This window comes from Leucopleurus acutus (assembly GCF_964270905.1).
Source record: "Leucopleurus acutus genome assembly, chromosome: 1".
Classification (NCBI taxonomy): domain Eukaryota; kingdom Metazoa; phylum Chordata; class Mammalia; order Artiodactyla; family Delphinidae; genus Leucopleurus; species Leucopleurus acutus.
Window position 1 is genome coordinate 31068087 of NC_139142.1, and position 72089 is coordinate 31140175.

Genomic DNA, 72089 nt, shown 5'->3' on the forward strand with positions numbered 1-72089 from the left:
CCACTGAGGCATCACCCCCCAATCCTCCCACCACCACGTCCAAACCTCCAGCTCTGGGCAGCCACTAATCTCCTCTCTGCCTCTAGTATTTGCCTATTCTGGAAATTTCATAAAAATTGAATCGTACGTATGTGGTATTTAGTGACTAGCTGCTTTCACTTAATGTTTTCAAGGTTCACCCATGTTGTACAATGTATCACTACTTAATTTCATTCCATTGTACAGATATGTCACATATTATTTATCCATTCATCAGTTGATGAACATCCGGATTTTCCCCACTTTTTAGCTTTTATGAATAATACTGCTACGAAGATTAGTGTGTAAGTTTTTGTGTGGACATATGTATTCAGTTCTCTTAGGTATATACCTAGGAGCGGAACTGCTGGGTTATACAGTAACTTTATGTTTAACCATTTGAGGAACTGCCAAAATGTTTTCCACGGCAGCTGTACCACATTATATTACTACAAGCAGTGTATAAGGATTCCAATTCCCTGCATCGGGACACTTGTTATCTGTCTTTTGATGATAGTCATCCTAGTGGGTATGAAGGGGTGTCCCACTGTACTTTTGATTTGCATTTCTCTAGTAGCTAATGATGTGTTGAGCATTTGTTAATGTGTTTAGTGGCCATTTGTATACCTTCTTTGGAGAAATGTCTATTCAGATGCTTTTGCCCATTGTCTTTTTATTATAGGGTTTAATAGTTCTTTATATATTCTAGATACAATTATCTTATCAGATAGATGATTGCAAAAATTTCTCCCATTCTAGGGATTGTCATTTTGCTTTCCTGATGGTGTCCTCTGAAGCACAGAAGTTTTTAATTTTAATAGATAAAAAGTCCTGTTCATCTATTTTTACTTTTGTTGCTGGTGCTTTTGGTGTCATACCCAGGAAATCATCACCTAATCCAAGATCATAAAGATTTACGCCAAAGTTCTTTTCTTAAGAGTTCTATAGTTTTAGCTCTTAGATTTAGATTTTCAATCCATTTTGAGGAAATATTTTGTATATGATGTGAAGTAGCAGTCCAACTTCATTCTTTGGCATATGGTTATCCAGGTGTCCCAGCACTGTTTGTTGAAAAGACTCTTCTTCCCCCATTGAATTGTCTTAGCACCCTTGTCGAACATGAATTTACCACAAGTGAGAGGGTTTATTTCTGGACTATTATTTCTATTCCATTGATCTATATGCCAGTATCACACTGTCTTAATTACTGTAGCTTTGTAGTCAATTTTGAAATCAAGAAGTGTGGGTCATCCAACTTTGCTCTTCCTTTTAAAGATTATTTTGGATATCCTGGGTCTCTTGAATTTCCATATGAAGTCTAGGATCAGTTTGTCAATTTCTGCAAAGAAATCAGTTGGGATATTAATAGAGTTTGTGTTGAATCCATAGATCAACTTGGAAAGTATTACTATCTTTCTGTTTTTTTTTTTTTTGGCCACGCCACGAGGCATGCATCATCTTCCCCAACCAGTGTTCGAACCCCTGCCCCCTGCAGTAGAAGGGTGGAGTCTTAACCACTGGACCATCAGGTAAGTCCCAGAAAATATTACTGTCTTAACAATCTTAAGACTTTCAATTCATGAATATGGAAAGTCTTTCCATTTATTCAGGTCTTCTTTAATTTTATTCCACGATGTTTTGTAGTCTTCAGAGTATAAGTTTTGCGCTTTTGCTACATTTATTCCTGATGATTTAATTTTTTGATTGTTTTCTTAATTTTATTTTTGTTTAGAAAATATTACTAAAAGTAATTTTCTCTGTTTATTTTTACTTTTTTAAGATTGGCTACTAGAAAATTTAAAATTATACAGGTGGCTCACATTATATTTCTTAGGGACAGTGCTGTTCTAGAATGAAGAGGCTGAGATTAGAGGAAAAAAGGAACATAAAACAATGGAATATATCAAAAGTATGCATGCCGTGATGGCTCTGGAGCTACATTTGTGAAACCTAGTGTAGAATTTTCACCTATTATGGAAATCACAAGTGTTGAAGAGCTTCTGATTGCACTCAGAGATAACAGGTGTAATTGTCCCTACTCTGCACAGAGGGGATTTAATCAGATAGAGTCTGCAGAGTTTTCTGTGACTTCTCAGCCCTTGGGCCTATAAGGGTAGTAAAGTGACATTGCCATTGCCTGAGCCCAGGCATGAGGAAACAGGGAAAGGGTAAGAAAAGAGAGCTCATGCTGACGGCCTCAAATCCTTTCAAATGGTATCCAGGAAAGGGAGTAACAGAGCTTTGCCCGTTGACCCTGGTCTGAAGCTGACCCCTCTCTCACCACTTCTGCTCCTCTCATTGGCACTCCCTCGGGAAAATCTTCCTTGATCCTTCAGGATTGCTATAGATGCCCCTCCTTGCTGTGCCCTTGGTGTTTTCTGTAACATTTATTACACAGATTTGAAGTTGCCTGTTTACTTTTCCTTCTTCCCTATAGACTGTGAGTTTCTCAAGCAGAGACAATACCTTGTTAACCACCTACAGTGAAGTGATGGGAGTGATAAATATTGAGTGAGGGAATGATTGCTTGAGTATTATGTTCCTTCTTTCTTTAGAAGAGAGTAATGTCACAGCATTACATTAAAAAAAGAAAGATGCTTTGTAAGTGTATTTTGGTTCACTGGGTAGAATTTAATTTTGTTGTTAGAAAACTGATGTGAAAACTAATGTGAGTTCTAGTTCTGGCTTTGTTACTTACTAGCTGTGTGACCTTGAAGAAGTCACTTATCTTCTCTGGACTTGATCCCTCATCTGTAAGTTGAGAGGTTGAACTATTGAGTTTTAAGATCCTTTCCAGCCCTAATATTCTGTGAGATGCTGAAGACAGGGCAAATCTGGCTTTCAATTGTTGGCTTCCTTCCAGACAAGCAATTCAACAGAACAGCTGAGATTCCCAACATTTTGCAGGGGCCTCTGCCTTCTCCCCCTTCTCCATGTCTTAGCAAATATGAATAGCCAAGGGCCTCACTGAGGGTGGTGTTTTTACAGAATCCAATTTCAGTCCATTTAGAGGGGGACTTTTCATGCTGACTTGGTAATTTGAACTCTGTCATGCCTGATGGACTGAATGCATTTTCCCTGCCTGTGTTACCCGCTCTGGGCTGGTGGGAAGAGAAAGTGCAGGCATTGGGAGTGGGAAGCAGGGGCACTTTAATCTAAGCAGCTGCAGATCAGCTGTTTTGGCCTTGCAGCCAGTTTTGTCTTTCCTGCTCTGAGGCACAGGATGTGGATACCATGGCATTGGAAGGAGAGTGGGCGATGGCTGTCCTCTTCCCTGACAATTGCCTTCTCCTTGCACCGCAGAAGCCGCTAGCCTGTGGGAGCAACTGCAGCAAGAAAACTGTGTTGATCTTTGGGTGTGACTAGGAAACACCTGGTTCTGCAAACCATCAGAATTATTCCAACCGATTGCTGTGGAGTCTGATATCTGCTTGCAGAAGGCATGCGATGGAGTATGGGGCTTCCTCTGCTCCCCTAACCCCCAAGTATCTATACTTGTTCTATTTGATCAGAAAGTAACCCAGGGGCCTGCTGGAAGTTCACTTTCTTCTAGAGTACAGTGTAGGGAAATACAGAAGATAAACATACAGGTATTAGCAGCCACACTATAAATGAGGAAACTGAGGCTGAGCATGGTGGGAGGAAGAAATGAATGTTTATTCCATGCTTACTCTGTGCCAAGTACTGAGCTAGGAGACAGGTACTTCTTAATCCTCCCAACAGCCTTTTAAGAAATATGACATTATGCCATGTATAGGTGAGGAAAATGAGGATCAGAAAAGTCAAGCAACTGCCCCAAGGTCACACAGCTAGTAGACATCAAAGCTGGTATTCAAACAAAGCTCCATCTGTCCACGCCGAAAGATCCCAGGATTTAAAATAGTGGAGCTGGGTGTTCCGATTGTCTGTTGGTCTACCTCAGCAGTGGCTCCTTAACCTGGCTGGTCAGCGGAAACTTTTCAGGATGTTAAAAAACTATAGTAGCTTGAGCATCATCCCCATGATTCAATGGATCTAAGGCACAGCCTGAGATTATGTATTTTTAAAAAGCTGCTTCAAGCGATTCTGATGTTTTGGAAAAAGCACAGCACTGGAGCACATAGCTTCTCTTCTTTTTTTTTTTTTTTTAGGTGGTTTTTTTTTTTAGAACGTGGTCACTGATTCTTTGACACACCTCTAACTGAGAGATGGGGTCTATATCCCCTCTCTTTGAATCTGGTTGGGCTTGTGACTATATGACAGAAGTGATTTTTTTTTTTTTTTTTTTTTTTTTTAGATGTTGGGGGTAGGAGTTTAGTAATTTATTTATTTATTTTTGCTGTGTTGTGTCTTCGTTTCTGTGCGAGGGCTTTCTCTAGTTGCGGCAAGCGGGGGCCACTCTTCATCGCGGTGCGCGGGCCTCTCACTATCGCGGCCTCTCTTGTTGCGGAGCACAGGCTCCAGACGCGCAGTCTCAGTAGTTGAGGCTCACGGGCCCAGTTGCTCCGCGGCATGTGGGATCCTCCCAGACCAGGGCTCGAACCCGCGTCCCCTGCATTAGCAGGCAGATTCAACCGCTGCGCCACCAGGGAAGCCCCATAGCTTCTCTTCTAACCCAAGTCTCCTAGGATTTCTTCAGTCCTCAGAAGCCAAGATCCAGTGAGCCCTGCACTTACTTCAAATAACATTTGCCACCGGATCCATCATTCATTCCAAGTTCAATGCTCAACGTTTATTGGCCACTTAGTATGTGCCAGGCATTGTACTAGGCATTCTAGCTGCAAAGATGAATAAACCACAGTGTCTGCCCTGAGGAACATCCGGATAGTGGACCAGACGAATAGGAATAGGAAGTTCTGATTCCTATTTGTAGCAGATGCCAGGCAGAGGTAGACTCATGTTGTTTGGAATGCAGACTAAGGAATCAAGGAAGGCTTTCAAGCAGTGATGACTTGAACAAGTCCTATAGGAGTTAGCATGGCAAAGAGTGGACTGGAGGGGTGAGGCATAGCCAACTGGGCAGAGGGAACAGCATGGAAAGGCCCAGAGACCCCAGAACAATGGGTTCGGGGAATCACAAGAAGCTAGGCAGCAGTAGAATGTAGGGAACCTTGGGAAGAGGACCAGGAGGTGTCAGTGGGAGAAATCACATGAAAGACCTTGTGTGTTATGCTGAGTCTGGCCTTTATTCTAAAAGTGATGAGCAGCCACTAAAGATTTCTAAGCTGTGGCGTGACATAATCAGATGGTGTTTTAGAAGGGCCACTCTGCTAGAAATGAAAAGGTGAACCATAGGCAGAAGAAGCTGGCAACAGAGGAACAAATGAATTGCAGAATTAAGAATTTATGTATGTCAAAAAGCACCATAAACAAAATTTGAAAACAAAGCACTTGGAAAGCATACTTGGCAGTGTTTCTTGCCCAAAATAATACTCTTAATAAAATTACATATTGATAATCAACATACCAATATCAAATAAATAGAAAAATCACAAAGAAGGAGGTACAAATGGTCAATAAGCATATGAAGATGCTCTTCACTAATAAAGAATTGTGAGTTCATATAACATTGATATACTATTATTTTCCTCTCAAATTGGTAAAGATTTGGTAAGTGATAATACCCACCTGTAGTGAGGGTGCAGGGAACAGGGCACTCTCAAGCCTGCAAGTAGAAGAGTGCTTTGGTACAAACTCTCTGGAGGGCAGTTGGTAAAATATATCAAAATTCTTAAAGATAGCCAAACGACATCCTTCTCAGATTTTATCCTCAGGAAATAGTCCTAGATATGTGCAAAATTTAGCTACAAGAATGTCTGTTGCAATATTATTTACAATAAAGATTGGGAACGCATGAGATAATCACTATTGGAAGATTGGTTACCAAATGAGGGTCCACCCACATAATGAGGACGCTGTTGAAACAGTTTGCAAGACCAGCAAAAAATGGTACGTTCGTGTTATAGTGGGTGAAGTAGCACAAGGTGCAGAAAGTGTGTCCCATGTGCTACCATTTGTGACAAAATAGATACATACATTTGAAAATGCGTAACTGTCTCTGAAAGGATATACAAGTAGCTGGAGAGAAACTAGACGCTGGCAGACAGGGCAGGAAAGAGAGTTACTTCTGACTCCAGATCTTTTTGTAATTCTTGAATTTTGTACCTGTGTATGCATTACATATTCTACAATATAAATACACATTTTGAAAAGTGCGTTATTAAAGAGTATGTACAGTATGATCCAATCTTTGTTTAAAAAAATGCATGTGCATGTGTACATTTATACCAAAAACAACCAAAAGATACATCCATAAGGATAACAATATCTGTCTCCGGTAGTAGGATTATGGGGCGGAATTTATCTTTTTTTTCCCCTAATATTTCTACAATACACATGTGAGGCTTTCATAATAATTACAATAAAAGTATAATATTTTTCCCCCAAAGAGTCTATCACAAAAGTCCAAGCGGGAGATGGCAAAGCAGGTCAGATCCAGGATGAGCGCTCCAAGTATAGCTCAGCAGTGATATCTGCAAACAAAACGTATAATTAAATACCAGTCCCTGTTTGGGGGAGGGACGAGGAGAAGGAAGCTGATGGTTTGTTAAGGGGAACAGAGCTGATGTTGCCTACCGGCTCTCTGAAGTCTCTGGACAAACGCACAGGAAGTTCAGTCCCACCATCTCAAACAAGTCCCAGGCAGCTTTTTTCTTTGGGATCATTTAACTTTGGGTCACAGTGAATGGAGTTCCCAGCACGCGTACCTACTTTACCAGACAAGCAGAAGACCTGGTCGCTTGTTCTATGAGGTCCCATGAGGTTGTCCTCACCTAGTTCTGGCTTTCAACCGTTTTCTTTGGAAGGATGGCAGCAATCTTATCATCCCCATCTGTCCAGCTCTGCCCCAACTCACTCGGTGAGGCAAGACCCCTCTCCTGTTCCACGCTGCGAATAGTTACTCTGAGTCCTTCTTCATGGCACGAAGACCAAAGGAAGACCCTGCCCGTTTGAGCTGGTTCTGCACACCACCTCTGACCTCATCTTCATCCTTCAGATCCTAACAAGCAGTCTGCCAGCTCGCAAACTCTCTGGGCTGGAGCCTCAGGAAGAGGGGAGTTCTGCACGTTTGCCTGTACTATGAGTGCTGCGGGGTGGATTTGAGTTGGGGTCATGTGAAATCATTTTGGGGGAAGAGGGCAGAGAGGAGGACATGGTAGGGGTGGGGGAGGATGTGGCAGCAGTATTAGCGTTTTTCCCTTTTTCCCTTCTCCAAAGGGTGAGCTATAGGCAACCAACTGGGGGCCCCTGGATATTTCTAGCACCTTCTTGCAGCCCCCGTTGGAAGCCTTTGAGGAGCTATGTGAATATAAACTGTGCTGCCGGCTTCTGGGCCCCTCAGAAGTGATTGGATCCTGCAGTGTTGGAGCCTCTGATTAAACAAATAAGCCAGAATTAACTTTGTGTTTCCTTTCAATCTCTACCTGTAACTGTGACTCTTCCCCAAAGCTGGGGATGGGGTGAGGAATGCTAGGTGGATTGTTTGGATATGTGCTGGCCCGTCAGCAAGGAGAATAAACAATACACAGAAATAACTGCTGGGTCTCAGCTGCCTTTTCCGCCGCTAGGGAGTCACGTGTTAGGGACAATTTTTCACCCTGGACTAAATATGAAAGGCAGCCCACGTACCATCATTGACGTAGTCAAGGTTTGTCACACATACTGTCCTGCTTTTGAATGGTTGTAACTACCCAATATTATACTTTTTAGGGCAGCAACTAACTACAGAGTAGTTAACAGCTGAAGCTCTGGAGTCAGACAGACTCGGTTCAAATCCTAGCTATGCCACTTAAGGCCATGCAACATTGGGCTAGTTTTCTCTTTTTCAGTTTTCTTATCCATCAGATGGGAATAGTAGGGTAATTGCACAAAAGAAATGAGATTATACATGTAAAGATCTGAGGACAGTGCATTTAATAAATGCTCACTATTAATATTATTGCATCTGTATATATTTTAATTTGTACAATATTATCTCACGGATCACACAAAAAATACATGAAAGTGCTTTGAAAATTTTAAAGCATCATATAAATTAAAGGTATCATTGGTAATAATCTCCTATGACTATTTCTCAACTCTTCCAACTCCTTGAAGACTGGGACTACATCCTACGTCCCAGGGCAAACTGCACAATGACAGGCAAACAAGAAGCCCTCAGTAAGCGTCTCTGATTTGACTGAAGCAACATGGCATCGCAAAAAGGGCATCGGTATCGGGAGACTAGGCTGGGATAAAATTAGTTTAAGGCAGGAGAGCCAGTCTGCAGTCATCATTTAGTCATTCAACAAATATTTGTTGAACACATTCTATGTGCTAGATATCGAGTCCAGGTAATTTCATCAAAAGAGAGGCTACAGGTTCCCGCACAGCCAAATCCCTGGGCAGTCTCCACAATGCCAGCCTACTCTAAAAGCGCAAAGGCGCAGCCAGCATCGTACACCCCTGCGCAAATGGCCCATTGTTTTGGGGGAAGCCCCATCCTATCTGGCTGCAAGCAGCTCTGATCGAGGGTTGCGGGAGGGAGTAAAAGTGAGGGAGTGGGCCGCTTTCAACAGAAATGACAGGAACTGCTGCCTGTTAATTTATTTTTATTTACACTTAATTCGTCCGCAGTTCAGTCTCCCAGTCTATACAATGCTCTTTCCCCTAGATATCATCTCTCCCTCTCCCCGTCCCTATGTGGTCAGCCCCTGGCCCACTCTACCCTGCCCTTCTGCTGTCACAGCTGCCTGCTGGCTGGGAGTCTGGGAGAATGGCATGTGTGGTCACCAGAGGGCACTGAGAGTGGGCTTCGATGGCATGTGAATCCTGGCAGAGTCTCAGATCCCCAAGTGGGAGAGGAGAAAGCACACACCAAGACAACGAGTGAGGGAGGGAGGCAGGGCCTGAGGTTTTGGGGGTGGGGAGCGGGTCTGTGTGCAGGAATCCAGTGCACAGACTCTCAGGCTCTGTTGGCTTAACCAACGCTTCTGGTGTCTGTCTCATCCCTGGATTTGTCACAGTTGCCTTGAGATGCTGCAGTCTGTCAGGCAGCTGTGGAGGGGTCCAGCCCGTGGGCTCCGTGCCTGACGCCTTTGGGATGGTGCACCTGCCAGGCTCTGCCTCTGCCGGAAGCACTGGCCCAAGTCAAAGCTGCAATGGCATTCCCAACCTGTGACAGTCCTCTCCGGCTGTTCCCGCTGAAGTTAGGTCCCTCTCAGCGGCTGCCCTACTGGAAAGAGGATGTCCCTTGTCAGGGCAACCCACCAGATTCCAAATCTGCACGTCTCCTTCTTTTCACACTGGGAGTAGACAAAGAGTTGAGGGGCAATAGGAGGAGGAAGTGGGGAGAAAGGAACAGAACCCTGGGAAGGGCTCTCCACCAGCGGGTGCCTGGATGTCCCGGGTTAGGCTCAGCTCTAGAAAGGTGCTCTAGTTACATGGCTTCCTTCTCTCTCTGGGAGCATCTGCTGAGCTTCATCTCCGTCAGCTGGATATATCGAATCACGTTGGTGTCTGTGAGGAGAGAAACACACCTTAGGGAACAGCTGGTGAGGGGAACTCTTGGGTCTGTGGAGAATCAGACCAAAGCTGTATCTGCAGACCATGGACAAGCCAGACGCACCCAGCCAAGGTCCAGTGTGGCTGAAGGGCAACCAGGATGTGGTTCCTCTCTCTGACTGCTCCGCGTCTCCACGTGGACAGGTCCCTGTGACCCAGAGGACAGATGGCAAGGAGAGGAGAGACAGGGGAATTTCTCCCCTTATGTCTATGGAGCAGCAAACCCCAGTGGTCCTGAGTCAGCACAGTTAGTTGGAGTTTAACCTCAGGCAACTTAGAAGTTTCTCTGAGCCTCCTGTCTCGTCTGCAAGAAACAACCTCCGTTTTTGAGTGCCTACTTTATGCCATGTTTTTAACCTTCATCGTCTCACTGAACCCTCATTATAATCCTGTAAGGTATGTTTCATCATCCTCACTGTGACCAAAGTTAAAACTGGGCCCCGGAGAGATTAAGTCAGATGCCCAAGGAGACACACATAGTTGCTGCATCTGAATCCAAAGGCTGCCTCTCCCAGGGATCATAATATCTTCCTCATAAAATTGCTATGAGGACCAAAGTAGATATGTCTAAAAGGGCTTAATCCAAATGATCAATAAATATTAGTTGATTGTAATTTTTTTTAAAAAAAATAATTTTATTTATTTTTGGCTGTGTTGGGTCTTCGTTGCTGCACGCAGGCTTTCTGTAGCTGTGGCGAGCGGGGGCTACTCTTCGTTGCGGTGCGCGGGCTTCTCATTGCGGTGGCTTCTCTTGTTGGGAGCATGGGCTGTAGGCGTGCGGGCTTCAGTAGTTGTGGCACGTGGGCTCAGTAGTTGTGGCTCGCGGGCTCTAGAGCGCAGGGTCAGTAGTTGTGGCTCACGGGCTTAGTTGCTCCACGGCATGTGGGATCTTCCTGGACCAGGGCTCGAACCCGTGTCCCCTGCATTGGCAGGCGGATTCTTAACCACTGCGCCACCAGGGAAGCCCCTGTAATGTTTTTCAGTTGGAGAGTTTAGAAGAAATTTGCTTCATTGTCTTATCTCGTTCTTACTAGTAAGGTTAGGCAACCACCTCACCACAAACTGGGGAATTTCCCCCCAGTTCCAGCCCTTAAATTAGTGAGTGTTCTAAACATAGAACAACTATTTAGCCCTGCACACACCAAAATATGAATTAGGCTGCCTGAGATGTTTACTTCCACAAGTACAAGTGAATACTGTATAATATTCCAGAATGCCTGGCAGGGCACCCAGAACAGTACTGGCAGATAGCAGGTGCTCAAGAAAACTCTGTTGAATGAGTCCCATTCTTGGTCCTCAAGTGGCTTATAGTAGAGCTGGGGGAACACGATTTATATACAGAAAACAAATCAACAACACATAAAAATAAAGATATTAGTGTTCTTTAAAAAAATAAAGAAAAAAGCATATTGGGTATTTGCAAATTCATCCTAGCAAGACTCCTTGGAAGGAGAATTGCATTAAAAAAAAAATCATCCATATGAACAACCACGGCAACAACAAGTCAAAGTCATGGTTTAAATGATACCTTCTCAAGTGTTCCCTGGTGACGCAGTGGTTGAGAATCCGCCTGCCGGTGCAGGGGACACGGGTTTGATCTCTGGTCCGGGAAGATCCCACACGCCGCGGAGCAACTAAGCCCGTGCGCCACAACTACGGAGCCTGCGCTCCAGAGCCCGCGAGCCACAACTACGGAGCCTGTGAGCAGCAACTACTGAAGCCTGTGCGCCTAGAGCCCGTGCTCCACAACAAGAGAAGCCACTGCAACGAGAAGCCCACGCACCGCAACGAAGAGTAGCCCCCGCTCACCACAACTAGAGAAAGCCCCTGGGCAGCAACAAAGACCCAACTCAGCCAAAAATAAATAAATAAATTTATTAAAAAATAAATAAATAAATGATACCTCCTCAGAGAGGGTGTTCCTGACCACCTGGTCTGAAATAGCACCCCCTTTAATCTTGATCCTCTGACTCTGCTTTACTTCCTTCATAGCACTTACTACTACTAAATATTACGTTATCCATTTGTCTGTTTACTGTCCATCTCCTTCCATTATAACATAAAGTCCTTGAAGGTAGCAACTTTTTTTTGTTCCCTGCTATTTACCCAGCACCTAGAAGAGTTCCTGGCCCATTGTACCTGCTCAATATATATCTGTGGCATGAATGAATGGCGAGGCTAGTGGATGTGATTTAAGCGAATGGTACAGATGACACCTGCTCTAAGGGCTGGGATCTGACTGAAGGAGCTGGAGCATGCTTCCTGAAGGATGCTGGGCTTAGCCCCCAGATTATCCATTTGTATTCTGTCTCATCAACCAGAATGTGAGCTCCTCACAAGTGGGGACCGCGTCTTCTCATCTCCATCCTTGGCACCCAGCACAAATCTTGGCACATAGTAAGAATACAATATGTACCCGTTGAATAAGTAAAGAGGGCTGGATTCTCGGTTGGAGAAATGAAGAATTCCATATTCTATTTGAAAAGAAGAGATGCCCAAGCTCCCTGGAACCCACACCCCAGGCAAAGGCATGGACTATGTGTTCTCCTTGTTCCAGGACCTAGCACACACCTGACCCTTCATTTGCCATTTCCCTCCCTGCCTGGCCCTGCCAGCCAGGAACTCTGACCACGGCAATGAGACGGCCTGGGAGCTGCCCCAGGGGGCTGGTGGTAAGGAAAGAGCAGTTGCTGCCTTACCTGTTGGCTGTCGGGTCCTTGCTTCTTTCAGGTAGTAGAGTGCTTTGTCGTAGTCTCCAAGGTGGTAGAAGGCCACGCCGGACCGGTAAAGGGCCTTGAAATTCTCCCCTTCTTTCTTCAGGACTTTGAGGCAGTACTCTTTGACTCGTTCATAGTTCACCAGCTCAGCCTGGAGCAGGCAGGCTACAGAGGAAGGGAGAAAGAAGGGATAGTGTCATCACCACAACAGCAGCAGGCTCTGAATGTCTCCCTTTGGTTTTTCCTCTCTGGCCGGAGAGGGTTTGCGAGTGCTGGGGCCTTACGGTGGGGTTTATGCCGTGGAGTTTGTCATCAAATAATCCAGGGTTCTAGGATCCAGTTTCATCTTCAACAAGCTGTGTGACCTTGAGCAAGTTACCTGACCTTGTAATATGGATTGAATTGTGCCCCCCGCCCCCCTCGCTGAGTCCTAACCCCCAGTGCTTTAGAATGTGACCTTCTTTGGAAATAGGGTCTTTACAAAGGTAATCAAGTTAAAAAGAGGTCATTAGAGTGGGTTCTAATCCAATCTTACCAGTGTCCTTATAAAAAGGGTACAATAGACTGAATGTTTGTGTCCCCCCGAACATTCACATGTTGAAAACTAATTCCCAGAGTGACGGTATTTGGAGGTGAGGTCTTTGGGAGGTGACTAGGTATTGAGGGTGGGGCCCTTATGACTGGGATTTGTGCTCTTATGAAAGAGACCCCAGAGAGCTCCCTCACCCCTTCTGCTATGTAAGGACACAGTGAGACAACAGCCATCTGTGAACCAGGAAGTGGGCCCTCACCAGACACTGAATCTGCGGTGTCTTGATCTTGGACTTCCCAGCTCCTAGAACTATGAGAAATAAGTGGTTGTTGTTTGAGCCACCCACTGTGCAATACTTTTGTTACAGCAGCCCAAAGAGACTAAGACAAATGAGAAGTTTGGACACCAAGACAGACACACAGGAAAGACGATGTGAAGAGACACAGGGAAAAGATGGCCAAGGAATGCCTGGGGCTACCTGAAGCTAGGAGAGAGGCACAGCTCTCGGAAGGAATCAACCCTGCCAACACCTTGATCTTGGACTCCTAGCCTCCAGAACCATGAGACAGAACGTATCTATTGTATAAGCCATCAGTCTGTGACACTTTTGTTGTGGCTACGGTAGGGACAAGCCACAAGAGGCAATGACAATACTAACCTTGGCCAATATTTGTCAAACGCTTCCCTTGTGCCGGATGCTTGCTTCGTTGCTTTACTTGTCTTACCTGATAGAATCTATAACGAAGGTCCAAGTATTATTCCCATTTTACAGATGAGGAAGCTGAGGCCCAGAGAGGTTGAAGTAACTTCCCAAGGACACACAACATGAAAGAGGCAAGGCTGAGATTTAAATCAAAACTGTCCAGCTCCGGAGCCCAGGTTCCTCACTGAGCTGTTGAAGGGATTGTATAAAATGGTGGCACAGTGTTTGACACAGGGCCTGGCACACAGTAAACACCCACACTGTTACTTCATGTAATTATAATTCTTTGCAGCCCCTGCAATCCTGTGGTGACAGCTGCCTCTACTTTCCTCAAGTTCTCTTCCACACGTTTGTCTCTGCAGTCCCTGGGAGCAGGGGCCTCTGACGGGCTAGTGACCAGCCTTATACAGAGCACACCTCTGGGCGTGAGAGACCTGGGGGTCCCAGGCAAGAGGAAGCTGAGGCTGGCAGCTGCCTATGTGGGGCTCCTTCCTATTCCAGAGTCGGTTATCTCTGAGTAAACCGTCTCCCCCTTGAAGCTTTCTCTCACCAGCAATCAGTCACAGGGCCAGGGCTAGGGCGAGGGTGAGGAAGCTTGTACCCTCGAGTGAGCACCTCCTTACATACTGTGCCCTAGGGGCCTCACTTGCCTCACCCTAATCCCAGCCCTGCTGAGCTACCTCGGCCTCCATTCCATCCCTCAAACATTCAGGAGGCGTTGACTAAAGGCAAAGAGGGGTGTCAAACACACTGGAGGAATTTTTTTAAAGGGGGTGGGGTGGGGTGGCGGAAGGGCACCTGTCTGCTTCTTCAAAGTGAATGAAAACAGACTTAGCAGGTCAAACTGCTGCTTCCTGCCAAGACGTGGCTGGTGGGACGTGGGACGTGGGAGGATGCTGATGCGCTGCTCCTTTGCACTCAGGTTTCTCCCACGTTGGAAGAATCATCCTCGGGATAGAGTCAAGTCACTGATTTTAATCTTCAGGGGTCTAACTTCTGCTGCTTTGATTCCTTAAATAACTTCCCAGGGATGTGAACTGCTGATTAAGAGACCAGATCTTTCATTGGGCATTTTAGACCAAAAAAAACCAAAAAAACCCCAAACAAAAAACATCCTTTTGCAGGCTGAGTTGGCGCTATGACAACCAGGAAGTGGCAGAGAATCAGCCCAGATCTGGAAATTGACCCATCACATTCCACTCGCTACAGGGCAGGAAGCCAAACAAGTCGGCAGAAGCAGCAGGTTGCTAACCCCGTGGGCATGGGCGCGGGTGGCTGTGGTCTCAGAGACACGCAGACCTGCTGGCACACTAGGGGTCCACCCTGCCGAGCTGATGCCACCAGCTCCCTGCCCTCTCTTCCCTCAGCTGTGGAGTGGAGGCCCCCCTGCCCCCCTGCCCTACCCCATTGCTGCTGGAGTTTGCCTTGGTGCTTTCACAGCTCTGCGGACAGGGAGGGCTTCTGTCATGAGGTTCCCGCCTGGGAACCTCACTGGCTGCTACCTGTGTGGGACTTGGCTACAACAGCTGCCCCCAGAACTGAAGGGTTTCCTGTCCAAGCTTCCACAGGCCATCTCGTGCCCTCCGTTCTCAGCTGAGAGCCCTCTTCCTGTCCAGCCCTCCATCCTCAGACACTTCTGTTTGCTGACCTGAGCAGTCTAGGAAATGGATCTCTGTTTGTTTTAAAAAACAGTGTTTGAATGTCTAAAACTGGGGTGGGGGGGAAGCAAAAAGGCCTGGAAACGGGAAAGTCCTCCCGCTACCACACCGTCCCCCCACCTTGGGCAAAAGAAGGATAGCAGTCGATTTCCAGGACTCATTCAGTGAAAATGTCTGGAATTCCCCTGCAGATCTGGTGTGAACTGTGAGACCTGGTTGTGGACCTGGGTTCAGACCGCAGGGGAGGTGGGGCCCGGCAGGTTACAGGGTGTGGAGGCCCTATTGGCACCAGAGGCAGAGCCCAGGGAGATGGAGAAATCTGGAGTTAGCTCGGGTCCAGATGGGCTGCCTTCCCAAAAGTCTGCACCGAGAGGGGGAATCCAGATAAGAAACAAGGGGTGGCTGGCCAGAGCTCTTAAGATGGCCCAGGGTGGAGGAGGCAAGAGACAGTCTGGGCTGCACTCAGCCCTACCTGCGGGTGATGTTTAGGTACCTCTCTTGTTTGGGTGGGGAGTTATCTGGGGTACATATAACAAGTCCATGGGATAAGTAAAATGGGATGTTTGTAGGCACATTTTAGAGTTGAAGAAGTTAAGAAGGAGAGGTTGACCAGCAGTCTCTTGATGTTTCTTCCACGTTTCTCTGCCTGCTACCCAGGGCCTGGGGGCTGCAGGAAACCCTGAGACTAGGTCATTTTGTCCCATTGCCCTTTCTTCCTCTCTGTCGTTAATCCCTTACCTTGTGTCAGAGGATACCTTACCTTACCTCAGTACCTTACATATACTATGTCTTTTCATCTTCACAGCAAATCTATGAAACAGGTTCTCCGTTATGCTTCTTTTACTGATGATGAAACCCAGTTCCAGAGAAAGTAGGTAACCTGCTGGAGGTCACTCAGCTAGGAGGTGGCAGAATTACGATATCCTCCCACTTCTGCCTGGCTCCCAAGACTGTGCTCTTGCCCGTGGGTACCTGTGGGTCTACGTGTGAAGCCTTTAGAAACCACATCACCCCTCGTAAAAGACAGGGCACCTGTGTAAACAGCCTTCCTTTGGGTCCCAGGGTCAACAAAACAAAAACTAACTGCACAGAGCACTGTACAGGGCACTGGGATGAGGTGGTGAACCAAACGCCCTGCCCCGTCCTGGAGCTGATGGACTGCTGGGGAGGGCAGATGGTGCGTTATCTCAAATACCCCCGTGTGCCAAGAGCTGTGAAGGAGAAGTGATGAGTGGGAGCCTCCTGAGGGGGGAGGGCCCTAAACCTAGATCAAGTTTCATGGGAGGCTTCTTGGAAGAAGCGGTGTTTAAGCTGGGTTCCAAAGGTTGTGTGTTTCTCAACCTCAGCACCATAAATATTTTAAGCTGGGTAATTGTTTGTTAGTGGGGGGATGTCCTGTGCATTGTAGGATGTCTAGCAACATCCTTGTGTTCTACACATTAGATGCCAATTGTGACAAGCAAAACAATGTCTCCAGATATCGCCAGATGTCCCCTGGTGGGGGCGGGGGGAATCACGCTTGTGTGAGAACAGTTGATGTAGGTGGAAAGGAGAAAAAGCTTTCTATGTGGGGGGGGGAGGGAAGGATGGAGGAAGGAAGGAAGAAGGAAAGAAAGAAAAAGGAGGAAGGAAGGAAAGAAAGAAAGAGAGAAAAGAAAGAAAGAAAGAAAGGAAGGAAGGAAGGAAGGAAGGAAGATAGAAAGAAAGAGAGATTATGGCTTATTTGAGGAGGTTTGAGTAGCCAAGCCCAGCTGGAGCAGAGAGACTGAAGGGAAGGGTAAAAGGGGATAAAGCTAGAGAAGCAAGATGAAACCAGGACACACAGACCCTCCTGGTTCATGTTGAGGATCTGGGACTTTATTCTTAGGGCAAGAGTGGATTTGGATGATAAAATAATGGTGACTCGGTTGACTCAAGCTGAGGCAGAAAGGCAGGAGAAAGGGCTTCATTCAAGCGGCACCCAGGAGTCAGAACTGACTAGCATTAGGGAACCCCTGAAGTACGTTCCCTCTGCTGTTACACTCACATGCTTAGATCCCGTCATCCCGGGAGATCCTAGCTTGCCATTTTGGATCCACGAGTTTTCTTCCACATTGTAGCAACCTGGTCTCCGTTTGAAATAAGGTTTAAAATACGAGTCTCTGTGCTCTACTGTACGGCACAGATCACTATCCTAAAGAGTACTGGGCTGGGAATCAGAAGAGCTGGATCCTCGTCCCACCTTTGCCACTAGCCAACATCAGGAAAATCACTTTCCCTTTCGGGGCCTCAGTAAAAACGAGGGGCCCACACTTCATTGAGTCATCTCTACCATACCTAACAGCCTGTGAATATAAATGTTTGCCACTTAATAGAAGGATGAAATTGTTTCACTGGTTCCTCTTCAAAAGGACTTCTGTTCTATTACTTTTGGTAAAAGGCATCTTCTGCTGCAGATGACAATCAGAAATGGGATGGGGGCAGCGATTGAAGGGCTCGTCTAAGACAGTCCTGCCACGTGGAGATTTGTTCTGGCACAGAGACTGGATTATGTTCGGATGTGGTCTTCCCAAGCCAAGGCTCTGGGGCAGGATCTTCCCTGCAGGGCGTAAGCACCGCCGCTGTTGGCCAGTCCCAGCTTGGGAGACAGTGGACTTGGGAAGGCAGGCCTCAGGCTAGATGGAAAGGGAGCTTGTTCTTGTCCGTGGCCTTGGCTCTGAGTATATATTTGGCTTCCAAGATGCAGTTATTAAGCAGCAGATGCCCGGTGGGGAGACATGTCCAAAGTAGACATGTGGAGATGGGCCCGGGCTCCCAGACCACCATATCTAGAAGCTCTTTTCAGAGAAATATTATGAACTTTCTGGTCTCTGGGTCTTCTGACAAGTTTGAATAAATGCTGCATCCTGGAATCAACAAAGCTGTGGATAATTAGGACAAGCTTCCATTCATACTTGGAAAGGAGTGCTAGAAGGGAAACTGCCTTGCCTGAGCCTACCATGGGGGCAGCAGTAGTGGCCAGTGCAACTTACAAGAGAAAGGTAAATTTGGAGGACAAAATTGGGGCGGTAAGTCCTCAGTCGCTCCTCCCATGTGGAGATTCCTCTTCCATTGCCAACCTTGGGTGGTTACGGTATGATTTTATGGAAAGAGCTTGGCAGGCTTTCTTAATTCCGCAGAGGACTCTTCAGTAGGAGAAAGAGAATCAGAAACTTAAACAGCCCCAAGCACTCACACACAGAGACAGAGGAAATCATAAGTTTGATGTTCCCCAAGGCAACCACACTGAGACCTCAGGCTAAAACACGTCAGGCTCTCCTGGCTCTGCCACCTGTTTTGTTTCTGTTTTTCCTGGTGCATGCAGGGCATGGTGACAGCCCGGGCAAAACGCCACTTGTTGGCATGAGATGAAAGGAAACTGGATGGGAGGAGGAAGGCCAAGTTCATGTAGCCATTGGTTTTCTTCTGACAGCCGATTCACTACCATTTGCCCTTACCTGCTGGACGGGAGGGAAGCATGGGCTGGATGGGAGGGAAGGAGAGACCCATCTGGGGCTAGGAGTGAGGAGGGGGAACCTGCTTCATGAGGCTGCTCCCTGTTCGGAGGTGAATCATGTCCTCCCAAAAAGGTATATTGGAGTCCTAATCTTCAACACCTCCGAATGTGACCCCATATGGAGAGAGGGTCTTCATAGGGGTGATCAAGTCAAAATGAGGTCAGTAGGGTGGACCCTAATTCCATACGACTGGTGTCCGTATAAAAAGGAGAAATTTGGACACAGAGTCAGAGACACACAGAAAAGACGATGTGAAGAGACACAGAGAGAAGGTGGCCCCTACAAGCCAAGGAATGCCAGAGGCCACCAGAAGCTAGGAGAGAGGCCTGGAACAGATTCTCCCTCACAGCTCTCGGAAGGAACCAACCCTACCAACACCTTCATCTTGGGCTCCTAACCTCCAGAACTGTGAGACAGTGTTTCTCTGTTATTTTAAGCCATGCCGTTTGTGGTGCTTTATGATGGTGGCCTTAGGAAACGAATACACCTTGCTGGTCATTTCTTTGGGAAGTGGGCCCAGGAATTGGCTATGACGTTCCTGGGGGAGATTTTCCCAAACCAAATTATTTGACCCATTTTCAAATTGATTTCAAGGGGCGTTGGCATAGGAGTCAAGTGGAAAGAGCTTGGATCAGGATAGAGGTGACATTCAGGATATTTAATGACGGGTATAGGTCCTGACCACACGGAATAGGCACGTGGGATTGTGCTGGTTCTGGGGTGTTCTGGCTGCGTCAGTGCTGGATCTGGAGATACGGTCCCAGGCTGGAATCCAAGCTCTGCCACGCACTAGCCCTGGCCCTTGGGCAGGTTACTTCATCTCCCTCGGTCTCCTTCTTCTCATGTGTTAAATGAAGATAATAATACCTATGTTGTAGAGACTCTTGTGATGATAAAATGAAGTAATTAATGTATGTTATATGCCCCACACAGCGCTGGGCACAAAAACTGATTCTCATAAATGCTAGTTCTTTAGGAAATCACTGGTCGAATGTGGTTTCCCCAGCAACGTGTTATGTTAACCAGAGGAAATTTCCATTTTGAATCCTACACACAGTGCAGGAAACTACAGCTTAATTTAAAGCCAATTTTCAAGAATAGGTCAGATATATTTTGGAGGGTAATTTAGAGGTTCTTTCTTTTTTTAGCCTCTTGATTCTTTTTTTAAAAATTGAGGTAGGGACTTCCCTAGCGGTCCAGTGGTTAAGAATCTGCACTTCCACTGCAGGGGGTGCAGGTTCAATCCCTGGTCGGGGAACTAAGATCCTGCATGCTATGCGGTGTGGCCAAAGAAAATAAAAAAAAGAAAAAAAAATTGAAAAAAGGTTGAGGTAAAGTTGACATAACACGATGTTCGTTTCGGGTGTACAACATGGTGATTTGATGTTTGTATATATTGCAAAATGACAGAGGGTCTTTCTGTGGCAGAGCAATGGGAATGTAGTGTGTGCAGCGAAATGATGGGTATTTTTACTTATTAGGCTTCATATCCAGGACTGCTATGACCCACCCAATTTTACCTTTCCATAAAAGTACTGATTTTCCTCTCTTTGTACACGAATGCTTACACTCAGAGTTCTGAAAACAACTTTCTTTTCTTGATTTCTCTCTTTTTTTTTCTTTCTGGACATTTACGTTGCCTCTACATTTTAGATACTGAAGTAACTTTATGATAAATATACTCATGGAGGTTTTGTTTATGTTAAATATAACCAATAATCCCAGGGTTACAATTACTAGGTCAGGGTGTGTGACTGTCCGCGTGGCCTTTGCCACGTAACACACAGATCTTTCCCCTTGACAGTGGCTGTTTACTTAGAGCCTTGGGCCCTCCCAAACGCCTAGGAATCTTCATTTCAGAAATAATCTATGTTTGGCTTGCTTTTATTTCACTGGGTTGTGGGGAGGGCAAAGAAGACAGCTGGAAGGAGATGGTCAAACCCCAGTTCGCACAAAGAGATGTCTACTTTCTAAGGGAGATGAAGAATTTAGGGGTAAGGCAGACCTGGGTTCTAATCCTGACTGCCCCTGGCCAGTTATGCGGCCTTAGAAAGTGACTGGCCCTCTCTAAGACTCGTTTCCTCGTCTCTGAAATAAGGACAGCAACTCTATCGGACTCACCGGTCTGTTCTGAGGATGAAGTAAGAAAGTGCACCACAATGCTGGATGCAGTGCTGGGCCCACAGCAAATGCTCCGTGGACATGAGCCGATTCAGAGATCAGCAAAAATGCTCCGCCCCCAAACCTGTGCGGCGAGGGCAGAGCCCATCCCCGATTTCTCATTTTTCCTTTCATGGTCTTGGATGTACATAAACTCACACTTGCCACAAATGTTTCCCACACCTAGGTTTGATGCTTGGTTTTACTTACCAGTTTTCCTTTCAAAAGTGTGCTCAAAGGTGTGTTTTCCTATCGGGGGTGGGTGGGTATATGCAGAGAACATGATAAAAGCAGCTTTGCAGCCAGAAAAGGGGGCTTAGGGAAAGAATGGGGTAGGGTTCTGCGACTATTTTCTTTTCACTTATAGATTAGACGGCCTCTGAGTCAACAGTTGGTTGTACCCTCCTCCCACCCATCTCAATCCCTAAACTGCAGACGTGATGCTGCCTCCTGCCTGCTCTCAGCCCTTCTCTCATCACGAGTGGATGACTGGGTACCACCGCCGATATTTCACTGACAGCTTTTTGGATGGGGTGGCAGACAGACCCAAAGTTGCTGGGCTCCTCTGGAGTCCTAATAATTTGGGAAATCTAGGAGCTCTAAAAGCCAGCTGTGGCAGGAAAATGAATAGGCCTTGTTCCCGACTCTATAGGGCATGAAAGAGCCTTCGAGAGAAGACGGAAATATTTTTATGGAGAAGTCGCTGGCCAGTTTCAGTGCCTCTGAGTTGGTGGATACAAGACAAGGTCCCCAGCACTAGCATTCACCTGGCATCCTTGGGTTCAGACAGCTCGCCTCTCAGAGTTTCAGTTTTGAAGTGGGTAAAAATGAAGGTAATTATGGCTGCTCCCCACCTTGAAGGCTTGTGAGCGGGCTGAGAAAAGTCAGGGTTTCCCTGACATCTGATGAGAACCCCACAGTGTTTCTCATTAAATCATCCATGCTAACTGATCATAATTAGTTAACATGGAGATTCTGGAACTCTGTGATCCACATTGCTTTCTTAAGTCTGTTTTTTTCGGCTGAGCTGCACGGCATGTGGGATCTCAGTTCCCCGACCAGGGATCGAACCTGCGCTCCCTGCACTGGAAGCGTGGCGTCTCATCCACTGGACCGCCAGGGAAGTCCCCGTAATCCACATTTTTAAAAAGTTCCCAGTGAGCACCTGCAGGTGGGCCGCCTCACCTGAGCTAGTACTTTACATTCTACCATTTTCGATGTATGTTTCTTCAGGATCATCTATTGGTTAAACCACGAGAGCCCAGGATAACCATGGGAGGCCCCAGGATTACCCACAAGGGCAAACAGGTCCCAGAAAGCCATGCCCTAGAGCCAGGAAATCTGCACATGTAGGCAAACAGCTGTTCTCCGACAGTCAGCATGTGACATTTTGGGTTCTTTCCTTCTTAGTGATTAGAGACTTCTGACTGGTGAATAGGAGCCCAGGCCAAGGAAATGAAGAAACAGGGTAGAACGCTGAGATGCTTCCTGATGAGCTCAGGAGAATCTAGCCTTGCACCATAGGCAGTATTCATCTATCCTCCCAGAAGAGTAGTAAGAGTAAGAGCAGGTAACCTTGATCAAGCATGAATTGGCCAGGGAGTGTTCTAAGCATTAACCCATTTAATCTGGACAACAGCCTATGAGGTAGGTTCTAGTATTTTGCCCATTTTCTAGATGGGGAAACTAAGGCCCAAGGAAGTTCAGTCACTTGCCAAAGGTCACAAAGCTAATATGCATCAGGGCCGGGATTTGATTCTAAGCCATCTGTCACCTGAGACCGTGATCTTAAGCATTACCCACAGTGCTGTCTTAGAATGTTCAACTGCCTATAATGAATTTTAATTCAGCTCCTTCATTAGACAGCTTTGAGGCTTGAGTTCTGCTTCTTGCCAGGTGCAACTGTGGGACTCTGTTGGTACCAAACTGTGCTCATTTTATTTGTATACTTTATCTGTATACATCTCATTTGGAAGCTTCCTATATAACTCTCCGGGACCCTCTACCCCTCTTATGTCTCTGCATTCAAAGACAAAAACAAACAAACAAAACCAAGTGCAAAGTTTCCACCAAGGCTTCTCTTTTTTAAGTCCTAAAACCACCTGCATCTCCAATTCCATTGAGAGTCGGCTGTGATCCTAATAGGGCTGACATGACACATCTCTGGTTTCTTCCTGAAACAACATCCATCTTAGCTGCTGCTGGCCAGACTAACACCAACAGTATTATTTTTTAATTGAAATTTTTATTGAGATAATATTAGATTCACATACAGTTGTAAGAAATAATACAGAGATCCCTTGCACCCTTTATCCAGTGTCCCCAATGATAACATCTTATAAAACTATAGTATAATATATTGACTACCATATTGACACTGATACAATCTGCAGATCTTATTCAGATTTTCCAGCTTCACTTGTACTCATTTGTGTGTGTGTGTGTGTGTGTGTGTGAATTCTATACCATTTATCACATACGTGGTTTCCTGTGTCTACCCCCAAAGTTAAGTTACAGAACAGTTCCATCACAGGAGGGATCCCGTTGCCCTTTTTTAACTACATCCATGTCTCTCCCCACCTCCTTTTTCACCCCTGACAACCACTAATCTGTTCTCCATGACTAAAATTTTGTCATTTCAAAGTGTTACATAAATGGAAGCATATAGTATGAAGTTGTTGAGAATTAGCTTTTTTTTCACTTAGCATAATCTTGAGATAATTCCCTTGAGATGCATCCAAGCTGTTACAAGTATCAATAGTTCATTCCTTTTCATTGCTGAGTAGTATTCCATGGTATAGGCATACCAGAGTTTGTTTGACCGTTCATCTGTTGAAGGACATCTGGGCCATTTCCAGTGTTTGGTTATTATGAACGATGCTGCTATGAAGAGTTGTGGACAGCATTCAGTCTCTCACCATTTAGTATGATGTTACCTTTAGTTTTTTTGGTAGATGCTCAAGATCAGGTAATTCCCCTCTATTTCTAACTTGCTGAGAAGTTACCATCTTTCTAATACCTGTGAATTATAGTACAACCCTCCCTGATGGGAACACTTTCACAGAACATGTAGGGTGGTCTTTTTCTAATGAGGCCAGATCTACAGGTACAGTCATCAGGTGGGCCCTTTTGTTTCCCAATGAATAAAATCATTTTTCACAGCCATAGACTCAGCTCATGCCCATCATGGCAGCTGTTTATGACACATACCTTCTTTGCTTTCCAGACAAGCATCTGTAGGGCATCTGTAAACCCTCACACAGCAAAGCTACATCATACTGGTTTACACATATCGTATGCTCAGGAAGTAGCAATACCAAACACTTATATAGCGTTTCATGACTCACTTGACCTTGACAGCGACTCTGGGAAAATAGGTCTTATTAGTCCTGCTTCCAAGAGCTGAGGCTTAAAGAAGTTAAGTGATTTGCTAAGGCCATTTGAGTTTTAGGGAAAGAGCCAGGACTGTCTAAGCCCAAGCCCACATTGGTTCCCCTCCAGCAGAGCTGGTGGGTAAAGAGACCTGGACTCACTGATCCCTGAAGGTCTTTTCCAAGTGTAAGGCACTGGGAAGCTATGACAACTTCCTGCTGACTCAGGAAGCCAGCACCCTTCAAGTGGCAGTATCTTCATTCACATCATTCTTGCCCTGCCTGGCGCCTAGATAGAGTTTCCCCATCACTGCTGATGCTGTTCCCATGACCAGGGATCGTCTGCCTTTATCTCATGGGCTAAATCTCCTCTGATTCCATTCACATGAATTTCTGACCTTCTATTTTTCCAATCTAGCACATGCTTAACACTGGATTCAAATAAACATTGCGAAGTGTTTCTTTTGTTTTGTTTTAGCAACATTATTCTTGGAGGTCTCTTTACACCATTCCCAAGCTGCCCTTTGTTTTCCGCCCTTCGAATTCTTCACATGGATGTCCCCAGCATTCAAGGGCTGCTGCATCCCTCTCACCATCACCACACAATCCTGGGTACAGGCTCTTCGTAAACGTATTCGATGAGGATTCATTCATCACGGCCTGTGCCGGGGCTTTGTAAGGAAATGGAGAGCATTCAAAAGATATTGATATCTTCAAGGAGTTTATATTCTTCTTATTCACCCTCTGTTGGCCACTACTTGGCTGTGAAAGTGGCATTTGAAAGAGCTCAAGTGAAAAACCAGTCTAAAACTCTTATAAGCTAAAAGCTTATGTTGATAGTCCTTTAAGGGATATCGAAATCTGCTCAAGAGAGTTGTAATGCCAAAGCCTGAGGTCAGCTCAGCCTTTTGGTGCCTGTCACATGCTCCTGTTCATGAGGGAAGGAGCAGACTTGGGTGCTACAGCAGCATACTTACAAGTTATCCCATCCACGGCCCCCAACTCTTATCGACTTCATTGGGGTATATACACAGAGAGAAGTGGAGTAGTAGGAAGAAGGTAGGACAGGATTACTGTTTGTCTTCATTAACACCCTTTCTTGGGTTAGAAGTGGGACTTTGGAAGGGCCAGTTGGGCCATCTGGAATATGACAATGAGTATATACCCAGAAACATTCAGAAGAAACCCATTGCCTGATAGTATCTTTACCTTGTTAGCTCTGGCCAAGGACACATGTCATGCCCATTGGCAGGAATTCTGAGCCAGGATGGGGGAAAATCTCAGAAGCCAAAATGCCATCTTGTTCTCTTTTTAGACTTTAAAAAATACCTCTCCTGTTCTGATCACCTCTCCCTCCATCCTTCTGTGACCCCAGCAAGACCTCTCCTGTTCCTATTGCCTCTCCTGCCATCTTTCCATGCCAACAGGGCAAATACCACGTAACCAGATATGTTTGGGGATAAGTTAGTTAACAGGCACACGTGTAGCAGAAAGAGCACCTTTGTGGCCTCTCTGTGGCAGCACTGTGTGTATTAGCAAAGTATTGGAAATAACTTGAAGATCCATCAGTAGGAGACTGGTTAAATAAATAACAGGGCATTGGTATAATGGAACATGACGCGGACGTTAAATCACGCTGTAGAAAAATAATGACACTGAAAAATGTTTTTAGTGTAAAATATTGGTGGAAAAAGTTGTGAACGTTTGTGCAGTACAACCTGAATCTTGTGAAAAATAAATGTGTGTGTGTGTGTGTGTGTGTGTGTGTGTGTGTGTGTGTGTGTATCAGGGTGAAGAATGTGTAATAACAGGCATCAGAGTTCCTCTTAGGGAAGAAATTATCTTTTTTTAGAATACCCTCATCAACTGTGATTTTTATTAAAAAAAAAAAAATCACCTCTGCCCATTATGTCTTCAAAGAGAGCAGTGGGGGAACCTGGGAGGAGAGATGCAGGAAAGGCTTCTGAAGGGTTTACTGAGCAGAAAGCACTGGCTGTTCGCGGAGCACCAATTTGGAGAGACCTAGGGTCATGAGAGGACTCCAGGCATTATGGCAGAGGAGTGCCTGTAAGGCGGGATTGAAAGGAGGCTCCAGGGGACATGGCTGCTAGTGCTTTTGTTCCCAGGACACCTGATCAAGCCAGGGGCTTTCCTCATCCGACATGAGGAAGGCAGCTCAGGAAACTGGCGCCAGCATAAGACACAAGAGAACAGGCAGAGCAGGCGTGAGGCTGCCAGCTTAGCAGCTTCTCCCTCTTGCAGGGGCCTTGCCTTCCTCCACAGCCTCCTTTTCCCCAGAGCACCAGTCAACTTTCTTGCTTGTGAAGCTCCCGGGGAACCCAGCTGATCACAGCATATATCTTCTCTTCCTGGAACATCCTTGCTCTCTGCTCTCAGACTCTGAACTGGTCTAACTTGTGAGAGAATCCGAAGTTCTTTCCCTACTAGTTCAGTTCAAAGAACGGGTCAGAGAATCCTGGGGCAGAGGATGGAAAGTGGCAGAGAACAGACACCGTCTAACTGAGGCTTATTCGCTTGCACAACCTCAGGCCAGAGACATGTCTGCCTAGAACCCAGCAGTTTCTCATTTATTGATTTACTTATTTATTGTTCGCTGTGTTGGGTCTTCGTTGCTGCACACGGGCTTTCTCTACTTGCGGCAAGCGGAGGCTACACTTCATTGCAGTGCGTGGGCTTCTCATGGCGGTAGCTTCTCTTGTTGCGGAGCTCAGGCTCTAGGCGTGTGGGCTTCAGTAGTTGTGGCACGTGGACTCAGTAGTTGCGGCGCACGGGCTTAGTTGCTCCGTGGCATGTGGGATCTTCCTGGATCAGGGCTCGAACCCATGTCCCCTACATTGGCAGGTGGTTTCTTAACCACTGCACCACCAGGGAAGTCCCAACTCAGCAGTTTCTAAGTGTTTTCTGGACCGCCTTGTATCCTGAGAAGCTGGAAGCAGGCATAGACCTCAGGGCCCAAAGGTCCTTGGTTCTGCTGGAGCTCAGCTGCCCTTCAGAGGAAGCCTGATGGGTTACTTGTTCATCCAGCCCCGTGGGCCCAGGTAGGAAACATCCATACCAAAGACTGTTGGTTCACACCTTGCTCGCCTCCCCTGCACTTAAGAGCTGAAACTTGCTCTTAAGTGGCTACAGTGCAGGGGAGGCGAGCAAGGTGTGACCCCTCTGTTGCTCACTTGCTTCCCATGCTCCCCCATAGCCTCCTTTGCTGAGTCCTTTCTCCTCCCCTCTTGCACACTTTCCCGCCATAGTTCCTACCGGAGTAGGAGTTAGATTTACACATAGCCATCATCTATTTTTTTTATATTTTATTTATTTATTTTTGAAATTTATTTATTTTTGGCTGCGTTGGGTCTTCATTGCTGCGCACGGGCTTTCTCTAGTTGCGCCGAGCAGGGCTACTCTTCACTGTGGTGTGCAGGCTTCTCATTGTGGTGGCCTCTCTTGTTGCAGAGCACGGGCTCTAGGTGCACAGGCTTCAGTAGTTGTGGCATGTAGGCTCAGTAGCTGTGGCCCACGAGCTTAGTTGCTCCGGCATGTGGGATCTTCCCGGACCAGGGATTGAACCCGTGTCCCCTGCATTGGCAGGCGGATTCCCAACCACTGCGCCACCAGGGAAGTCCCCATAGCCATCATCGATTAAGCATCTGTTACGTGCCAGGCACTGTGCTAGGCATGCGTGCATGTATCCTTTAATTTCAATCACCATCACAATCCTGTTTGGTGCATACTACTACTCCCATGCTATAATGGAAGCAGAAGCTTGTCAAGATTAGGACCATCCCAAGGTTAACGGAGGAGTCGATGGGAAGTCAGGAGTCAAACCCAGATCCTCTTACACTAAGTAAAGATCTTTTCCATCAGGCCACCTTGCCCTACAGGTTTTCTGTGCTCCCTTTCTTCCCTCCCATCTTCACTGGCACACACAGGAACACAGCCCTTCTCTCTCTCTCTAGGTATCAGGGAGAATTCCACACAAGTTCCAATGACCCAGTGGCACCTACAGCCTGAGGTTCAGGTCCATTCAAGGAAAGAGCTCCGTTCTGACTCAGCATGAGCAGTTGGCCTAGAATCACATCCCCCAAATCCTCAGATCTGGCCCAGACTCCTCAGGGCTCTCCAGTCTTGAGTCAATGGTGGCAACTCTCTGAGATGCTATAGCTTAGCCAGCAACTGCTCCCTGAAACTCTTGGCCCTGCCGCTGCCAGTTCATTTCCTAACAGCTTTTTTTTTTCCATCAGAACTTCCTGGCCTAATACAGCTAGTCTTGCCAGATTTCTTATGGTGAACGACTGCCTGCTTAGAATCAAAGTCTGAATTTTGGAATAATCTGAGAAGGTGTAGCAGCAGTAGGTAATCTCTGGTACCATCGATTCAGATTCCAGGGCCCAGGCAATGTTTTATAGAGGCTTCCAACCCCTACTCTGGTTTCTCTCTGAGACCCTCTGTCTGACTCTATCGTCCGGGGAGACTGCCATTTACTTTGGTTTACCCTCAGATTTGCAAGGTTACCTTGGAAATCTTAGTTGAGATCTTTATGCCTATTTGTCAGCACATATCAGTAAACGGGAACAAAAGAGAGCTCGTTTCCTGTTTCCTTCCTAAATCTGGTTGCTTCCAGAGAGAGAGGCTAGAAGGTGGGGGAGAGGGGAGCTAGAGGGTCTTCAAACTCCTAGACAGTTCAGCACTTCCGAAATGGGACTCGGAGGGCATCTGACCCAACACCGATTGTTTACATATGAGGAAACTGAGGCTCAGAGTGATGTGACTTTTCCAAAGTCACGGAGCAAGGTAACAGCAGACTCTAGATTAGAACCCTGTTCCCACAACCGCATGCCATGTTTTGAGGAGAACACAGTGGATTTGAGATTTGGGCTGTGAAGAGCCATGGCAAGTATCCAATAAAGATCTGATGATTGAGTGAGCTTCCTTCTGGGCACTGTGTCTGAGCTATCGATGGGCAGGACTTCCTAGACTCAGGGGCCAACAAGCATCTTGGACATGGACCACCCATACGGTCCCTTTCTCCACACCAGCGGCACATCACTAATGCTCAGGACCAGTTTGTATCACAAGCTCTGACCCAACTTTCTTCCCTGCCTCACCAGCAGATGCAAACCGTCACTCACGTGCTACTGAGTCCAAAGGGGCGTCTCCCTACTGTGGGGTACCATGCTGCCAGGATCCAGCCCTATGTGTGCATGGGGGTGGTGGGCACTGCAGAAAGGATAAGTCATATTATGGGAAACTAAGAGAAAGTCTGAGGTTTGGGATAAGTTTGCTTGACATCTTTGGTGTTACAGTCTGACAGGATTAGACAAGGCACAGATAATGTCCAGAACGGCATTAAGAATTATGTGTTTGAGGTAGGTTTTCTTCGGGAATATAAAAGAAGAAAGCAAAACTACCCATAATCTTTCTACACAGATAATCCTGTCATCGTTTTTCGTAAAAAATAAAAGTAATAGTGCATATACTTAGAAAAGTCATGCACTATGGAAAGGTTTAGAATAAAAAGTTAAAAAAGGACATGGAGGAACCTTAAATGCATATGACTAAGTGAAAGAAGCCAGTCTGAAAAGGCTACACACTGTATAATTCCAACTATAGGACATTCTGGAAAAGGCAAACTATGGAGACAGTAAAAAGATCAGTGGTTGCCAAGGGTGGGGCGTAAGAGATAAAGAGGCAGAGCACAGAGGATTTCTAGGGCAGTGAAAGCACTCAGTATGGTACCACAGTGATAGGTACATGTCATTATACATTTGTCTAAACCCATAGAATGTACAACACAAGAGTGAACCCCGAAGTAAACTGTAGACTTTTGGTGATCATGACGTGTCGGTGTAGATTCCCCAACTGTAACAAATGTACCACTCTGGTGGGGAGTGCTGATAACGGGGGAGGCTAGGCATGTATGGGTGCAGGGAGTATATGAGAAATCTCTGTCCCTTCCCCTCAATTTTGCTGTAAACCTTAAACTGCTCTAAAAACAATCAAGTCTTAATCTTTAAAAAAAAAAAAAAAGAAGTGAAAGTCTCTCCCCAATTTCTCTGCCCAGTCCCTATTCAAGTGAAGTGAACAGCTCCACTTGCATAATTTCAGATAATCTTCTTGAAAGCAAGTATTGTACTAGAGTATATGTTGATGCTAGTTTATATCTTTTTTCTTTTTTCAGACACAAAGCAAATAAACACTGTTTTGCATTCTGCCTTTTCACGTAATAACAGATTTTGGAGACTGGTCTCTATCAGTCCACACGGAACTCTCCCATTCTGGGTAATGGCCACCCAGTTCAGAAAGAATGGAGAATTATTCTTTCCAGAGCTGGAAAGGACCTTTGAGATCCTGGACTCCAACCCTCGGATTTTAGACATCAGAAAACTACGGCCCAAGAGGTAAAATTCCTTGACCCAATGCAGCTGGTGAGTTAGAGACAGAACTTGCTGTCCACGTCACTCTTTACCAAGTCACGCTTCCGCTGTGTTTTTGATGGGGACGTCTGAAGACTTTCAAAGAACGTCCCTCGCATTCTGCTCATCAGAAACGTTTTTGTTTTACTGTATTAGCAAGTGCTTTTTTTGGTGGAGTACGTGCATTTGGGGAGCAGTTTTTTTGTGTGCGTTTGAAACAAAATGGGAGAGTCAGCATCAATAGATATTTAATGCAGAAACCACGCATCAAGAGAGTTTTCCTAGTAGGTACTACTCAAGTATCTCTTTTGTCTTAAAACTGTTAGAATTAAAGGTGAAAATTTCCTTCATTGGGCAGTTCCCACTTTTTTTTTTTTAATGTATTTATTTTTGGCTGCGTTGGGTCTTCATTGCTATGTGCGGGCTTTCTCTAGTTGTGGCGAGGGGGGGCTACTCTTCGTTGCGGTGCGCGGGCTTCTCATTGCGGTGGCTTCTCTTATTGCAGAGCATGGGCTCTAGGCGCACAGGCCTCAGTAGTTGTGGCACGCAGGCTCAGTAGTTGTGGCACGCGGGCTCTAGAGCGCAGGGTCAGTAGTTGTGGCGCACGGGCTTAGCTGCTCTGCGGCATGTGGGATCTTCCCAGACCAGGGCTCGAACCCATGTCCCCTGCACTGGCAGGCGGATTCTTAACCACTGCGCCACCAGGGAAGCCTCAGTTCCCACTTCTTATTTCTATTCTTTTTTTTGTTCTCCTAAATATCCCTGCCCACTTAAAAGGATAATTTACACTTCTAATACTTTGTAGTTTATAAAGTACATTCATACGTTATCTTCTTGCTTTTCACCCTTATCTTGCGAGTCAGGCTGGCATGATTATACCCATTTAATATGTGAGGAAACTCAAGACCAGATTAAGTTCACATATGTAGCGAATGTGCCACCAGCTGTCACACGAGTCTCCCTTAGTTCCCGTCCCACTAGACACAGGGCCAACTGGTCTATTTACTGCTGGGTTTGGGGGAGGGGTTGTTTTTGTTTCTTGGGAGATGAGGTTTCGGCTCACAAAGTTAGAACTTATCAGCCAGTCATAAAAACACAAACTAAAAAATAAATACTACTTTACAGGATGTTAGGAGAGAAAATGTTCCATGCCACACAGAATAATACTGTGTCCAATCTCGTTTAGCACTTAAACCAGAACATATTTTTAAATGATGGTATCATCACTCTCATGACATTAAAACTGACCAGGTCTGGAGTAATGCATCTGCACAAGTCCAGATGTTATTTTTCTAATGGGTCACTTCCCGTCATTGTATCCACAAACTGGTTACTGAAAAGTAATGGCTGAAATGAATTCCTACTCTTACCACATCCACTTAAATTTCTCAAGATCTCTTAACTGGAATTCACACACTCTGGAGCAAAGGGGATAAAAACTAGGGGAGGTATGGGTGAGGCTTCTGTAAGCCTCCAGGCTCATTAGAAATTATGACTCATCAGATTCTCATTCCTCTCAGGTCACCTTCCTAGTGACATAGAACCTGGTTACAGAGAGCAGGACAGTTTCCCCTTAACCACCCAGGATGGTCATGGAATGGGAATCCTAATCACACAAGGCACAATCACGGTAAAAGGAATAACTTACAGAAGACAAGACTGGAGGATGGGCAAGCGAGTTGCCCTAAAACTGTCAAGGCTTTTCCTTGTTACAGTGATGAGATGTACTTTTTGTTGTTTCAAAAGATAGATAGAATATGGATGGATTGATAGAAATTTCAAGGAGGCAAATTTTAGTACCTAAGGAAGAAACTTCTAAAGATGGAGGTTGCGGGGTGAATGGTTAGGACTATAGGCTTTGGAATTACAGACCTGGCAGATGAGAAATCCCAGTTTGCCACATACTACTGTGTGACCATGGGCAAGGGACTTAACTGCTCCAGCTTGAGTTTTCTTTCTCACAAAGTTATACAGGTACATATGTAAGTTCATGAAAGGCAGTGACCTTGTTCTTTATGTTTACTCCTGTGTTCCCAGCCCTCAAGGCCCAGCGTCTAGCACCTATTAGTTGCTCAATGAATATTAATGAAATGATTGAATTTCTTGGATCCTTAATGAGACAGACGCTGGGATAAGCATTTTCACTCCTTTCAAACACATTTACGGAACATCTACTGGGTGCCAGGAGCTGGGCTCCTCACGGTAGTCTTTACTACCATTATTGTTACTGCTATTATTATTATAGTTGTTGTTTTGTGGTGGTGGTTATTAAATAAGTCACTATAGGTAGTGGTGAGTATCCCTAGTTTTGGAAATGCTTAAGCTCACGCTGATAACAAGGTGGTAATGTTGACAAGGAAATTCACACACCTCTGTAAGGTATGGAGTCATAACCAAATCTGAAATCGTAATTCTGGTTTTCCATAACTCTCGAGCTAGCTAGTTAGCACTTCCTTAGCACTTTTGTTCTTTTCCCACAGACACACTGTGGCAGGGAAACTTTGCTCCACAAGCTTCCTCTCTGTAAACGCTGTCTGTAATTTCAGTGCTGTTTTAAACTCCTTTTGGCTGAAAGAGAAGAGAAGGTCCACTTGGATATATTTCAACCCAGGATTCTTTTAGTTCAAGTCAGCTCTCCTTGGCACTACACATTCCCCTTCCTTTTTTTTTCTTTTTCTTTAATTGAAGTATAGTTGATTTACAAATGTTGTGTTAGTTTCAGGTGTATAACAAAGTGATTCAGTTTTATATATAATATATATATATATATTATATATAATCTCATACTTTTTCAGATTCTTTTCCCTTATAGGTTATTACAAAATATTGAGTATAGCTCCTACATCCTGCTTCTTTTTAAAAAATATTTGGGAACTGTTGGTTTTGAGTCCTACCAGACATGGCATCATTTCATTGCTGATATGAAAATGTGTGTGTATGTTTAAAAGGAAGATAATGAGCTTTGCACTGCTTATGATCATTTCAAGGCCATATGAACGCCAAGACTAAACTCTTTTAATCTTCTGTCATATTATCTTTGGCTTTTTTTTAAAGTTTGTTTTTGCTGCACCACGTAGCTTGCGGAATCTTAGTCCCCTGACCAGGGATCGAACCCAGGGCCCCGGCAGTGATAGCACCGAGCCCAGTCCTGGACTGCCAGGGAATTCCCCTATCGTTGGCATTTTTTTTTTTTTTTTTTTTTTTTTTTTTTGTGGTACGCGGGCCTCTCACTGTTGCGGCCTCTCCCGTTGCGGAGCACAGGCTCCGGACGCGCAGCCTCAGCGGCCATGGCTCACGGGCCCAGCCGCTCCGCAGCATGTGGGATCTTCCCGGACCGGGGCACGAACCCGTGTCCCCTGCATCGGCAGGTAGACGCTCAACCACTGCGCCACCAGGGAAGCCCCTATCTTTGGCTTTTCAAATGTCTGGTACCACTGTCTGTGCTAGAGCTGTGCTTGCTGCTATGTAATTAGGAATGGACCACACTAATCGCGTTGGTGATAATGGCAAACTCTGGTCCCAGCATGGACCTCTGACTTCCCAAAGCCAAATATCTGGGAATTAGGAAATTGCTGGTTGGCTGGTTGGTTGAAACATTTGGCTTTTATCCCAGCTCTCTGGAGGAGGCACAACCTGGTGAAGAAAGAGAAGAGCTGGCAGGAAAGGATGTCCCATCTGAAGGTCACTCCCAACCTGTGAAGCTCTGTGAAGCTTTGGGCTGCTCCACACCTTGGCCCTCCTGTCCATCCTGCAGCCAAGTCCCCTTGCCTTGGATGGGGCACTCCCGTGCCTTTTGGCTGTAGGGACTCTTACTTCAAGATATCTTAGACAGTTTCTGGCTACGAGCCACCCAACTCATTACTTTTGCAGGTAAACTAAGGAACTTCAGAATCCACTTTAGAAACTCAGCCCAAAGTCCACATTCAGAATTTTCTCTCCTTGAAAGCATTCTACAAGTTTCAATTCTCACATCCTTTCTTGGAAGATGATCTTTGAAGCCACATTTACAGGCTTAAGATTTATTGGCCAAGGGGCTGCCTGAGGAATAGCCTCAGGTTAACAATGGCTTGGCCAGTCAAACTCTCCCATCCAGATGGCAGCATCTTGACTGAGCAACTTAGCATGAAGCCCCTCTTCTTTCCCCTCCTTTGCCAGCTCTTATCCCAACAATTCATCTTCTGGCTACCAGGTTACTGCTTGTCTCTAGCTCTTGACCTCTTTTTTTTTTTCTCACTGAGTTCTTGCATTTGTAATTTATCCATCTTCCTGCTTGGTTCTCTGGTTCCCACACCAATTTCTGTGGGGTACCTTTTGTCTTAGAATCTGCCTCAGGGTCTATATCTAATTCTGTCCACCTTAGATGTATACGCTCAGTCAGCTTCTGGTGTCCCATTGCAGGGGCGGCTTTAAGGGTGCCGTCACATGAGACCCATGCTCAGAAGGGCCTTGTATTTGGTTTAATGCTCCGCTGTTGACTTCTTGAAATTCTAATTATTTTACCTTTGAAACTGTGTTTTGGAAGTGAAGCCTGATTGGATAATGGAGCATGAAGTTGAGCAGAAGACAGAGGTACAACTATTCTTTGCAGGCCCATGTAGTATATAGCATTCACGATGCCCCATGAGCTCAGAATTCCAGTGGACCCACAATGCAGGGGAGTTCAGCAACAAACAAGAGGCTTAGGTCAATAACTAAGTAAGCACACACGCTGACAGCCGAAGAGGCCAGGCTTTCCATTCAACCCAGAAATTGCTTCAAATGCAGAAAGAGAGCAATGGTGTTCTAAGAAACAAAAATAACCTAAAACCCCATCACATCCTTTCTTGCTTAAGTGCCCTGTACTAGCCAACCACTTATGCTGAAAAGGATGACAGAGGAGGAAAGACTAGGGTAGGAGTATGGAATAGCTCCTTTTCCTTTCCTTATTCATCAGAAAGCCAAGACTGGTAGAAAGGGCACCTATAAAGTATGCATATAAAAAGTGAAATAAAAGAGTTGAGTTCATTTTGTCAGCATTTCCATGGTTTCAGTAAGAATAAACTACAGGGCTTCCCTGGTGGCGCAGTGGCTGAGAGTCTGCCTGCCGATGCAGGGGACGCGGGTTCGTGCCCCGGTCCGGGAAGATCCCACATGCCGCGGAGCAGCTGGGCCCATGAGCCATGGCCGCTGAGCCTGCGCGTCCGGAGCCTGTGCTCCGCAACAGGAGAGGCCACAACAGTGAGAGGCCCGCGTACCACAAAAAAAAAAAAAAAAAAAAAAGAATAAACTACATATGCATGTACAAGCTACGAAACGTGAATTGTGTAACTGACATGATTTCATATACCAGTTAAGCATTTTTATATTTCCACTTAAAACTGGCATTGCACACTATAAAGATGAATAGTAAATTCATGCCAATAATTTAAAATTGTAATTTTCTTGAAATGACATTAAATAGCAGATAAAAACACCATTCCAGTCGAGAGAGAAACCATGAAAGAAAGGGGAAAAACTTTATCTTTTAAAACTTTTAATGACAACTTTTTCCTGCTTTTTTGAACAAGGAGCCCCACATTTTCATTTTGCACTGGGCCTCACAAATTATGTAGCTGACCCGGTCCCATGGCTTCAAAACACGTCCACAAGCACTGATAAAGCTGGCTCCCATCCAGGCCTTTTTCTTGCGTGACTTCTTTAGGCCTTGTCACTCCCCTGTCCTGGGACTTTCAGTTGGCATCAGTGGATATTATCTGCCCCTCTGGTAAAAAACAAAACAAAACAAAAAAAAACCCCGCCCAAACATAGCTCTAAATGGATGAGAAAATGGAGGTAAAATGATGTGGTAGGGACTAATACAAAGTCACGAGGTATGCCAGGAATAGGGACATAAGCTGACTCTCGTCTAGCCTTCAGATCCAATGCCATGGCCTGTCAGCACCCATCTCCACTGTGGGCATTTGAGTCCTGAACATCATTTGAAAATACCAACAGAGTCATGCATTGCAACATTTTGATCAAACCCAGCTGGGGCCACTACAGCCCCACAGGAACAGCTGTAAAGCAAAAGGTTCTGTCCTTCAAGAGGTTTTGCACAGAACATTCCAAGGCCCCAGGGGAGTCCTGTGTCTTGCTCAAGGTCAGTGGGAGTTGATCGACAGGCCAGTACATGCTTCTTTTGCAGCCTTGCTAAGAATCACATGTCTACATCTTCCCAGGCAGAATATCTTTTCTAATCATTGTATCAAAGTCATTAGAAATTCTGAAGGAAGAAGATGCTTCTCATTTCCTGCCTTGAATTTCTTAGAGAATAAGACATGCAAAATCAAATCTGGGGGTCTTGCACCCCTGGCCAGATCCCTACTAATCAGAAGGAACTCCGAGGCAGAAGAGACCACAGCCACAGGCACTTTGCACGTTGCCTGCACACCCTTCAAGTGGTCACCTCAAGTCATCCAAATGGATTTTTAGGTTAACATCTCTTAACAGATTCTAACCGCCCCCTTGCTGTTCTCTTGGAGTCTTCCATTAAGAGTGCAAGGGTCCACTGAATCTAGGTTTCCTCCCGAAGCCTCATAATAGTCTTTTGTTAGGTGCTGAGATGCCCTTAGCAACACAGCCTAATCCTCCAGGTGTTTCTGGGCTAGTTCATGTTGCTTCTAAACCCCAAACCTCTCCCTCTATGCACAGCTGTGTGGAAGGACAGGTCCTTGAGAGAACCAACATCTTCAGACTGCTCTCTCCTGAAGCCCACTGGGTTGCTCAGCCAGCACTGCAGCCCCAGTGGAAGGGCCAGTTGCCTTTTTGCTGGAACAAACTTGCAGTTGCTGTCTCCTCCCTTTAATCAGGCACGGGGGTGGGATGGGGGGTGTAGATTATCTTATGGGCCACGCTGCACTGTTCTGGTTCTAACAGCAATAACAGCGATCATCTTTCTTTCTCTTTCCATCAAATGCTCATTGTAAACACACATTTACAAATTTTAGGTTGCCATTTAAAATAATCTTCACAAAAATATTTTAGTGAAATGTAAAAATGCTCTGACACAATGATGGCAAGTGGGAATAAAAACAGGATACGGGAGGTCCTTAGCTTTGTAAATAGTTTATGTTTAGGTATAGGAAAAAATACAGAAGGAAATATATCACAATGGATTTCTTTAGGTTGGTGGGATTAAAGGTAATTTTGTATTTTCTAAACGAAAATACATTTTATAGGTAAGCATTACTTTTGTAATCCACAAGTTATTAATATTAATAAGTGGTGAGCACCGGAGAAGGCAGCAGAGGGGGAAATCTGCCATTGCTACTTTCCATTCTCTCGCCACTAAAGTTTTCCAAAGTGTGTGGAGGGGTGGGTATGGAAGTGGAGGAACCGTCCAGATCTTAGCCCTGCCCTGAGTGGGCTGGCCTGACCAAGGACACAGCTTAGGTTTCACCTTGGAAATGTAACCAATTCTGGGGTAGAAAGTAGGCAGTGCTAGCCATCGGCCGGCAGCCAAAGCATGGGGTGAGGGGCAACTCTAGAATGCCCATGGAAAACACTGAATATAAGACTCCATTACCACTCTGAAATCACTGCATTAGTGATCCAGAGTGCCCCCTCCTTCCCCCATGGCCACTCTGCCCTTTATATTCATCAGGCAGTAACGAATATGCCAGAGACTTACGGGAAATAAAGGGAGTCATGGTGTACCTTGCGATGGATTGAAATAGTCCATCTATGCTGTATTCCTACTACTTTATCTGCTGCCGTTATTACTAGTACTGCTATCAGCACCACCATTTCCACAATTGCTACTACTACTATTATCATTAATCCTTTAAGTTTGTAAACTACTTAACAATCTACAAAGTGCCTGGGCTTTGCCTGACTAGAGATGACACTGGACGTGGCGTTATGGGAAGGCAGAGGTAGGCTGGCGCCAGAGATCTCAAAGGGAACTGAGCTGACTGGCACTTAGGAACAGAGCAGAATTGTCCATACATTTGTTTTCATCCCCAGCTGTCTGGGCCCCAGACAAATCCACCGTCCCCAACCACACCCATTCTCCCAACTTGACTCTGCTACAACTGTCCAGAGCTAGTTTAGGCAACTTCAAGGATTAAGGATTAGGAGCGATGGCCTTTATCTGGCCAGAGGAGCTGGATCATGCCCAGATCCCACCAAATGGGGTGGGAGAAGAGGAGAGAGAGTGTTTTTCAAATATAAGGCCATTGCCTCTGCCAACATCTTCCACTTTCTCACATGAAGCCCCTGGAGTGACCCCGACTCCTCCAGTTTTAGAGACTTTAAAATTTTCTGTGCCAAAGTTAATTTTTAAAACGCCCGCCTTTGACCTTAATCCCCAAAGTGTACTCGGGAATGTATACCTCACCTTCTTATCCCAATAAAAGGGCTTCGTCTTCCTCAAGCCTAGCAGCTAGCTGGTGTGAGAACCAGTGCTACACGGAGTGAGGCAGGGAGAAGAGCTAGAATGCAGCACAGCTCAAGCCCAACCTTGGACTAGCTTTCCGTTGAGATCGCTCTCTTCACCTGGCAACCCGGGCCCCAGCAGAGCTCAGAGAGAAGAAAGTGCATTTTGGAATCCATTTTGCTTGAGATGCTGAAGGCATCGTAGCAAACTGCCCTTTGCTACTGGGGCCAAAGGAACTTGGGGAAGGACTTGACTCAGACGGATGCGGTCAGCTGCGGGGAAGGTGAGGGCGAGCTCTGGTGCTAACGATCCCTGAGGCAAGCAGCCACTGGGCATGCCGTGGGTGCGGGTGGCCCACCCTGGGTGCTGCTGCCCGCATTTGGACCCAGGGCCACTGGCGAGCAGTAGTAGCAGTAGCAGTCGCCGCCAGGCCGGCTGGGTCCCCATCTCTCGGTCCAGTTATTTATAGGCGAGATTTACGAGGATGCGGGGGAGGAATGCGAGATGACAACGAGTTTTGGAAGGTATAATCCTAAAAGTCACACTTTTCCCAAAGCGCCCCCCTCTCAGGTTCTCCTTCCCAGAGCGGCACGGTCCCAGCGGGGGCGTGTGCGTCGCGGCGCGCCGCGGCGGTCGGCTGTGACCCGGAGGCCCGGGGCTGGGGAATGGGGACCGGCGCCTGGCGGGAGATCGGGAGGGCAGGGAGAGGAGGGGTCGGGGGCGCGGCGCGGCTCACCTGCCAGGCTGTTGTAGCAGTCGATCTCGATGGCTTCCACCGTCTTGCTCTGCTCCTCCGAGAGGCTCCCGGGGTTGGGGGCCCCGGCCGGGGAGGCCGCGCGCGAGTCCCGCTCCCGTTCCCCGGAGGCCGGCAGCAGCCCCTTCAGCTCCAGCAACGCCCTGTGGTATTTGCCGATGGCTTCGCGGAATTTCTTATCCTTATAGCACTGCGCCCCTTGGCTCTTGAACTCGTGCGCTCGCCGGATGAACTCGGCTGGCTCCGCAGCCGCGCCACCCTGGCCCCGCGCCGGGGTCCCTCCGCCGCCTCCCGGGACGCACAGTGGCGGCTGCGGCCGTTGAGCCTCGCCGGCTGCCGGCGGGCTCGGGTTCCCCTTGGCCGCCGAGCCCTTCCTCTCCATTCGGCCGCCACCCGGCGCCCAGCGCGCGCCGCGATCCGCCCGCCGCCGCCGCCGCCGCCGCCGCGCCCTCCCGGGTTTAAAAGCGCCGGGCGCCTGCCCCACGCCTGGCAAGCTTGGCCGCGGCCGTGACACCCCGCGGCGGTCTGTCGTCCCGCACTCCCATTCTCCTCGCCAGCTGCGGGAGGCTGCTCTCTCCTCCTCCTCCTCGGATTGCCTTCCCCTCCTTCCCTCCTCCCTCCCTCCCTCCCTCCCCTCCTCCCGCGCCGCCCGCCCTCCTCCTCGCCCTCCTCCCCTCCCTCAACCTGCGGGCGGTGGCGACCTGGCCCTCGCGCGCTCCGGGGCTAGCGGTGAGGGGGACCGAGGGCCTGCTGGGGTTGGCGGTGATTGTCGCTGACCCGGAAGAAGCTTGGCTCGCCTGAAGGAGGGGAGGATTAATGACAAAGACTGGCCCTTTCTTTCCCATTCAATCCAGCCCTCGGAGACGCGCCTAGTCTGAAAGAGGCACACGGGGGAGGGGGTCTGTGTGTGTGTGTGTGTGTGCGCGCGCGCGCGCGTGTTCTTTGCAGTGAGGCGTTAATATTTTTAAGGTGGCAGGGCCTCTTTTTTTTGTGGATGCAGGTTGTCGCTGAGGTGTGTCTCCGTGTGTGGCTGCCCAGGCGCCCAGAACACAGTGGGCACTTCAGCGTGTAGGGCGCTGGATTCCAGGAGCCGCCGTGTGCCGAAGCCTGGGTGTGCAGGCAGTTGTGCAGAATGAATCAGACATCAGAGATGGAAAACACCTGTTACTGTTGGTCATCAAGGCTGGGCGTGCATTCGAATTTCCATTTACAGGACAGTTCTGCCCTGCTTCGGGAGGTTCCATCCCTTCGTTCATTCATTCTTTCAGTCTGCCCTGAGCGGCGGCTGTCTACTGGGGATTTGCTGAGGTCAGGGGGCAGACAAAGATAGTCAAGGAAGGGATGCCCTGCTCACCATTAACTAACTCCCAGTCTACTGGGGGAGATACACCACCCACCGGCAGAGTCACTCTGCCAGGCAGAGATTGGTAAGTGTCATCAGGGAGGAACAGAAAGTCCCGTGGAGCCCCAAGGAAGGGAAGCTTTGTACCGGTAATGGCCTTCGAAGGCCTTGACAGATGGGTAAGATCTGGGCATGAGGAGATAGAAGGAAATGACATCTCAACCAGAGTGAGGAAACAGCAGAGGGCATGATGTTCGGAATCTTGGGTGTGTTTAGGGCATTAGTGGTGTGATTTTTATGGCCTAAACAAAAGTAACTGGAAATGATCGGGTTAGATTATGGAGGCATTTGGATGAAGCGTTTGCATTTGATTTTGTAAACAGTGGAGAAGGCTGGCCTGTTTTTTAGTGCTCCCCCCTCCTTTATGATGCTGAGAAAAAAGTATATGTATATATATTCTACAGCAGTGGTTTTTGAAGCAGGGTTTCCAGACCTGCAGCATCAGGATCACCTGCAAAACAGAAATGCAGTTTCTAGGGTCCCACTCCAGACCTACTAAAATCAGAAACTCTAGGCATGGGATCCACCCACCCCCACTTGGTTCAGATGCACACGCACGTTTGAGGACCCCTGCTCCAAAACCTTGCTACTCAAAGTGGAGACCTTGGGCCTGTAGCACCAGCATCACCCGGGAACCTGTTAAAGGTGGAGAATCTGCAAAATCCCAGACCTACTGACCCAGAATCTGCATTTTAACAAGATTACCAGGTGATTCATATGCCTGTGAAGAGTGTGAAAAACACTGCTCTGGAGGATTTGCAAAGTACAGAAACGTACAAAGAAACCCCCAACCCTACACTGTCACCCAGATATATTCTTTGTTAATATTTTGATGTAATTCCTACTGGTTGTTTTCTATACATCTGTATCTGTACAAAGTGCTCTTTTAATGAACATGAGTGGTATGGGACGATATATACAGTTTCCTGCTCTTTTTACTTTACATTATATGTGATTAAATAGTCTTTTAAAGCCTTATTTTTAATGACTTCATAATATTCCCTTTGTGTCTACAGCATAGCATACTTAATCATTTTTCTGTGGTCAGATAGATTGATTCCAATTGTTTGGTATTACAAAAAACACTGAGATAATACAAATAATAGATACCACTTATATCATAACAATCCAGTGAAATAGGTGCTATTATTATCCCTATTTTGGACACCAGGTCACAGAGACTTGCCCAAGGTCACACTGCTAATAAGAAGTAGAGCTGGGATTTAAATCCAGGCAATCTGGTCTCAGTATCTATGCTCTTAACCAACTATATTTATACTTAAGTTTTTGTCCTAATTTGTTTTTCCTTGCAAGAAATTATGCTAATGTCTAAAAATGTCTCGGAACATACTTTCAATCTGCTTTTTAGAAAGGTTGTATTAACTTGACCTCCCACCAGCAACGTACTCGTTTCCCAACATCCTTGCCACCATGGAGGATTAAATTTTAAAAAATATTTTCTAATTTGATAAATAAGAACTGTGTATCGAACAAACTGGGATATCTCTAATTTCAAGGGTGAACACTTTTCACACGTGTACTTACCATTTGTATGGTACTGAGGGTTTTTATTTGGACACAGCCTTAATGTACTAAGTTGTACCTTATATGTTACAGCACCTTACTTTTCTAAGTGCTTGAACATCTTTATTCTCATCTAATCCTCCTCATAGCCCCAAAGAAGGAAAATGTGTTTTTTTTTAACATCTTTATTGGAGTACAATTGCTTTACAATGGTGTGTTAGTTTCTGCTGTATAACATGGTGAATCAGCTATACATATACATATATCCCCATATCTCCTCCCTCTTGCGTCTCCCTCCCACCCTTCCTATCCCTCCCCTCTAGGTGGTCACAAAGCACATGGCTGATCTCCCTGTGCTGTGCGGCTGCTTCCCACTAGCTAGCTATTTTATGTTGGGTAGTGTATATATGTCCATGCCACTCTCTCACTTCATCCCAGCTTACCCTGCCCCCTCCCCATGTCCTCAAGTCCATTGTCTATGTCTGCATCTTTATTCCTGTCCTGCCCCTAGGTTCTTCAGAACCGGAAAATGATTTTCTACTCACGCAGTGAGTTTATAGTAGTTTCTGATCAGTGAGAGATCATACTAGTTCAGTGGTTAAGAGGCTTTGGACTTAGACAGGTGTGGGTTGGAATTCTAACTTTGCTGCTTCCTGAGCAAGTTATTCAACTTCTGACAACTTCAAATTTCCTCACTCATTAAACGGGGTTACTACTTACTTCATAGAGTTGTTGTGAAGTACATTGTAAGTGCTCAACACATTATGACTTTAATTATGACTCATTAAATCTTGTCGTTATTGGATTACATAATAATGTTACGGCAGACTCAGTCCACATTTGTCAACCCCTGGCCCTTTTCACTTTAAGGTATTGTGTCAGGTAGAGCAAAGAGAAGAAACTGGGAGTTGGGTGCTCTGAATTTTTATTGTTACCTTCCTACTTAGGTAGGAAGAGCCACTGAAAGCAAATATCAGATGAACAACCAGGCCTGGGATTTGGCTACGGTCAGAGATAAGATGTGAATTGGGTCGTGATGGTCACAGTATTTAAATGTGAGAAATACTGCTGTGCCCAATTGCTTTTTGTTTTCCTTCTGTGTCCTGGTTTAATGGTACAGTGTCTCATTCTTCAATGTTGGGTTTGAGGACAGAGCTGCAAAAGACACGTAACACACGTGGTACTATCCTGTGTAGGAAACAGAGCTCAACAGAAGAGCTTCAGACTAGCTTGGATGAAGGAGAGCATGAGTGAGGAAGGGAGGGAATATTATGGGCGGGGGGGATGGTGTGAGAGGAAACTGACTATGCCCATCTGTCCCACACTGCAGAGCCGTGTGTGTATGTCTAGAACAGTTTTGTTTGCTTGTTTCTAGAATGCTTCTGTCTCTGTCTAAGCCACTCATTGGTAAGTGTGTGCTGGTTTCTCAGAAATGGCCTCCTCCCTTCAAATGGAATTAATTAGGTGCCAAAGGGAATTTCTCAAACATCTTTTCATTAACTATTGACTATATGCAGAGCACTATTTCAGCGAGTGAAGATCCAAACGACAGACAATTTGGGCATGGATTTAGGATTCACAAACTCAGTGCTTCTCAAACTTTAACATGCATGTGACTCCACAGGAGATCTTATTAAAAAGCAATTCCCAGGGCTTCCCTGGTGGTGCAGTGGTTGAGAGTCCGCCTGCCGATGCAGGGGACACGGGTTCGTGCCCCGGTCCGGGAAGATCCCACATGCCGCGGAGCGGCTGGGCCCGTGAGCCATGGCCGCTGAGCCTGCGCGTCCGGAGCCTGTGCTCCGCAACGGGAGAGGCCACAACAGTGAGAGGCCCGCGTACCTCAAAAAAAAAAAAAAAAAGCAATTCCCTGATTCTACTAATTTAGGGTGGGGCCCAAGAATGTGTGTTTTTAACAAACTACCAGTAGATGATGATACTGCTGGTCCATGGCCCACATTTTGGGGAGAAAGTATTTAAAGGCAAGGGACATTCCATCTCTCCCCTTCTCTCCTGGTCTTTGCTTTCTCCCAGAGAAGACTTGTTCATTAGATTGGGCAGATTCCAGGAAATTAATTGGTCCACATTTCACAAGGGCAGGGTTCTGAACCTCCATGCAGTTTCCTCTTCTATTTCGTGCAGCAGGAATAGGTAAGCTGAGCTAGAGCCTCCTCTTGGGATCTCGCCGTCTTGTTTTCTCTTCCTCAAATGCATAGCCAACCATACTTTTTTTTGCTTCTCTTTCTGGCCCAGTGTGGCAGGACAGAGGGTGAGATTTTGGTGTGTAATGGGGAGGAAAGCATTCATGTAGGCCTTTACTATTGGCCTTTACTTTTTCTCCAATCTTGTTTTTACAGGAGAACTCTGCACTAAGAAATTGGGCGCCTATTCAGGTGGAAATAAAGGAATATTTTGACTTGTCATCTATAGATGGTTCTTGAATGTATTGCTTGCTCAGGAACCTCACAGGGGAGAACAATGGTTGAGCCATAGTAGGTTTCTACTGCACGGTTGGTTTCATTGATTCTTTGGCCCAATGTCATCAAAACCTCTTCCTTCATTCCTAACAGGCAAGCACGGGGCATAGGCCAATGAGTCCTATGCATGATCGATCATACCACTAATGGCAATAGCTCATTGCCGCTGAGACACGTTGCAGGATTTCTTAGAGATGTATGTGGACTATTTTGATGGGAAGAATTTGGTGTGGTACACAGCAGAAGGCACAGTGCTCCTGCTGGCTTTACGGGCCTCAGGCTCTGTATGTGCCCTTGGTCCTGACCTTGTTTCTGTTTCTTTGCGTCTCTGCCTTTCTCACTGCCGACAGGTCTTAGAAGACTGAAGCCTCCCTTTCTTTCCAAACTCTCTCCGGAGCTTTCTTACCTCCTAAACAGATGGCATGTGCTGCTTTTTTCTCTTTCTTCAGCTCAGTTTCTTAAGCATATGTGAAAGACATATATTTGAATCTCTTTTATACTAATCTAAGCTGTTCAGGGTTTGGTCACATGCCAACAAAACCAATGCTATTTTCGGGATGTTTTTCTAATGGCACTCAATTTCACAATTTACCTGAGAAAATTACAGCATTTCCATCACCAGTTTTTAATCCATATTCAACCTTCAAAAATCCCTCTATGGACAAGTGGGAGATTTTTAACTATCTCATCCCCAGATGTAACATTAACCATATGAGGCTAATGTGAGTCTCATATTTTCATCCCCCCACCCCCACCCCAACAAGAAATTTCTCTATCATTCCAGAACCTGGTTCAGTCTGGTCTTATTTAGAAAAATAAACCCTCTCTCTCTATCCTTACACTCTCCTGCTACTCAGTCCATTCTGCACCCCCCAGTCTTCCCATCCCCAATATCAATTGTAGCCCTCCATGGGGGCTATGATGTCAGTTATTTGGATCTGCTACCCTGTCTTCCTTAAGGGATTCTTCCTTCCCCTATTCCATGTGGTCCTGGTAGAGCTGTCAACCATGGTGTCTATATTATGATTCATTTTTTATTGTTTTATTTTTTATTATTTTTGGCTGCGTTGGGTCTTCGTTGCTGTGTGCGGGCTTTCTCTAGGTGCGGTGAGCAGGGGCTACTTTTCATTGTGGTGTGCAGGCTTCTCATTGCAGTGGCTTCTCTCGTTGCAGAGTACGGGCTCTAGGTGCGTGGGCTTCAGTAGTTGCAGCACACAGGCTCAGTAGTTGTGGCACACGGGTCCTAGAGTGAGCGAGCTTCAGTAGTTGCGGTGTGTGGGCTCAGTAGTGGCAGCACACGGGCTCTAGGGTGTGGGCTTCAGTAGTGTGGCACACAGGCTCAGTAGCTCTGGCGCATGGGTTTAGTTGCTCCATGGCATGTGGGATCTTCCCGGACCAGAGATCGAACCTATGTCACCTGCATTTGCAAGTGGATTCTCAACCACTGCACCACCAGGGAAGTCTAGATATTATGATTTATAATAAGAAATATATAATTGATCTTCATCTCTGTTTCTGGCACAGAGTTCCTAAAACCCTTGGAATTTCCTGAATAAGGAGGGCAACGAAGGTGTCTTTTCTTTACGCTGATGAGATGATTTTGGAGCTCACCCACCTAAGGCTGGAGGCTGGTTGCTAGTGAAGTCAACCATGTGATTAGAGGACTGGAATTTTCAGTCCTTGGACATCCAACTTCTGGGGAAAGGGGGAGGAGTTGCAGCTGGAGTCCAATCACCAATGATCAATTATTTAATCAATCATGCCTATGTAATGAGGCCTCCATAAGAAAACCAAAAGGACACAATTCAGAGAGCTTTCAGGTTGCTGAACACATGGAGATTTGGGGAGAACGGGATGCCTGGAGAGAGCATGGAAGCTCCGTGCCACTTCCCACATATCCTGCCCTATGCATCTCTACTATTTGGATGTTCCTGAGTTGTATCCTTTTATACTAAGTCGGTAATCTAGTGAGTAAATGGATTTCCTGAGTTCTGTGAGCCTCTCTAGCACATTTATCAAACATGAGGGGCAGGGTGGGGGGGAATCATGGAAACCTCTGATTTACAGCTTGTTGGTCAGAAGTACAGGTAACAACCTGGACTTGCGACTGGCATCTGAAGTAGGAGCGGGGGTGGCAGTCTTGTAGGACCTGTGGAGTCTGATGCTATCTTTGGGTCAACAGTGTCAGAACTGAGGTTAATTGTAGGACACACAGCTGGTGTCTGAAGTATTGCTTGTTGGTGTCGGGTGGAACTCCCCCTCCCCTACACTGGAAATGGGTGCTCAGAACACCAAAAAGAGTGTCTGAGCCTCCATCTTCTTCTGCTAGTGCCTATTCTAGGCTTGGCCAATCATTCCATACCATCTCTCTACCCTGTAGTGTTTGGTCAGGGAGGAGCACATGACCCAAGTAGAGAATCAGAATTTTCCCTGAGAGATATATACGGACACTGGGAGAGAGTGGTTTTTTAAGTTGGGAGGATTTGAGGTGGGGGCTATCGATGGCCATCTTGCTTACCAGCTAGGGAAGGCCTATCTGAAAACCGAAGTTGAACAGAGATAAAAAGGATATGAGGGAGAGACAAAGCTCTAGTGGTATCCATTAAGTTCATGCAGTTTTTAATGCCCAGATACTTCCTTGGACTTCCTAGCATGTGAACCAATCGTGATTCCCCTTTACACTTGAGCTTGTCTGAGTTGTCATTCACAACTGAAAAACTATGGACTTATATGTTCCTTCTCTGGTATTTACCCTTTTCACCTACTACCTACTGCCACCCTAGTTTGGCTGCTGTTACTTGTGGCTGGTAACCACAGCCATGTCCCCCTGCCTAGAAAACATTTTTTAAAGTTCTTTTACACTCTTCAAAAGTGGTTTACTTATTCATTTATTCTTTTTTTTTATACAAAGGTTTATTCTTTTAAAACTTTATTTATTTATTTTAGCCGCAACCTGCGGCATGCGGGATCTTTGAGGGCTCTTAGTTCCCCGACCAGGGATTGAACCCGTTCCTCCTCCAGTGGGAGAGAGGAGTCTTTACCACTGGACCACCAGGGAAGCCCCTTATTCATTTATTCTTTTTTTTTTTTTTGCGGTACGCGGGCCTCTCACTGTCGTGGTCTCTCTCGTTGCGGAGCACAGGCTCCGGACGTGCAGGCTCAGCGGCCATGGATCACGGGCCCAACCACTCCGTGGCATGTGGGATCCTTCCGGACTGGGGCGTGAACCCGCGTCCCCTGCATCGGCAGGCGGACTCTCAACCACTGCGCCACCAGGGAAGCCCCCATTTATTCTTAACTTTGCGTTATGGAAAAAATTTGAACATACATAGAAGAAATAACAATGTAACAAATCTTCAAGAACCCATCATCCCACCATCATAAACAATTAACAGCAACCCATACTTGTTGCCATATGTTCAGTTTCTCATACATGTCATTCTCTCATATCTTTCTACCTTTGGACTTCCAGTTCCCTGTGTGTTTCATCTTTCTGTATTTCTCATTTACTTGCTCTTAGAGCATTAGGCCTTTCAGGCAAAGTCACTCAGATTTGCTTCAAGACAGCACAAATGTCACTTCTACTGTGAAGCCTTACTGACCTCCATGTACATATTTTGTGTTCCTTCTGCTGTGTTCTGATAGGTCCTTTTTCATAATTTTATATTATATAACATTTATTCATTCAACATTAGTTCAACAAACACCCATTGAAAAAATTTACCGTTTCAGGCATTGGAAATCTATCAATGAACAAAACAGGCAAAAATTTTCACATTCATAGAATGGAGGGAGACTGACAATAAATATCATAAATAAATAAATTATATAAGATGTTAGAATGTGATGAGTACAATGAAAAAAGGGAGTTTAAGGGGCAATTGGGGTGTGTGTGTGTGTGTGTCTTCAAGTTCTAAATAAGGAAAATCAGATAGGCCACACTTATTACACTGCATAATGGTTATCTACTTGCTTTTTTGTCAACTAGACTGGAGCTACTTAAAGTAGGGATAGTGTCTTATTTTTTTGTGTGGAAAAAATGGAATAAACAGAAGAATATAACTCAAAAGACTTTAGGTATCAAGATTATATAATAAAAATCAAAATGTCCTTCTACCACTGGGCTCAGTCTTCCCAAATCCTTCCTAATGGAACCACTGTTCCTTGTTTCTTGTGAATCGCTCCAGAGGTTACCTATCCATCTATCTACCTACCTACCTATCTATCTATCTCCATATCTATCTTAAATTATAAGTATTATCTTGAAAGCCATTGTACTTCAGTATATAGAGAACTACCACATTTTGAAATATACCTATACAGTATTTGTTTATATGGATGTATCAGAATGCTTTTACCAGGCATCAGCTGATGGGTGTTTAAGTAGAAACGAAGACGGTTTGATGAACCACTCAACTAGTTTGGAAGTCGGGTAGCACTGCGAATCTGGTAATCAAATTTTTCACGCTTAACTAGGTCAACAGCTCCCTGTCAGGGAAGAGCCCAGTCTCCTCACCTTTGTGTTTATTATTTAATTTCACCACAACCCAGTGAGGTTGTTATGATGATGCTTGCATTACAGAGAAGAAACCTGAGTTTTCAGAGGTTAGGTCATTTGCCCAAGGTCACACAACTTGGCAGTGGGGAGCAGGCCTGCCTGACTCCAGAGGCCATGCTTTTTGCTACCATTGGAAGTTTTGGTACATCTGCTGGAGGTGAAGTAAAGAGAATTTACACAGACTGCCTGGTGGACTGTCTTAGATGACCTTAAAATTCTTTAAGAATCTAGAAATTCTCTAATACTGTGCCATGCCTCACCATCCATTCTCTGTCCTTTTCTGTCTGGCTTTGCCCTGGGAGACTGACCCCTGCACCAGCTGGGCTCCTTTGCCCTCTTGCTGCCGGTCAGCTTTGCCCAAAGGAAAGCCCCAACATGAGACTGGAGGATGGGGGAAAACAGAGATGAATAAATTTCTTTCCCACTTTCTCTCTCCCTGGGGAACCATGGTTTTGGGGGTGGTCATGTCCTGACATTGTGGTAGTTATGATGGAGTGCCCCCTCCTCCTTGGGTCCACCTGTCCGTGGACTCTGATAACAAAATTCCTACCTTTTGCCCAAATATCTTCCCTCTCCTATGGTCTCTGGATGCTTCAACATTCTTTCTTGGTGCCAGTAACCGTGCCCACACTTTTGTAAGTAATCTCAGTATTAAAAGTCTTTTCAGATGAACCATTATTAGAGTTAGATTTTGTTTTCTGTCATGACCCTATTATAAATATTGTTTTAAGATGTTATGCCTTTCAGGAGACCCTTAAAGACCTGATGCAGTCTTTAAGGGTCCCAGACTTGTAGTCCTGATACTATAAGACCCAACGAGGGCTTCCCTGGTGGCGCAGCGGTTAAGAATCTGCATGCAGCAATGAAGACCCAACACATCAAAAATAAATAAATAAATAAAAGAAAGAAAGAAATAGAAAAAAATTGTTTTTAAAAAGACCCAATGAAATTTGTCTTTACTGGTAAAATTTCCCATTAATAGGGCAAGCTATTTGGAGCTAATCACAACCTTTTTACTCTCAAATTCTATCTGCTTGGCAGCAGCCTATTCAGCCAAACGCTGAGACCTGCTCTGCTGTTGGTATGTGAGGTTGTGTGTATGTGGATTTTTTCTCTTTGTTCTGTGCCTCATAATTTTATGTGTGCATCGGGAGTCATTTAACATTTTAACAGCCTTTTCTGAAACACACACCCATAACTTTTTTCCCCTACAGAATTGCTGGAGAGATGTATCAGTTATCCAAAGCTGAGTAACAAATTATCTCAAAATTTAGCAGCTTAAAATATTTACAGTCCCACAATTTCTGTGGGAGCATCTTAGTTAGGTGATTCTGGCTCAAGGTCTCTCAGAAAGTTCCAGTCAAGCTGATGGCCAGCATTGAAGTTATCTGAAGACGCTCTACTGGAGGAGATTCCAGTCCCGAACTCACTCACATCAATGCTGGGAGGTGCACGTCCATTGCTACCCTTTGGTTGGACATCTTAGTTCTTCTCTAGGTAGGTTTCTTCATAGGCTTCTTGAATGTCCTCATGACATGCTACCTGGCTTCTGCCTAGGCGAGAGTTGTAAGAGATCCATAGTCTTTTAAAACCTAATCTCAGAAGTGACTTATCATACTTTCTGCCATATTCTATTGGTCACACAGACTAATCCGGGTACAAAGTGGTAGGGGACTACACAGGTTGTAAATACTAGGGGGTAGGGAATATTGGGAGAATGTCTTTGGAGCCTGGCTACGTCAAGAGAGAAATAGGTATTTGTTTTTTTATTGTACCTATCTATTTGCTAGAGCTAAAGGGGAATTTGTGTACTATCAAAAGAAAAATAAAATGAGATAAGCTGACCATTGCTCATAATATGTATAAAAGCATGCATTTTTTCCCATGTCAGCACCATTCTGTTTGTTTGTTTATTTATTTATTATACAGCAGGTTCTTATTAGTTATCCATTTTATACATATTACTGTATATATGTCAATCCCAATCTCCCAATTCATCACACCACCACCACCCCCTCCCACACACCGGCCGCTTTCACCCACTTGGTGTCCATACGTTTGTTCTCTGCATCTGTGTCTCAATTTCTGCCCTGCAAACCGGTTCATCTGTACCATTTTTCTAGGTTCCACATATATGCATTAATATACAATATCTGTTTTTCTCTTTCTGACTTACTTCACTCTGTATCACAGTCTCTACATTCATCCACGTCTCTACAAATGACCCAATTTCGTTCCTTTCTTATAGCTGAGTAATATTCCATTGTATATATGTACCACATCTTCTTTATCCATTCATCTGTCAATGGGCATTTAGGTTGCTTCCATGACCTGGCTATTGTAAATAGTGCTGCAAGGAACATTGGGGTGCATGTGTCTTTTTGAATTATGGTCTTCTCTGGGTATATGCCCAGTAGTGGGATTGCTGGGTCATATGGTAATTCTATTTTCAGATTTTGAAGGAACCTCCATACTGTTCTCCATAGTGGCTGTATCAATTTACATTCCCACCAACAGTGCAAGAGGGTCGGCTTTTCTCCACACCCTCTCCAGCATTTGTTTTTTGTAGATTTTCTGATGATGCCCATTCTAACTGGTATGAGGTGATATCTCAGTGTAGTTTAGATTTACCTTTCTCTAATAATTAGTGATGTTGAGCAGCTTTCCATGTGCTCCTTGGCCATCTGTATGTCTTCTTGGGAGAAATGTCTATTTAGGTCTTCTGCCCATTTTTTGGATTGGGTTGTATTGAGCTGTATGAGCTGTTTTTATATTTTGGAGATCAATCCTTTGTCTGTTGATTGGTTTGCAAATGTTTTCTCCCATTCTGAGGGTTGTCTTTTCATCTTTTTTGTAGTTTCCTTTGCTTTGCAAAAGCTTTTAAGTTTCATTAGGTCCCATTTGTTTATTTTGTTTTTATTTCCATTACTCTATGAGGTGGATCAAAAAAGACCTTGCTGTGATTTATGTCAAAGAGTGTTCTTCCTGTGTTTTCCTCTAAGAGTTTTATAGTGTCCGGTCTTTTACATTTAGGTCTCTAATCCATTTTGAGTTTATTTTTGTGTATAGTGTTAGAGAGTGTTCTAAGTTCATTCTTTTACATGTAGGTGTCCAGTTTTCCCAGCATCACTTGTTGAAGAGACTGTCTTTTCTCCATTGTATATCCTTGCCTCCTTTGTCATAGATTAGTTGACCATAGGTGCGTGGGTTTATCTCTGGACTTTCTACCTTGTTCCACTGATCTATATTTCTGTTTTTGTGCCAGTACCATATTGTCTTGAATACTGTAGCTTTGTAGTATAGTCTGAAGTCAGGGAGTCTGATTCCTCCAGCTCCATTTTTTTCCCTCAAGACTTCTTTGGCTATTCGGGGTCTTTTGTGTCTCCATACAAATTTTAAGATTATTTGTTCTAGTTCTGTAAAAAATGCCATTGGTAATTTGATAGGGATTGCATTGAACCTGTAGATTGCTTTGGGTAGTATAGTCATTTTCACAATATTGATTCTTCCAATCCAAGAACATGGTATATCTCTCCATCTGTTGGTATCATCTTTAATTTCTTTCATCAGTGTCTTACAGTTTTCTGCATACAGGTCTTTTGTCTCCCTAGGTAGGTTTATTCCTAGGTATTTTATTCTTTTTGTTGCAATGGTAAATGGGAATGTTTCCTTAATTTCTCTTTCAGATTCTTCATCATTAGTGTATAGGAATGCAAGAGATTTCTGTGCATTAATTTTGTATCTTGCAACTTTACCAAATTCATTGATTAGCTCTAGTAGTTTTCTGGTGGCTTCTTTAGGATTTTCTATGTATAGTATCATGTCATCTGCAAACAGTGACAGTTTTACTTCTTCTTTTCCAGTTTGTATTGCTTTTATTTCTTTTTCTTCTCTGATTGCCATGGCTAGGACTCCAAAACTATGTTGAATAATAGTGGTGAGAGTGGACATCCTTGTCTTGTTCCTGATTTTAGAGGAAATGCTTTCAGTTTTTCACCACTGAGAATGATGTTTGCTGTGGGTTTGTCGTATATGACCTTTATTATGTTGAGGTAGGTTCCTTCTATGCCCACTTTCTGGAGAGTTTTTATCATGAATGGGTGTTGAATTTTGTCAAAAGCTTTTTCTGCATCTATTGAGATGATCATATGGTTTTTATTCTTCAATTTGATAATATGGTGTATCACATTGATTGATTTGTGTATATTGAAGAAACCTTGCATCCCTGGGATAAATCCCACTTGATGATGGTGTACGATTGGATGTGTTGTTGGATTCTGATTGCTAGTAGTTTGTTGAGGATTTTTGCGTCTATATTCATCAGTGATATTGGTCTGTAATTTTCTTTTTTTGTAGTATCTTTATCTGGTTTTGGTATCAGGGTGATGGTGGCCTCATAGAATGAGTTTGGGAGTGTTCCTTCCTCTGCAATGTTTTGGAAGAGTTTGAGAAGGATGGGTGTTAGCTCTTCTCTAAATGTTTCATAGAATTCACTGTGAAGCCATCTGGTCCTGGACTTCTGTTTGTTGGAAGAATTTTAATCACAGTTAATTTCATTACTTGTGATTGGTCTGTTCATATTTTCTATTTCTTCCTGGTTCAGTCTTGGAAGTTTATACCTTTCTAAGAATTTGTCCATTTCTTCCAGGTTGTCCATTTTATTGGCATAGAGTTGCTTGTAGTAGTCTCTTAGGATGCTTTGTATTTGTACAGTGTCTGTTGTAACTTCTCCTTTTTCATTTCTAATTTTATTGATTTGAGTCCTCTCCCTCTTTTTCTTGATGAGTCTGCCTAATGGCTTATGAATTTTGTTTATCTTCTCAAAGAACCAGCTTTTAGTTTTAGTGATCTTTGCCATTGTTTTCTTTGTTTCTATTTCATTTATTTCTGCTCTGATCTTTATGATTTCTTTCCTTCTGCTAACTTTGGGTTTTGTTTGTTCTTCTTTCTCTAGTTCCTTTAGGTGTAAGGTTAGATTGTTTATTTGAAATTTTTCTTGTTTCTTGAGGTAGGCTTTATTACTATAAACTTCCCTCTTAGAACTGCTTTTGCTGCATCCATAGGTTTTGGATCATCGTGTTTTATTTGTCATTTGTCTCTAGGTATTTTTTGATTTCCTCTTTGATTTCTTCAGTGATCTCTTGTTTATTTAGTAACATATTTTTTAACCTCCATGTGTTTGTGCATTTTACGTTTTTTCCCCGTAATTCATTTCTAATCTCATAGTGTTGTAGTCAGAAAAGATGCTTGATATGCTTTCAATTTTCTTAAATTTACTGAGGCTTGGTTTGTGACCCAAGATGTGATCTATCCTGGAGAAAGTTCTGTGCACACTTGAGAAGCAAGTGTAATCTGCTGTTTTTGGATGGAATGTCCTATAAATATCAATTAAATCTCTCTGGTCTATTGTGTCATTGAAAGCTTCTGTTTCCTTATTAATTTTCTGTTTGAATGATCTGTCCATTCGTGTAAGTGAGGTGTTTAAGTCCCCCACTATTATTGTGTTCCTGTCGATTTCCTCTTTTATAGCTGTTAGCAGTCGCCTTATGTATTGAAGTGCTCGTATGTTGGGTGCATATATATTTATAATTGTTATATCTTCTTCTTGGATTGATCCCTTGATCATTATGTAGTGTCCTTCCTTGTCTCTTGTCACATTCTTTATTTTAAAGTCTATTTTATCTGATATGAGTATTGCTACTCCAGCTTTCTTTTGATTTCCATTTGCATGGAATATCTTTTTCCATCCCCTCACTTTCAGTCTGTATGTGTCCCTAAGGCTGAAGTGGGTCTCTTGTAGACAGCATATATATGGGTCTTATTTTTGTATCCATTCAGCGAGCCTGTGTCTTTTGGTTGGAGCATTTAATCCATTCATGTTTAAGTTATTATCAATATGTATGTTCCTCTGATCATTTTCTTAATTGTTTTGGGTTTGTTTTTGTAGGTCTTTTTCTTCTCTTATGTTTCCCACTTAGAGAAGTTCGTTTAGCGTTGTTGTAGAGCTGATTTGGTGGTGCTGAATCCTCTTAGTTTTTGCCTGTCTGTAAAGCTTTTGATTTCTCCATTGAATCTGGATGAGATCCTTGCCGGGGTAGAGTAATCTTTGTTGTAGGTTCTTCCCTTTCATCACTTTAAATATGTCATGCCACTCCCTTCTGGTTTGTAGAGTTTCTGCTGAGAAAACAGCTGTTAACCTTATGGGAGTTCCCTTGGGTGTTATTTGTCATTTTTCCCTTGCTGCTTTCAATAATTTTTCTTTGTCTTTATAATTTTTTCCAATTTGATTACTATGTTTCTCAGTGTGTTTCTCCTTGGGTTTATCCTTTATGTGACTCTCTGTGCTTCCTGGATTTGGGTGACTATTTCCATTTCCATGTTAGGGAAGTTTTCCACTATAATCTCTTCAAATATTTTCTCGGGTCCTTTCTCTCTCTCTTCTCCTTCTGGGACCCCTATAATGCAAATGTTGTTGCAATTAATGTTGTCCCAGAGGCCTCTTATGTTCTCTTCATTTGTTTTCATTCTTTTTTCTTTATTCTGTTCCGCCACAGTAAATTCCACCATTCTTTCTTCCAGGTCACTTATCCGTTCTTCTGCCTCAGTTATTCTGCTATTGATTTCTTCTAGTGTATTTTTCATTTCAGTTATTGTATTGTTCATCTCTGTTTGTTTGTTCTTTAATTCTTCTAGGTCTTTGTTAAACATTTCTTGCATCTTCTCAATCTTTGCCTTCATTCTTTTTCCGAGGTCCTGGATCATCTTCACTATCATTATTCTGAATTCTTTCTCTGGAAGTTTGCCTACCTCCACTTCACTTAGTTGTTTTTCTGGAGTGTTTTCTTGTTCCTTCAACTGGTACATAGCCCTCTGCCTTTTCATCTTGTCTATCGTTCTGTGAATGTGGTTTTTGTTCCACAGGCTGCAGGATTGTAGTTCTTCTTGCTTCTGCTGTCTGCCCTCTGGTGGATGAGGTTATCTAAGAGGCTTGTGTTAGTTTCCTGATGGGAGGGACTGGTGGTGGGTAGAGCTGGCTGTTGCTCTGGTGGGCCGAGCTCAGTAAAACTTTAATCCGCTTTTCTGCTGATGGGTGGGGCTGGGTTCCCTCCCTGTTGGTTGTTTGGCCTGAGGCGACCCAACATTGAAGACTACCTGGCTCTTTGGTGGGGCTAATGGTAGACTCTGGGAGGGCTCATGCCAAGGTGTACTTCCCAGAACTCCTGCTGCCAGTGTCCTTGTCCTCACGGTGAGACACAGCCACCCCCCGCCTCTGCAGGAGACCCTCCTACACTAGCAGGTAGGTCTGGTTCAGTCTCCTATGGGGTCACTGCTCCTTCCCCTGGGTCCTGATGCGCACACTACTTTGTGTGTGCCCTCCAAGAGTGGAGTATCTGTTTCCCCCAGTCCTGTCGAAGTCCTGCAATCAAATCCCGCTAGGCTTCAAAGTCTGATTCTCTAGGAATTCCTCCTCCCGTTGCCGGACCCCCAGGTTGGGAAGCCTGACGTGGTGCTCAGAACCTTCACTCCAGTGGGTGGACTTCTGTGGTATAAGTGTTCTCCAGTTTGTGAGTCATCCACCAAGCAGTTATGGAATTTGATTTTATTGTAATTGTGCCCCTCCTGCCGTCTCATTGTGGCTTCTCCTTTGTCTTTGGATGTGGGGTGTCTTTTCTGGTGAGTTTCAGTATCTTCCTGTCGATGATTGTTCAGCAGTTAGTTGTGATTCCGGTGCTCTTGCAAGAGGGAGTGAGCACATCCTTCTACTCCACCATCTTTATCCAATCTTGAAAAGCATGCATTTTTATTACAAAAGCCACATGAAATTCAGGATGTTGAAAGGAATTTAGAACTCAAAGCTCTTTCGGTTTTTTGTTTTCCTGTAAATTTAACTTCCTAATTTTAAAACTGGAAAGTATTATCAATGCACTTTTCGGATGTTAAAATATCATTGGTTCCTGGAACATCGCTTTGAAGCTACTCTGCTGATAGGAGATTGCTTTCCATAAGATTATTCTGTCATTAGCTACCTTATGGTCCATTGGGTCTTAACCTTTGCGTGGAGGAGCAACCAACACTTTGACAAGTGTTGCCAGTGACAGAATCTGATGATAGTGGTGCAGGCTACAGTATCCAGCACCTGGTTCTGGTAGCATGCTGCACACACTGCAGATTTATTTAGTGGCATGATTTAGAGACACTGTTCTTGCCTACATAGCCCTGAGTCTTGCCCTGGTAATTCTGTGAGCTACCCCATAGCATTTTTTTTTTTGCAGTATTTTGCTTGTTTCTATTGGCAAATTTTGCGGAATATTTATGTAATCGATGTGAAGGCGCTATGCTAAAGAGAATAAAACACAATTTAGAAAGAAGTGAATTGGTCATTTACTGGTTATTTTGGATTCAGTGCTTTTTAAAAAAAAACTGTGCTGGAGTAAAATACATATAACATCATGACATTAGGTACATGCATATTGTTATGCAACCACCACTGCCATCCAATTCCCAAACTGTTTTCATCTTGCAAAACTGAAACTCAATATCCATTAAACAGGAACTTTCCCTTCACCTTCATAGTCTTTTTTCTCTTGTGGTAAAAAGCATAAAATTTACCATCTTAATCATTCTTTAAGTGTATTGTTCAGATGCGTTAAGTATATTCACATGGTTCTGAAACAGATCTCCAGAACTTGTTCATCCTGTAAATCTGAAACTCTATACTCATCAAACAATTCACCTCCCCTTTCTCCCAGCCCCTGGTAACCACCATTCCATTTTCAGTTTTTATGAATTTGACTAGGTACCTCACATAATATTTTCCTGTGGTTACCATTGCAATTACATAAAACATCTTAGGGTGATAGCATTCTATTTTAAACTGATAATGACAGTTATCAATTTAAATAACTGAAGGACTCTTTAATAATTCTTGTAGAGCAGGTCTAGTGGTTAAACTTCCTCAGCTTTAGTTTATCTGGGAAAGTCTTAATTTCTCCTTAATTTTTGAGGGGCAGTTTTAATGAGTATGATATTCTTGGTTGCCAGATTTTTTTTTCTTTCAGTACTTTGAGTATATGATGCCACTCTGTTCTGGCCTGCAAAGTGTCCACTGTGAAATCCACTAGTAATCTTAAGGAAGCGCTCTTGTATGTTATAAATCATCTTCTGTTGCTGCTTTCAAGATTCTCTCTTTATCTTTGACTTCAATTTGCTTGTAATGTATCTCAGTGTGGTTTTTTGGGATTTATCCTAGCTGAATTCTTTCAGCTCCTTGAATCTGTATGTCCATTTATGTCCTCAGATTTGGGAAGTTTTGCCATTATTTATTCAAGTAAGATTTCAGCCCATTTCTCTCTCTTATTCTGTGAATCCCTAGTATGTATATTAGTCCTCTAGATAGTGTCCAATAAGTACCTTACGTTCTCTTTGCTTTTCTTCATTCTTTTTCTTTTCTTTTTGTGCCTCTGACTCAGTGATTTCAAATGACTTATCTTCAAGCTCCCTGATTCTTTCTTTTTCCTTATCAAGTCTAATGTTGAACTCCTCTGATGAATTTTTCCATACGTTTGTTTTTTTGAGCTCCAGAATTTCTGTTTGGTTCTTTTTTATAGTTTCTATCTCTTTCTTGATATTCTCACATTGCTTATGCATCATTTTCCTGATTTCATTTAGTTTTCTATTTGTGTTCTCTTTTATCTCATTGAGCATCTTTATGACAGTTAAATTCCTCACCACACAGCTCATAGTTCTGTGTTTCTTTAGAGTCAGTTTCTGGAGTTTTATTTTGGTCCCTTAATTGGCCCATGTTTCCAATGTTCTTTGTGTGCCTTATAATATTTAGCTAGGATTGGGGATTTGAAAAAATAATCACCTCTCCCAGTCTTTGTGGGCTCACCAATCAGCTCAACTGCAAGTTCTAGGACATCTCAAACTTTTTCTGATCTATTGCTCCCCCTGGTGTCTACCTGTGGTCTGCAGCTCTAACATGCTTCTTGCCTCCGTTTTCAGAGTTTCCAAACTCTGGTACAAGTCGGGCAAGATAGAAATCTTTCCCTCAGGCACCCCCCCCCCCCCAGACAAGCTAGAATGCTGGACACATGGTCCACTCTTTTGTTTCCATATTAAGAGGGAGCTCTGGTCTGAGAGATTTCCTCCCAGTTGCTCAGCACTATGCTGCACAGAGGAAGGGCAGGCATGGGTTTGCGAAATGCTGCAAATTTACCTACCCCTGTTGTTGGAAGGTCTTCTTGGTTTTACAATGACCTGGCTGCTGTGGCTTCTTGACTGGTCTCTAAAGTTCTCACAGAGGTAGTCTAGTCCATGTATTGTTAACTTGGTGTCTCTGTGGGGAAGGAGGGCCTGAAGATTCTTAGTCCACCATCATGCTGACATCACTCTCTCCCCCCATAGCCTTTTTTTTTTTTTTTTTTTTTTGCGGTACGCGGCGTCTCACTGTTGTGGCCTCTCCCGTTGCGGAGCACAGGCTCCGGACGTGCAGGCTCAGCGGCCATGGCTCATGGGCCCAGCCGCTCCGCGGCATGTGGGATCTTACCGGACCGGGGCACGAACCCGTGTCCCCTGCATCGGCAGGCGGACTCTCAACCACTGCACCACCAGGGAAGCCCCCCCCCCATAGCCTTTTAATCAATATTTTTCAAATCACTCAAATTTGAGTACCTGACTGGTACAATATTGTTGCCCTGGTTTTGTGATGTTGGAACTGGGAAACCATCAAGGTCTGATGAATGAATGGAACATTTCAAGCCAAGGAAGAGAGCTTTTCCTGAGCAGGTAACTGTTCTTATGCAACTCAAATCACACTATTTACCATCACAAATGTTTGGATTTTATGGGACTGTCTGTTGCCTTGTGACCACCACCTGTGAAGTGTGGGCTCGTAAGGAGCTGTTGAAGATGACCAAATTTTCTTTCCCTTCTCTTGTACTCAAGATCTCTTCAGATCTGCAGAATTGCATCTAAACTCTTGCAGATTCTGCTGCTGTGGCAACAATCTGTCACCAGCCAAGCTTATCATTATTTATTTCCTTTCCTTACACTGTGCCTCAGCCCTCCCACTCACAGACTGCAAAGGCTTTGTCAGTAAATTCAGAGCTGAGGTGTAGGCCTGCGAGGGAGGTATTTGGTTGTAAAGGTTGGTAGGGCAGAGGAAAAGAATTAGGATGAACAATGAAGCTTCATTTATACTTCTGTTTCTTACATGTACCAGGTAATCTTATACTGGGGTTGTAAAATATCTGACCTATTAAGACCAGAAATCCAGGGCTCTCTGAACTTTCTCGATAAATCAAAGTTCAGGCTCACTGGTGGGATTTAAGGAGGCTGCTTATGGCTAATATTAAGAGAGAAACGTGAAAGCATATATTACACCACATAGAGAAAGTTTATTAACAATTCCCCTTTTTTTCTTTACCTCTTTCCTTTTCCTCTCCTTCCAATTTTTCTTTACTTCTATTTTCCAGCAACCAAGTTGTACTGTAGCTGATAGATTTATTCTATATTCACCAAGTACTCTTTTGTGCTGAAAAGGTAAGGTACTATTGTTTTGAGTTGGCTATGTGGGAGAAGAGGCGAGGTCTAGTGAAGAATTAAGAATCAGAATGGATAGACCCGAATGTGGGGATGGAAGAGCAGTACAAAGGTATTATGAGGGCTATCATGATATGAGTTGAGGACTATCGGACGGCTAGGGAGCAAGTTCAGAATAGCCAGCCAAGGGTTCATTTCCAAGTCTTGCACATTAGCTTGAAGACTTTGGGTAGCACAATGCTCAGGATTTTTTTGAAAAAAGTCTTATAAAAGTATAGCTGCCTATTGTACCAATCCTCTTTCAGTTAAAAGAAAAAGCCAGAGAAAGATGAAGTGTTGTTTTATCTGGGCTCTGGAGTTCCTCCTGAGCCCTGAGAAGGTAGTCCTGCCAGCCTTGTGTTTCTGGAGCCAAAAGAAGAGCCAAGTAGAATATTTGCTTTGTGAAGCAGAGACTCCTGCTGGCAAAGGTGACTTCTGCTGTCTGGGGAGGCACTCGGCTCTCCCAAGCTGTGGAGTGGGAAGCCAAGAATCAGCCCTTTCCCTGTACCTTCAGGACTGAAAATTAAACCCCTTGGCCTCAGCTTGGTCTTGGGCCAACCTGTGACAGGCTCTACCTGCTTCTTCTTCCTTAGCTACTTATAGTGTTTAAGCTAGGCAAAAACTTGTTAAACAAGATAAACTCAACACAACCATTCAAAACCCATAATTTTAATGATGTAACTTATGTGAAATCTAATGTGATAAGGCTCCATGGTACAGGAACAAATCACTGAATCATTGAATAGGTGGCAGCGGGGGTTAGGTAGTGGGAGAGGGACCTCAGAGGCTACCCTGACCGAACTGTAGTGATTACAGTGAGGACTCTGAAGCCAGCTTTTGTGTTCAAATCCTGGCTTTGTCGTTGATCACTTGGGTGCATTCAGCAAGTGACAACTTCTCTAGGCTTCAGAGTCCCCATCTTAAGATTGGAGACAATAGTACTTCATAAAACTGCTGAGAGGATTAAATGCCAAAATTCCTGTCAAGTGTTTCATTGAGTTTCTAGGGCATAATAAATGCTTGATACATGTTAGTTATTTTTGTGGTAGTTATTGTCACCATCAAGACTGAGATAATAGATAGAAAATGGGAGCCAGTATAGCTAAAGAATGTGGGCTCCATGACCTTGGGAAACCTCTCTAAATCCCAGTATTCTCTCTATGGTCATTGTGGGGTTTACATGAAAAAAAAAACGTTGTCTGTAATTAGCTCAATATCTGAGCAACTGAGATATGAACTGAAATATAGAGAAGTTTGGTGCCAAACTAGAAAACCATCTCAGTGCTTTCTAAAAATGGGGGGATGTAGAGGAGTTTGGAGTTGAAACAAGCTCACTAAAGTTTGAATTCAAAGGTCTAATATGTTTTTTAAACAATAGAGGCCAACCTAACTTACATTCAGGCAAGGGATATCATCATTCTAGTTTAGGCTGGGCTCTTCCCTAGGAGAACACCTAAGTTTTTGCAATGATGAATTTGGATTAGAAGAGGGAGTTATGAGACTGGCAGCTATAAAGGGTGTTTAGGCATTACCCTGTTCCAAACACTTAGAAAATCAATTGTTGTTTGTGTTGTTTCTAGAAAACCATGTGACTTCATTACCACCCTCTTTGAGTCACCTGTCTCAAATGTAGCCCAGGTAACTGCCTGGAATGAAAATGATCTAGAATAGTTTAACAGATAGGATCTGCTTCTTAACAAATACCAGGGGTTTTTTGTTTTTTGTTTTTCATGCTGGATCTTAGTTCCCTGACCAGGGATCAAACCTGCGCCCCCTGCAGTGGAAACACAGAGTCTTAACCACTGGATCACCAGGGAAGTCCCAAACACAAGGTTTTGAGAGGTCTTTATTCAACAAGTAAGGGCAGGAAGGCAGAATAGAATATTAAATCAACTCATGCTCATGATGGGACAATAAAAGTATCCATCATACCTGTTTCCTTTAATATTTTTGACACAGCCCCAGCATTCCACTGTATACTCAACGGCTGCCAGAGCTCCTACGTTTACATATGGGATTTATGGATTTTACTTGGTTTTATCTGCCCAGTAGACATAGTCACTTGGATAATTCAGTGGCACGTGAAATACAACGAAAACAAAACCCACCTATTCTACTCCTTTCTCCAAACTGCTTTCCCTCTTCTCCTATTTCAGTAAATCATTCACCCAACTGCCAAGCTAGCTATCTTGAATTTTGCCTTGCCTCACCCTGGGCTCTTCATCAATTCCTATCAATTCCACCTCTTAAACATCTATCATTTTAGTTCATTTCTTACTGTTACTTCTTTAGTGGAGGTCATCTTCTTTTCAGGCTTAGATTATAGTAACAAATTTCTAAGTTCAAGTCTGACCTTGTCACTCGGTTCCTTAGAACCTTTCTTTAGTATCCTACTGCTCTCAATTCCTCGATGTACTTTACAATGATCTTGCCCCTGAGTTCTGCTCTAGGTTTGTCTCCCCCAATCTTCATATATTCTATGCTCCAGTCATTCTGAACATTCACTTTCTTGTTCTCTCTTGCCTCTTGGCTTTGCTTCATGCTCTTCCTTCTGCCTTGTAATTTTTCTTTCTTTCTTTTTCTGGCCGCACTGCGTGGCTTGTGGGATCTTAGTTCCCTGACCAGGGATTGATCCCCAGGCCCTCGGCAGTGAAAGCGCAGAGTCCTAACCACTGGACTGCCAGGGAATTCCCTGCCTTGCATTTTCTTACCTCTCCTGTTCAGTTGGTAAACTCCTATTCTTCTTTCATGTGTCTGCTTAGACATGCTTTCTTCCAGGAAGTCTTCCCTATCTCCCTCCTGTGGTTTTTTTTTTTTGGTTTTTTTTTTTTTTTTTTTTTTGCGGTACGCGGGCCTCTCACTGTTGTGGCCTCTCCCGTTGCGGAGCACAGGCTCCGGACGCGCAGGCTCAGCGGCCATGGCTCACGGGCCCAGCCGCTCCACGGCATGTGGGATCTTCCCGGACCGGGGCATGAACCCGTGTCCCCTGCATTAGGCAGACGGACTCTCAACCACTGTGCCACCAAGGAAGCCCCCTCCTGTGTTTTGTATTCTCTTTTTATGCTCTCGGATTGCTCTGCTTCCTCCATCATAGCTCCAATTATAATGTAGTTTAATTCTCAGATTTTTTTTTGTCCATATCTCTCACTAGACTGAAATATTGAGACCATGTCTATCTTATTCACTGTTATTTCTCTGTCATCTAGCACAGTGGCTGGCACAGGAGTTTACATTCTAACTGTTTTTTGAATGACTTTTGAATAATAACACAAAAATATTCTTTTTTTTATTATTGCAGCTCTCTTAAGGTAAAATCAGCCATACTTAGAGATATCAACATGTAATCAGAAATTGAAAGATCCTGAAGTTCTCTCTTGATCCGCATCTCCTACAAGTCCATCACTGGGACTTGCCACCCATCACATGCTCAGTCCAGTGCAGGTAGCCTGTAGAAAGAAAGAGTGAGCCAATTGCTTGATGCAGGACTGCTGAAATGCTGACTATGGTAATAGCTTGAGATGTCAAAAGTTTCCATCCCTTACAGATTCAAGAACCTATAAACTCATTGGCTTCTTATTGAAATATTTAGAAATGACATATGACACACTATGTTTGCATTGAACAACCAACAAATATTCATTGAGCATCTACTATGTGCTGGATCCTATTCTAAACATCAGACAAAAATCCTTTAAGAAGCTTTCATTCTTGTGGTTTACTTAATCCTCTGACAAACCAAACCTGCTAAACCCCTCATTACTAATCATAATGTAACATCTGTGAGAAAGACTTTGTTAGACTTGTGTGTGTGTGTGTGTGTGTGTGTGTGTGTGTGTGTGTGTGTATAAATTTTTTTTTTGCTGTGTTGGGTCTTCGTTGCTGCATGCAGGCTTTCTCCAGTTGTGGCGAGCGGGGGCTACTCTTTGCTGCGGTGCACCAGCTTCTCATTGTGGTGGCTTCTCTTGTTGCAGAGCACGGGATCTAGGCACATGGGCTTCAGCAGTTGCAGCACGTGGGCTCAGTAGTTGTGGCTTGTCGGCTCTAGAGCGCAGGCTTAGTAGTTGTGGTGCATGGGCTTAGTTGCTCCGTGGCATGTGGGATCTTCCTGGACCAGGGCATGAACCTGTGTCCCCTGCATTGGCAGGCAGATTCTTAACCACTGTGCCACCATGGAAGTCCCCATTCTTTTTTTTTTTTAACTGAAGTATAGTTGCTGTACAATATTATATGTTACAGGTATATGATATAATGATTCACAATTTTTAAAGGTTATACTCCATTTATAGTTATTATAAAATATTGGCTATATTCCCCATGTTGTACAATATATCCTTATATCTTATTTTAAACCTAATAATTTGTACCTCTTACTCTCCTACCCTTATATTGCCCCTTCCCCCTTCCCTCTCCCCACTGGTAACCACTAGTTTGTTCTCTATATCTGTGAGTCTGCTACTTTTTTGTTAGATTCACTGGTTGATTGTATTTTTTGGATTCCACATGTAAGTGATGTCATACAGTATTTATCTTTCTCTGTCTGGCTTACTTCACTTAGCATAATGCCCTCCAAGTCCATCCATGTTGCTGCAGCATTCTTAAATATATATGAAAAAACTGAACATATTTGTACAGTTTTTTATGTTATCATGTGGCAATATGTCTTAAAGAAATAGCATATCATACCTGATACATTGCATGCCAGATAACACAACACACAGATGCATGGTATTAAAATGTACATTATTGGCAACATTTACTAAATATTCTTATGTTGATGGACATGGCTTCTGTGATAATGGCTGTTTCATCTATTTTGTCGTAATATCCATATACATTTGTGATATTAGCTATTGTTAGTTACATATTCATTACAACACTCTACAGATTCATCCCCTATGGTTCTGTCACTGAAAGGATGAATTCATCTGGGAGGTCACTTTCTGCAGTCAACTTTAGTTACAGCAACCAAGAAGTCTCAAAGGGCTTCTGTTTGTGCTCTTTAATACACCAAGTCAGGTCCTTGTGAAATGCTGAGTGGGATGAATGCTATGATGCACCACCCAGACACCCCTTCAGGAGTGAAGAGCTTATGCTCAGCTGTTGGGACAACTCTGAAGTGCTATCCCAGTGCTAGAGCTTCTCTTGAGGCTGACTAAACCCATTGTCAGGCTTGCATCAGAGCTCAACCTTTCCCTCGGCAGACTCCTGTTTCCCTCCCCTCTTTTCCACGGAAGTTGATTCCCAAGCCATGCTTGCTAAACACCTCAGAGTCTGTCTCCCTGAGAGCTTACTCTGTGACACTGAGTTAGACAGTTAAGTGCTCAAGGACCCTCTGGCCGTCTCAAGCAACCTAGTTTTTAGGGGATGGTTTCTGATCCCTATAAGGTGTGCCTCCCCCAAACGCTTTTCTCAGCCCCACTGCTCTCAGAGACCAGGTTCTGGGCAGCAAACCTAATTCCAGACTCTACCTATTGGTAGAGATGAGACCCAGAAGACATTGCCTGGCTTGGGTAGGATTAACCCAGGAACTGTTCAGGCTAAGTGAGGATGAACTGTCATCACGGATGTTTGAACTGGGAATACAGAGATTTAAAATGAAATTCATTTTGTTGGTCCAAGGCAGCGTTTCTCAATTTTTTTTTTTCATTATTGAGCCCTTAAGGAGCCTTTTTAGAGGCTTTCCTCTAATTGCCATCCTTCCCCATGACTTTTTAAGGAGGGAAGGTGTTTTTTTTAAAAACAGTTTTATTGAGATAAGTTCACATACCATAAAATTCACAATTTAAAGTGTACAAATCAATGACTTTTAGTATATTCACAGAGCTCTACAGTCATCACCACAATAATTTAAGAACATTTTAATCAACCCCCAAATAAACCCTGTACCCATTAATTATCACCCCAGGCCCCTACCTTCATTCCCCCCAGCCCCAGACAATCACTAATCCACTTTCTATTTCCATAGATCTGCCTTTCTGAACATTTCCTATGAAAGGAATTATATAATATGTGGTCATAGGACAGATACACTATACATTTATTTATGTACTGCATATATATCTGTGCTTTATATATAAAGAGAGTGAAATTTTTTTACACACCCCCAAGAACCAGTTTTCATTGCCCCATTGAGAACGCATGACCCTATGCGACACTTAGTTTCTACACAGAATTTTCCTAACCAGTTGCAGATATCAAAACTGTGAGTCATTTGTTGATAATACATGATTATCAAAATGAGGTCTTTGTGTAGTTGGTTTTAATTACTACCACCACCTTCAGAACTTGGCTACAAGTGAACTCTTCATGAGCTTAAATAGGAGTGGGTACACTTTTTCTGACTCAACCCAAATATGCCTTTATAAATGGAAGAACCTGATCCTTAGAAGTAGCAATCTGTACTCCATCTTTTACCTGCATCTGCCTTTGAATGGATACCTGGAGATGTCACTAGGGTGAGCATATAAGTCAAAATTACTCAACAGGGTAGGTACTTCATATATTTTTTTACTCATTGGTGGATGAACCATGCATTAGAAACCCTGGGTTGTACTTCCAATCCTGCTACTAACTAGTTGTGCAAGTCACTTCTCCTTCCTGTGCCCTAACTTACTTATTTGCAAAGTGAGGAAAATGGGCCTCATGACATCTAAGACTTTTTCTCATTCCAACATTCTATGGTTAATACTAATTGCTTCTGTTTTAAAGCTACAAATAGCCCTTGAAACTTTTGTAGGATTTTTTATATCAGATAAATAAAATGGAATAATAGTGCCATTATTCTCCTTTGGCCAGTTAATTTTCACTGAACAATTCAAGAAAAAAAATATTTATCAACTAATTACTAGGTGCTGGACATTGAACAAAACTAATATCATTTCTTCCCTCCTGGAATTTAGAATCTGTTGGAGAGAACACGGGGTGGGGGGAGGGGAGTGAACAAACAAATGAAAATATTTACAAGCAGTGATAGATGCCATAAAATAAAACAGACAAACCCAGTGAGAGCTCATATGAATTAAAGGGAGAGGGAGGCTGCCCTTACATGGGGCAAGCATGGAGGATACAGTCAAGCAGAGACCTGATAGGAAGTTTTAATTCACTCAACACTCAACAAATAACTATTGAGCTCTTCCTGTGGGCCAGGCACTACTCTTGGTGTTAGAAATAGAGCAGTGGAAAAAACCCAAAGTCCTGGCCTCAAGGAGCTTGCATTCTGGAAGTGAAAAGGGGGCAGAGGTGGTCTACAGTCTGTGAGTGTGTGGGAGTGGTGGGTGGGATGGAGTTACATCTCAGGCCAAGGAACTAGCTGGTGGGAAGATCCTGCAGAGGTCAGCTGGGTATTCCAGGAACCAAAATCAGGCCAATGTGGCGGGAGCATAGCAAGTGTAGTGAAACTTGGTTGGAGAGGTGAACTGGAGCTAGATCATAAGCAGTTTCACAGGCCATGAAAATGAGATAAAAAGGTTAATGAATATGGCTTACAGAAAGAACCTAGCATGAATTGGAACTGAAGCCACCAACTCTAGGTTTAAAATTACTTTGCTGTGTAGTAATTTAGCTAATAATTGAGCCCCACATCCATACTGCAATGAGCCATATTCTTAAATCTGGAAATGCAAGAACTTCAGCAGTGTATGTGTATTGTTTACCCACAGGGCTGCTATGATACCAGTTACTTGGTGGGGTCATGGCAGTGGTGAATATGTGTGCATCCCTGGGATGGGGAGATGGGGCTATAGCTTGTCTGGATCCTTAAAGGTCAGTGATCCACAATCCATAAAAGAAGAGGTCTAATCAAAGGATTTGGGCCAATAGAGATCTACAGCAGCACCAAGAAACATATTTGGTCATTTATTCATTTACTAATGCCACGCTGGACACACTGAAAGCTTATGACCACAGGAGTTGCCCCAAAGAAGACAGAGACAATTTGACTATTACAATATAAATGTGATAAGTATTGTGACAGAGAAGTGCTGTGGAAGCTATGGGAACATTTAAGAGAGCTACCTAACTCACAGTGGTGATGGGGAGGGTCTGGGAAGAATTCCAACACAACTAACTCGAGTTGCCTCAACTAAGTTTTGAAGGACTTCTAGGAGTTGGCTGGGTAAAGAAAGGGAAGGTTATTCTAGGTAGAGAGAACTCCATGAGTAGAAGGATCAAGATGAGAGAGATTAGAGTGCATGGCTAGGGGCAAAAGGAGAGAGATGAGGTTGGAGAGGAGAACAGAGGTCAGGTCACAAAGGGCATTGTAATCCATGTCAAGGAGTTTGGACTTCATCCTGAGGACAATGGAAAACCAGTTCATAATTTTAAGCAGGGGAGGGACCTACTATAACTTCAATAATGAATAATAATAGTTAGCACTCATTGGTTTCTTACAGTGTGCCAGGCGCTCTTTTGAGGATTGTCACGTAGGACTCACTCTCTTTTCTAGAATCCTTTGAATTAAGAACTGTTATTAGCACCATTTTGTAAACGAGGAAGCTGAGGCACAGTTAATGTAGGAACTTTTCCCAGGGTGGTTCAACTAGTAAGTGGCTGAACTAGAATCCCAAACCAGACTGTTGGCTCCACAGAGAAGCACTTAACTACTGTGCTACCTATGTAATTCCTTGTCACCCGAAGTGTGGTTCCTGGGCCTGCAGCAGAAGCATTATCTGGAAGCAAATCTCAGACCTCACCCCAGACCTACCAAGTCAGAGACTGAATTTTAACAAGTTTCCCCAGGTGATTCGCAGGCGCATTAATGATTGAAAAGCACTGGCCTAACGCCCATGAGAGAACTGGGTCAGAGGTGATGAACTGGAAGATAAATATCCCATCGAAGGAGGAATACTGTTTTAGTTCCAGTTGATTGTCGAATGTCAAAATGCAAAGAGCACCGCCACCCCTTCTGCAAGTTCATTTTTCATGTTTGGATGGCAAGGAAAGGATGAAGATTTTTTAAAAAATATTGTGTGGGGCCTCACTGTGTTGGCTAACAAAAGATGCTTGTAAGTGGCGTGTGCTGTAGCAGCTGCCAGTGTAAAATCTCTGGCCCACATTTTAGTGATTTAGAGAGCAGGGAGAACCTTCTGTTCCCTTGGGTCATTTATTTAGTCGCTTTTTATTGTCACTAGGATGACAAATAGTTGAGGGTAATGATCAGGGAATAGGTCTAGGGGCAAGGGGCCAAGGAATGCCCTCCACCTGTGTTTCACCTGGAGTTTTGAGAATTGCCTGTCTAGGTGGCTCTTATGTTGTCCATTCAAGTTCTCCAGGATAATGCATTGGGGTTTGGAGCCAAAGTCATAGGTTGGTAATGAAAAGCAATTATTTTCGTGGTATGTGTGAGATCTTACGGTTAAAGTTGAAGACAACTTGTGAAGAATATGGGGGATCAGGATCTTGGCCATCTGACCTTGTCTTTTCGGAGGGTAATCAATATACATATGTTTGGGCACCACTTCTGCGAGATATCCTGGGGGATAACTGTAAAGTGTTAGAGCCTTACAACGTATGATGTAAAAATAAGTGTCTTTAGTAAGGCTGCTCTATTCTCTCACTGCCAAGAAAGCCAAAGTAAGAGGTATAGATTTTTCGTTTGCAGACTTGTAGGGAGCCATGAGAAGTTTTAAATGGTGGAATATATACAATTGTATTTTAGAAATATCACTCTGATGGGAATACGAAGAATGAACTGCCAAGGGTAGGGACTGAAGATCGATAGGAATATTTTAGTGGTCCAAAAGAGAGAGGATGAGGTCATGAACAAAGTCATTGGCAGGGCTACAGAGGAAAGACGAATTCTCTTTGCTTCAGACATTGCCCAGGCACATAAGACTCTAGTCCACAGCTTTCCCTTGACCTCTAGCTCTTATTCCAATTGCCTTCTGGATCGCACAGTTTTATATGTTCTATAGTCATCTCAAGCTTAATATGTTCAAAACTCCCCTTCTCCTCTTTTATTCCCTGTCTCAGTGAATGATATCAAACCATTCACCCAAGCCAAATAACTAGGAATCACCCTGGACTTTTCTCACTCCCACATCTATTCAGTTACTAAGTTCTTTAAATTCTACTTTCTTGATGCCCATCGCATCCATTCCTTCCTCTTCATTCCATTGCCATTTTCCCTACTCACGCCCATATTCTTTTTCACTTACACCATAGGCTATAGTCTCTCCAGTCACTTATACCCTTCAAACTGTCTCATACAATTGCCAGATTGCGGTTTCTAAAATGAAAATCTTACCTTATTATTACTCTAAGTAAAAAAATTCTCCAATGGTGCCCGAATTGCCTACAGAATAAAGCCCGAATTACTTATCATGGACTACGAGCCCTCCAATTACTGGGCTTCACTTTGCCTCTTCCTGTTTCTTATACTCACTCATCTCACTCATTATCCACCTTATCCAGACATAGGGAAATGTTTGCAATACTTTGAATATTCCAGGATGCTTCATTTCTAAATATTTCTGTTTCACTTCCTTTTTCCTCCGTACTCCTCTCTTTCCTCCCCTCCCTACCTCATCTGGAAAAAACCCTTCATCTTTCATGTCAGCTCAAATGTCATATAAAACCTTTGCTGAAAACTCCACCCCATTGCTCCCCTTATTTCCTGGGTAGAATTTCTTAATCCTTAGAATGTAGTAATGGTATAATAATAAATATTCATAATAATTATATATTGAATAAGTGAA

At 44.3% G+C, this 72089-nt stretch overlaps 1 protein-coding gene across 1 annotated transcript; it reads right to left on the minus strand.

Moving 5' to 3' along the window:
- Window positions 1-9279: 9279 nt before the first annotated feature.
- TTC9 (tetratricopeptide repeat domain 9) lies at window positions 9280-40383 on the minus strand. The gene is made up of 3 exons (XM_082833672.1): window positions 39837-40383; window positions 12300-12482; window positions 9280-9555 (listed from the first exon to the last, which is right to left on the minus strand). The coding sequence occupies exons 1-3, from the start codon at window positions 40234-40236 to the stop codon at window positions 9476-9478; spliced, it is 663 nt and encodes a 220-aa protein (XP_082689798.1). The 5' UTR covers window positions 40237-40383; the 3' UTR covers window positions 9280-9475.
- Window positions 40384-72089: the final 31706 nt, after the last annotated feature.

Bases quoted from the DNA above. Each gene is read 5' to 3' on its own strand.
- TTC9 (XM_082833672.1), bottom strand. From the start codon at position 40,236: ATGGAGAGGAAGGGCTCGGCGGCCAAGGGGAACCCGAGCCCGCCGGCA. The intron at 12,483-39,836 runs GTGAGCCGCGCC...CTTCCTCTGTAG, and splicing joins CTGCTACAACAGCCTGGCAG to CCTGCCTGCTCCAGGCTGAG. The intron at 9,556-12,299 runs GTAAGGCAGCAA...CTCTCCTCACAG, and splicing joins AAGGACCCGACAGCCAACAG to ACACCAACGTGATTCGATAT.